Source organism: Vanessa atalanta, chromosome 16 (genome assembly GCF_905147765.1).
Source record: "Vanessa atalanta chromosome 16, ilVanAtal1.2, whole genome shotgun sequence".
NCBI lineage: Eukaryota > Metazoa > Arthropoda > Insecta > Lepidoptera > Nymphalidae > Vanessa > Vanessa atalanta.
Genome location: NC_061886.1, coordinates 7,935,882 through 8,007,970, shown reverse-complemented (window position 1 = coordinate 8,007,970; position 72,089 = coordinate 7,935,882). Strand labels below are relative to the sequence as shown.

At 32.7% G+C, this 72,089-nt stretch overlaps 1 protein-coding gene across 1 annotated transcript; it reads right to left on the bottom strand.

The window, feature by feature from the left end:
* Positions 1 to 46,859: 46,859 nt before the first annotated feature.
* Positions 46,860 to 54,999, bottom strand: LOC125069926 (segmentation protein Runt). Its single transcript, XM_047679552.1, has 3 exons — positions 54,249 to 54,999; positions 49,194 to 49,328; positions 46,860 to 47,506 (listed from the first exon to the last, which is right to left on the bottom strand). Exons 1-3 carry the CDS (start codon positions 54,694 to 54,696, stop codon positions 46,860 to 46,862), a joined length of 1,230 nt encoding a protein of 409 aa, XP_047535508.1. The 5' UTR covers positions 54,697 to 54,999.
* Between the last annotated feature and the right edge of the window lie 17,090 nt (positions 55,000 to 72,089).

Genomic DNA, 72,089 nt, shown 5'->3' with positions numbered 1-72,089 from the left:
AAACATACGAGGGAACGCCACAATAAATGGCGTGGATCATTATTTTATTATATCCTAAATATGTTTTATTTATGACACAATAAATAACACATTGATCAATTAAACATGATCTTTGGCTTCGTTTTTATTAGAAACATCATGTTTGGGTCTCTAGGCAATGCACGACTTGGGTTATTTTAAGATTTTCTAACTTCCTAATATACCTATACATTTTCTACTAATACGCAACGTCATTTATAATTACAATGTTATTTTTCGTACGTAGGTATATCATATTTATATTTCTCCTATTCAAATAGGAGCAATATTTACCTTTAACAATTTAATTAACAATTAATTGCAATTAATATTATTTCCTTAGGTATAGCCCATTTTTAGGCATTTCTAGTACTTCCTAGTCGATGTGAAGACCCTAGGCAGTTGCCTATTCTGACTAATGGATAATACAGCCCCGATTAGACAATATATTTTATAGTATAATTTATATCCTTTTACCTCTAAGTCTGTTTACATGAATATAGATACTCCATGAAGTGAAGAGATGTCGTATGTCATGAGGAAATTATTTAAAACTCTTAAATAATGTGTAAAAAGTGAATATTGTATTGAGAGGAAGACATATTTGATTTGTGTCAGACGGTAATGTTGTCGATGTGTGTCAACGATTTGTAATTTTAACAAAGATATAAAAATCATAAAAATTGATATAGACTTAATTTTTTTTCTCGTCGTTACCAACAGCTGCTTAGTTTCATTCACGGTATGAGATTAATGGTCGCAGAACATACCATTCTTTGTGACTTTTAGAAAACTTTATGGCGTGGAAATAACAATTTGCAGTTCGGTAACGCTCAACCTTCGTATTGTGTCATCCAGAGGGCGTGACCGCGTTCATCCCTAGAAAAATGCCCATAAAAATATTGTGAGACTCACTACCCAAATATTGACTTGTCCGAAAACTTTTATTTACTTAAAGTTGTTACGAACAATGATATACAATGTTGTAATTCTTGCGTTTTATAAAAAAAAAATGTCTCAAATATATTAATACAAAGAATTGGCTTCGAAAAAAGTTCTGTAACTTTTTTGATCCGATTAAGGTTTTGTAAAAGAGGATGCATACATTTTATTATTTGTACAACTAGCGTTTTTATTTTGCCATTTGATAGTAGCAAATAGAACGTAACTATGTTCTATTTTTAAATATGAATAAAACTGACTTGAAAACTCGAGTATAAGATATAACATTTAAGAAAACAAACTTTTCTTTTATTTAAATACGATCTATGCTACTGGTATACTCGTTTTAAGTTTTGTATTGCTCCTATAATATAATCATGACTACATAGAACATATGCATATATTTTACTGAAAATAAGAGTTTAATACAATTATACGTTGATATATGTGTGGAATATTAAAGTTAGTAAATATTTGCACCGAATTTAGTTTACTTTAAAAAGACTTAGGTGCTTTTTTCTTTATATTGGAGTCACAACTTTGAAAAATATAAAGTTTTAAAATTATGTATATAATTCAAATTTCTTGTCACGACATGATATTTTATTTTTATAATAATTTATTTTTATTTTAATCATTCATGAGGTTAACTATGAAAAAATTCAAAGGTGAACTCACAAAAATGTGCGAAAAGCAATTTTCGATCTAGTTTTGTTTCTTGTAATGAAATAGTAAGGACTTTGAACTGCTTAAATAACGCTCACGATCAGTAACATTTGGAATATATCATACGTGCCGATAAAAAGTTTGCTCTTTTTACCTTACCTCTGCGTTGGAATTCCACAAAGAGACAGATGTCCGAATTATCTTCTTTATCGTATAAAAAGTTTAAAACGTATTCATTGCAACAACACCTACATAACAAGCCGTATTGTGTCATTCTAGACAATAGAGGATAAATGTGACGTAAAATCTCTTAAAGGAATAATCCACTTAGAGGCATGTCGTAGCTTTTTGTCAAAATACAGGAGCACGGTTCATTGAATTTAAAAAAATAGCCCCGCGGGGTACCCTGTGTGTGCAAACAGAATTTAAAGGGACCCCGCTCGTTATAAACTTCATTGACGCTGGTACGCGTTAGTACGGACAGATGGCACTACCGACTGTTTTGTCTCAGTTCTTATAAGTTCCCTTCGAAGTTTGTTTTAGAGCACGGTGTTAATTATACCGGGTTTTATTACAAATTGTTGCGTATAAGGAGGGGTGGAAGAAAGTTTGTATACTTAACCTCTGGTTTAGATGTTAGTAATTAAAACTATATCTTGTAGACTAAGTAGATGCTGGGGTAAATCTAATATATGCTGTTGCTTTAATAATAAAAATATCATTTAATTTTATAGAGCTAGCACGTTTTAAACGTAAAAACTACAAATAATAGGCAGCGGTCATTCATGTAGAATTTAAATTAAAAAATCAAGAAACAATTACAACGCTTATTATTTTAGGATAGGCGTGGATTGACTTAGCGAAGTCAGGTAAACTTTTGTTACTGTTGCCATTTTTAGAATGATCATTATTTGGAGTCCAAAACAGCTTAAATTTCAAGTTGAAGTCTAGAATCGTCCCCGAGGTGCTGAAATAAAAAAATAATGGGCCATTAAAATGACAAACACATAAGTCACTATTCTTATTATAATATTCAATCATTATAATGTCTGAATTAATCTTCTGAATTAAAAGATATAAATACATATGTACTAAACATATTTTGAGTCCCGGCAATCCGTACCAAAGATACACGTTTGATGTACTTACGTAAAATAATTGTAGACTTAACGTTGAACAGAGCTTGCAACGGTCTACTTCAACGAAGTAACTTTTTACTTACGTTGGTCGTTTCTTAGTACAATTTTAGGATGGAATGCAATGCATAATTCAACTAGTTGCCCTTGCCAAATTCAAACTAAATAATGTTATTTGCAGGTATATTTCAATAGAGATAGAAATATTTGCCAAACGATTTATCGCCTGTACTATGCTAATGCGATTAGGGTACACGTTTCACGTATTTTTAATGAACTTCGACAATATAATTGGGGACGAAAAATTCTCATCTTAAGCTGAAATACACTTAATTGAGCTAGTTCGAACACATAGAAATAAACAACTCAAGCTAAATGTATTAGGAAAAATTTAATCTAATTGATTTTGTCGTAAATAAACTTGTCCGGGAAATAGTTTTGACTACAACATATACATCGTTTGCATAATCATAATACTATCATAATTCAAGTAGGCCACTAATCCCCAGAGCTTATGATTTGTTTGAATAGAAGGTCAGCGTGCGATAGTCTACATTAAAGGCCATTTGACCACATCTCGGGACCATTCACACCACCTACAATACCGTTTTTGTCATCGCTTACGAGCTTCAACGTTAATATCTTGTTCAACATTGATTTATGCGACAAATATATATAAATTTATACAATAACTAGACGATATTAAGTTTTATTTGTATGTCGCTAAAGGCGATTTTTGTATACATCTGTGACAGTTGCATTCTATTCTCCATAGAGCGGTCAAGTGAATGGATCGTATCAAAAACTGTGTGAACAAAAATATTTCTAAACGTTTCGACTAACAATTTCATGGGTTATTTCAATGAATTTAAGCGAACAGTTTGTGGCTATTTATCTTCTATTTCGATGAAAATGATGATTAATTGTGTTTGCCGATAGTGCGAACTTCATTCATGACAGTGAAGTATTAAAAAAAGACGTTTAGCAAAGTGTTTTTGTATACGTATATATTTATCTACAGAGTTATGTTTATGTATAGCGATTGAATTGTTTTTATTGATTGATTATAATCATTCAATCCAAAGATAAATTTTGTATTAATTTAAATAGTTATCGTTTTCTCAATAAACGTCTTTCGAATGAAGAAGTCAAAATGCACTATTCACAAACAAATCGGTACATAACAAATCCGGCACAAGCAATCCGCGGAACTTTATGCCGCGGGATATCAGTTTTCCGACTTTGCCCAATAAAGGGTAACCCGTGATCCGTTAAGTAAACAAAAAAAGGAATGCTTGCGCGGGCCGCGAGGCGACGTAACGAGTAAATCACGGTAAGCCCCAATACGCCGGCAGCACTCGCTTAAGCCCCATAACCCCTTTAAGTTCACCTTCGAAATCCTGGGATGTGCCGAATAAACGGATATTTGGTTCGTTTTTCCCTTGTTCCTTTTTATAATACAATAAACTAACGAAATTAAAATTTTATCTTGGATACCTATATTCTTGATGTGAAACTTGATTTGCAAAATATGTAACATTTTATGATGAAAGGAATCTCACGAAAGACGAGAACTTGTTCTTGATGGGTGACTTGTGATTTTACGGCTGCTAGTATGATCATATGACCATACGTACAACTCATTACGTAAGTAGGATACACCAATCGGAATATGAATAGTATATAATATGTAAAAATTCCGTTTTTAACATTTATTAGTTAAGAGAAATAAGAGGAAGAAATAATAATAAAACTTTTCAACTATTTAAGATATTAAATGGGAATTTTTAATTGACAAAATCAAATCATATATTATTTTCAAGTATATTTTATACGAATAATGGACAAGTTCTAAGCTCTTAGTACTTATTCCACTTCGCCGCTCCTGTGCGGCTTGAGCGATACACATGTGGCAGAATTTCAACCAATATATATCCACTAGTCATATCCTAACGATGGTTTCCTTCACCGCCGAACATTAAATGAATTATAAACGCAAATTATGCAAATGCATCCAGCTCAGATATTCGGCTTAAGGCCACTGGGCTGTATTAGCTCAGAGTGTAAACACGTGACGACAATGATTTCTTAATGTACTATTTATGCAAAGTTTATTTTTGGAAATAAAAACAGTATTTTTTTTTATGTTTAACGTTTTTATTATATGAATGAATATTTTGAGTTCACTTAATAGTTATTATTGAATGTAGAAGACGATAAACGAATACGAGTAATATTAATCGTACGTATTTCAAAAATTTCAAGTATTGATAAAGTTTGTATTTCAAATGTTATTGGAATCAGATTAAAAAAAAATGTATTCGAATAACTTAATTTTCTTCGAAAAATCGTGTGAACCTTTAGATTGGCTACCTTTAATCTCCGTCAATACAAACTTCGTACGTGTTCCCATTTCGTAGGTTAGTGTTATAGCGGAGATATAAGCGGATTGGTTGGGGACTTCGGACATTGGGGCTCGTTTGACCCGACGTCACCGAACTTCTTTCAAACACCCTTTACACAAATTGATTTTAAACGGCGATTTATTTCCGCCTCATATCGCCGATCCGATCTTCCTATGAGTTTTATGGGTGGCTTTATACGGGGTTAAGGAAGCCCAAGTTATAAAACAGTTTATTTCTTTCAGGACGGCAGTTAACCACCTCCAATTATATTCGTACAATAATACTCCACTAGGAAATTTTATTAAGCGAAACACGACATTATTTAAGCTGAAGGTTTTTTTTAATGAATTTTACAGATTCGCAATAGGCCATACTCTGTTACTAAATCGTATATTGTCTGAAACGTTACATCGTTAAACAATAGCTGTAAATTATTAGTTGCGTAAAAGGTTAAATAAAGAGTTATTAAACTAAAGGATAACGGTATGCAATTTCACTCGTAATTCTGTAGGTAACGGGTTTTTTAAATAAAAAGTTGTGTTCCGACAGAATTTTACCCTTTTGCGAATTTGTGCAAATTACTTTATGAGCGCGCTTTCAATGGGAAGTTGGCAGTTTTTTTTTAATGTCGTTTACAACAGCAGCGAGATGGAACTGTTGAAAAGGCAACCTTAACCGGCCACGTTCAGATGGGTCTGTGATTTTATGAGGCCTGAAGCGGAAAGTGTCGAACCAGAAACTGTCGGCTAATAGAAATAAATAGTAACCCTTCGGTGGCGGCACGTTGGCCGCCGAAAGGTTTACTTTTATTACCGACGGCTTTCTCCCAACTAACCCTTCATAATTGCGAGGGTTTTGCAAAAAAACTTTATTTTTGCGCAAAAATACTATTGTTTTTTTTAGCGAATAATAGTTTTGACAAATAGATACTATATAAGATAACAATTTATTTTTTACCTTAAGCATAAAAGATTATATTTCGCAATGTATATTGTTTTATCTTTAACGGCGTAGTAAATATTGTCTAACGATACGAGCAGCTTTCTCGTTAGACACCAATTTTCTAATTGACGTCTCAATTGGGTGACAATAAGTAGTGTAAATAAATTTATCGTCGCAGCGGGACTCGTACCTGCTCGGTGTGAATTTTTTTCGCTGTATTTCGAGATTGATACATTTGTGACCGCAAAGGATTTTCAGCGGGGGGGCGAAACCGACAGACGAAGTTTTTTCGTTTTCCAGTAACCTGTCGATTGAAACGTCAGGATGATCGTAAGTGTGCACAGTCGAAGCAATAAAGATAATGTAAGTGTCACTTCGATGAGAAACTTTGGGACGGTGTCATCGATGTTTCAATTCTGCGGTAGCAATACTAGAATGGACGAGTTGACGTAATGGTCGGTATTGTGTGAATATTATTTTATTTAGAATTTAAACTAAATGTGTTAACTATAAGGATTTTTTAAAGATTACGCAGGAAAGTTTCATATTCTAAAATACGCTTTATTTTAGTACGTAAGTAAATTTAAAGTTGTCACTGGTTCGAAATTTTGTATATAACAACATTCATTGTATATAATAACTGTTTTTTTAACAATCCTACGAAAATATATTTTTGTAAAGAATAAAATGTGTTTCGTTTCTTTTTTAATTGAGCTTCAATTTTTTTATATTTATAAATATATAAAAAGAAAAACATATTGCCATCGAGTTTAGAATGATATTGATTTGTCCTGTATATGTTTCTGTCTGTCCGTGCATCCGTGCATTCATGTGAGGATTTGTACAAAATCTTCCATTGTGTACAAAATCAAACCAAATTGTAATCCATGTTAGACGACTTCGTTAGTGCTACTCTATAATATTGGAAAGAATTACGAAAACATATTTTATCAAAATATAAAAATACAAACAAAATCAAATGTCAACATTTGATTGAATATAATCGAATTTCTATGCATGATAGTAATTATTATCTTGCATTAACCAACTATAACTGTATCAAACATATCAGTATTCAGTATGTATGTATGTCTGTGTTATAAGTGACTGTATTTGCCTTTGTAATCTTATTTAAATACATTCATGAATTAATTTGATTTCCAATTGATATTGTAATTTATTATTTTTGCATTTATTTGTCTTGGCTATTAGATATTTTGTATACAGTTACAGTCTGTATGTATCCCTCTGCTGCGCTAAGGCCTCCTCTCTTTTTGGGGAGATGATTTGGAACTTATTTCACTATGCTGAACATTTGCGGGTTCGTAGATGAAATAGTCGCAGATTACCTTCACCAAAGAGGCTAAGATGTATTATAAATCAACACATGAAAAATCATTGAATCATGTGAATCATTGGTTCACATGTTCTAACCACCGGCCCACTACGGAAGCATTAATTTTCATCACATATATTTACTGTTTTGGTTTACAGTAAAATATATTCTATTTTACTATAATTATTTCTAAAAAGTAGATACTTTTTAGAAATAATCCACCATTTTATAACTACATATAAGTCATTCTTCAGTCCGTCGTCATAAATGTTAAAAAAATATAATATTATTTATCATAGTAAATATTAAACAGCCCACACGCATACGCAATAACAATCAATATTAATAGCATATTTAATGACATTACTCAAAGGAGGTTATCTTCGATAAAGATCAAATAATGACCGGTACTGATCATTTAGTATCGTTTGTTTTTACGACCAACGGAAGACATAGATCTAGCCCCGCCTCCAGCCCACCTCCGAAATATCTATATAACGAATTATAGTGCATTTAGATTGTAACTATTTAGATGAATGGCGTAAACAAGGGTAATTAAGTGTATCTACATCGTTTTCGAAAATAATCGTCGCCTAATGCACTCTAAAATTAGTGTGACGAAATAACAACGTTATGCAGCGTTTATATGGAGCTGTGAAATATATTTGTTAAAGTATGTCACTATTATTATATCGTATTTAATATATATGTGTATATATAAATTATTTAAATAAACAAAGTTGCATTAATGATTTTATAGCTACTTATATTTAATAAGTGGTTCGTGCAGTGGTAATTGCAACTAGCTCCTACACTGTCGCTCATGGGCTCAATACTTATTACAAATTTTATATGTTTAGTGTTTTGAGTGCAATCCTTATATTATGTACATTTATTTTCACAGCATCACTTGAAAAGGAATCGTTTAGTTTAGATACCTATTGTTCAAATGAATATGCCCAACAACAAGAAAAATTGATTGAAATGACGTTTACTAGCCATTTACATCGTTTCTCATTTAACTACAATTACTTTTTCGAGATATTTCTAATAACTATCAACATGTAGCCCTAGCACCGCGTGACGGATAACACACACATGCACACGTGCAGCGGCAGAGCGCACAAGGTAGCGCAGTCGTAAACTTTTATCACCTCTAATACGCACCCGCGCTGATTTGTGTGACACCAGCATTGGTACCAAACATCATCTGAACAAGGACTTTACGAGATAAATAACTTTATCTAAACCAATTTTGAATTTTACGCTTGCGTGCATTTCCTATGTTGTTTTATAAAAGATCTCATAAGACATCGATTAGTTCTACACTACATTTTATTATTTCGATTATTTTTTTCGTTCGCAGTGATACGTCATGCAATACAGCGAGAACCACAAAAGCGACGTCATTCGATAAAATAACATCACTGCGAGAATATTCCCAGGAGTAAGGTGGAAGTCATCGTATTTCCGAGCGTTTTTGTCACGCGAATAAATTACACATAATATTTATAGTTAAAATATTATTTGTTGAAATTGAGCCAAATTTCCGGCGCTGGCTTTCAACGGAATTTACAAAAAGCGCCATAAATTGGCAAATAATCCCCCGCATAACGCAACCTTTGTTTGGCCACACGTGCTTTTAATATCTGGCTCGCACATCGCGATTACAAAAGCCGGATTTAGTCTTTGTGCGATCTACCTAAAGTAAACACTCGTAAAAACTTCCTTCGGATGCGTTCAAGATACGGAATGTGAAAAATATATGTGTTAATAAATTTTATTGAACGTATCGCGCACAAAGCGTTCTGTTATTCAGTTGTCATCGTTACAATCGCGCGCGTCGAATTTGTCATGAAAGTGTGAGCTTTGTTTGGTGCATCAATACCGTGTGAGAAGGAAGAGCTTCCGGCCCGGTCCGGAGTAACCGGGATCGATGCCCCCGGCGATATCTTGCATCGATATTCAATACTATTTTTTACACTATTCAGAAATTCATCCGCTATTCATTCAGCTCCATAGCTCTCGAATCACAAAGTAAATTCTGACGGTGTTGATTTCACGTCTTTTATCTATGTATAATGTAAATGTTTATATATACGTAAAAAAAATCAATAAAATTTAGTTATAAGTGATCATTTATAAAAGTGTTAACTTTTGACCGTCTTTCTGAATTCCATGGACCGATTGCCGCGTCTATAAGCCGTCGCTGTTTCAAGCTATCACTTCACAAGCACTTACTAACAAACAATCCGGGCAGGGATTTTGAAAACAAGAAAAAAATTTCAGCCATGTGTCGATGGACATCGACGAGGGCGGCTTGATACGCGTACAAAAAAACCAAAACCGCTCTGGAACAATCGAAGCTAACTTATAAAATATGTATTCCGCTGCTGGCTTTTCAAACTTGCACTCGTATCTACTATTTTGACCGCGATCGGGATTTTTCATGGCGAAAAAAAAAATTATATACGTACATTGTTAGCCATCTATTTGGCAACGGCTCTATCGGACGGGCTTCCTGCGATGTTTTGCTTCGAAACAATAGCTTTTTTTCACTTATATCAAGGTTTTTAGTAGTCACATATTTCTATATTATTTAAATAACTCTATATATTTTGTTTGCCGCTGTCATTTATACTATTGTAAAAATATTTCTATTGTTACACTGTGACGAGATGAATAAATTATAAACTCAGTGGCAAAGACTTTAATTTGAGATCTTCGTTTAAATTTGCATCTAATCGTCGACCTCCTCTCGTCTACTATTAAAACATGATTGAATGAACTCTTTAAAAATTGTCAAAATTATTTTTTAAAGGCTTGTTTTAAATACAATTCGATTATAGATAATCATTCATAAAAGTGTCATCAGTTTAAATGTATTTTTGCCTTATACTTATGTACATCACTATTCATTCATTCAATATTATCTTCATTTCACTTCGTGAAATTGCAAATTCGATCCTGAATTTAATAAATACCGAGGTTCATCTCTCATGTATACTAATTTAAGTAAGTTGAAATGGAAACAACAAGATTAGATAAAAATAATAGCCTTTTATTCCGATCTCTCCAAAGGTTACAATAAAATTAATGCTGGACTCTTAAACGAGGTAAACTATTTAAACTAATATCTGTTTCTTAGTCATTTCTAGAGCTGTTTGTCGGTCGGCAAAGGCCTCCTCCGACAAAATAAGATATACCTTACAAATAGTCCGATGGTCATTTCTATATAACACGACTATTTAAAATTGCAAAGTGAGTTGATAGAAAAAAATCATATTATGTATACATACTATGATTTTCATTATGATAATCATAGACGTGATATTTTTTTAAAAATCATTGTTATTGTTTATCTTTCTAGAAAATCCAACTCACATATTTTTGTAGCTTCGAATAATGCATACATTTTAAAATGCAAGTTATATCCACTTACACGGGAGCTGACAGCGGACATTCATAAGATGGCAAGATCTTGATGTCTGCATTTCCTAATCTGTTACTGTGAAGTTAAAAAAACTGTAAAAAACTCACCATTATGTCATGGTCATTAATTAGGCAGCAGCCTGACGTTTTACATTAAAGGATGTCAATATTGTTACCAAAAAATTGCAGGTAGCAATTTTTAATAGGCATTGCAATACTTTATAAAATTTTAATATTAAAATAGTTTTGCGCAATTTTGCAAGGAAATGAGACAATTTTGTTTATGATTAATTTCGTAAAGTTACGATAACTTTTTTTAACATTAAATATATAAGTTTTGTTTTATTATTATTGTGAACGTCCTTAGTTAGGTGCATAGATTAACAAAATGTGTGTCTTTAAAGGCGTCATTGAAAATTGTAAAAACGTATATAAAATAAAAAATCATCGAAGTGTCAGTGCATATTTTAAAGGTTGTATTAATAACGCGGCCGCCGCCGGCGCGTCGCCGGGTTTCGACTGCCGCATTTATTACCGAGCCGACCAATCCGAACGTCATTTTTAACCGTCATCGCTAATTTGCCATTGTTTTGCCCGCTGACGCCAACTTTTTTGCTGAAAACCATAAAATAGATAAGAGTTTTTGTAACGCGGACACCCTTAATTGATTATAAAGTTTAAGGTGATATGCCATCCGAGAATTTGGTTGAAAACAGACGTTGAAAAATTAATGCAGCAATTAATCATTTGTGTGTTAGTTAGAATCGATTTATAGCTTTAAAAACAAAACAGTCAGTTTGATTCGTGAGCCAGCCGGGAGGATGGTACGCTGCGCTGTGATTCTCCCCGAGGTCGTATCGGGTAACGCAGCCAATATGTTAGGCGCTACGGCGTCGTAGGCATCAAGGCAGAGAGCCTGGGTTGCTATAAAGCACGGTGCAATAAAGAGAATGGATGCCGCCCATCGGCAGGCACCGGCCGCCGGTAGGATTACCCGAATCGCCACTATTTATCGCTCGAGCCTTGCGCCCAGGTGCCATCAATCTATTTAATGATCGGGTCAGCACATAGTCTCGGTCTTTTTGCCACTAGCGCCCGCCGGCGCACAAAACGAAGAAGCAAAGGCGTAGACCGGGAGATGGACGTTTGATGAGGCGCTTTTGTGTCGATCGTTGGCGTTAAAAGGGTTTTCGGACGCACTATCACAGTTATGTACATATAGGTTTTGCATATTTTTTTACATGACGCGAGGCGGCTATAAAATTGACAGTCTGTTGAAATATTTAACGTGTAATTTTAGCCGGGAAAAGTATTCTCGTGTTTTTTACTTGTCATTTTTTAACTTAATGAATGCTTTCTAATGACCTCTCTTCGAGTATAAATTAATTATGAATTTAAACTATAACAATATAATAAATAAATCGATCAAAACTATTATAAGATAGCTGTTATCATTATGTACGTATATAGTATACCAAACAATCACGTGTAGTTATTTAATGAATTATATTATAATATAGACTATGTAAATATAAATGTAAGTATATAAGTAAAACTGCATAATTATAATAAACAGTAACACGCTGTTCTCATGCAAGATTTTATTTCTAAAATACATAATATTGAACTAAAATTTACTTCTCATAAGACTTTCTAGATATACATTAGTCTATATTTATATAATTGCTTTCGTGAGGGTTCAAAATTCAAATACCGTATATACATATTCAATCTTAAGCGATCGGTCAATGGCACTACAGATATGGTTAGCACACAAAAGCGTCTATGGACGGTGGTCATACATCTGCCAGGATCGTGCGCAGAGCAATGGGCACAAGGATTTGACAGCTCTTAACTCAATGTACGCCTCGGCTTTGTCTAAACGATCTTTGTGCTCTCGATTTAGAACGACACTTATTGCTGTAAAGCTGATTGTGATCCGTTACGGTTACACTCGACTTTGATGGCTTTATTGCGTTTGTGAAAATATAATTCTAATTGAACGGATGATGTATTAAATTTGTTTTTTTATTGACCTAATTAAATCTACGACGACAAACACGTGACTGATATATTTAATACCTTTCATAAGCTTTGCATTGTATAAATAATAATTAATACTGATACCATACAATTGGTATCAGTATTATAAAATGTAAAATGAAACCATTTTACATCCGGTTTGCGTTGATATTTTGTTGTCAATTAATACTTTTAATTCACATAATTTTGTTGTCATTATGGCAAGGAAAGTCAAATTATATGCCATAATTAGTAGCGAATCACGTTAAAATAGCTTATGCACTATTATTGAAGTGGCCAAATCTTCATGGCCTATATTTGTCCTTTTACTTTCCTAATACGAGTAATGAAATATATCTTTGACAATTTAATAATAATAAGATCAATATAACATTTATTTAAAGAAGGTTTACTTCTTTTTACTTCAATTTAAATCTACATGTATGTATTAAACAAATTAAGCTTATACAATGAACATAATAAAATATTTTATATATTCTACATGAAAATCAACGAAGAAAAAATTCTCTTATACCCTGTTCAAGTTAGCTTGATCGTTTTGACAGACGGGCTAGTGATGAGAAACAGAAAATATAATACATATAATAGTCAATGGAACGATGGAATGCGTAATTCAAATTAGAATTCAATTTTTTTTTAACTTATTTTTCTTAAAAGAGTTATACCAGCTAAAGAGACCCAACCCAGCCACTAGCCAAAGAGACCCCAACCAAAAGGACCCCGTTCGTAACAATAACTTAACAATGATCTTTAATAAGGATTTTTGTAATCGATATTTGTAGCAGTTATTCGCCTGTTATTCGCGTCCCTACCGTCCTACCCATGTAACATTGTACAAGCGTCTATTATTTTCAGTGTCTAAAGACACTGAAAATAATATTTAAATTTTAATATTTAAATTTTAATTTAAATTTTACTTCGAAGCAATAATATACAATAGTAAAAGTATTTTCGGATAACGCTTGAATCTTTAGGAACTTTTGTATTATATGTATTTTTAAAAATATTTTTACAATTTTTTAAATCATTAAATTAAGAAAATAATATGTTCGTCATTGCAAAGTTATGTCGATCAGAAAAAATTACATCTGTCAAAATGATCAAGTTATCTTGTACAGGGTATAAATCTTGTAAACTATAACTTATTTATTTATCATTTTGTCACTTAATTTGCATGTATTACTTTTTTTTATAGCTGAATTAATTGACCCAATGACTATGTATATGTTTTACAAATTATATTACAATTTAAATTAAAAAAATTGTGATCACGCTCTACCTCAATAAAGATGGCATTGAGTCGAATGTGAACGTTACCTTTAACACTGGACGAGGCATCTTTGCAGAAACGAAGCTTGTGACCATTGTAGGTTACGATACGGATTTCATATTTTTCACTATCATTTTAAACGAAGAATAGAATAGGTAATTTTAATTTAATAAAATCTCAACATTGCTATGATTATAATTATCGTAAAGTATCGTTTATTATAATTTACTAGCGATTGCTCAGTGGTCGGAATTCGTCCACAACGATTGAAATTTTGAGGAAAACATACTTCAAGAATTTGTATACATATTTTTAAAATTGTTTTTACGTTTCAATTTTATAAACACTTAAGCTAGTCAATAGCTTCCGAAGAAAAAACAATGACAATTAGGGGAGACTAAAAATTACTAAACTGTTTTGCTTTTCTATTCTTGCTCATTCATCACATAACGTTAGTAGTTTGGTGGCATCTGCGTTCGTTCTCAGAACCCATGGATGATGACGATTTAATGGATGCTTCCTCGGGTGTCAGTCTTTATGGATAAAGGCGATCACTTACTATCAAGAGACCTATTTTCTTATTCATTTGAGAACTTTAATAAATATTATAATTAACATTATTTGTATGCATTATGGGTTGTATAAGTAATGTAACGATTTATATAATGGAGATTCGCAATAAGGCGGGTAGGCGGGCGCAGTTCCGGTCAAGTCGCGGGCGGCGCTGGCTTCCGTTCCTCCAATTTGGCCACATTCACCGCGCAAGACGTCCTGCACCCTTCCCACACCTACACTCCTTTATTGCCCTACAAATGGACGAAATTCGAATAGAAACCTAACTATAACGTTTATTAACCTGACGTTAGTGTCTAATGTGTTATATGATTGGAAATAAAATTTCAATTCTATAGTCGACTTTGAAGAAAAATTGTTGAGTCTTTTCGTTTGGTGTCGGTTTTTTTCAGGTCTTTATTATCCCAAACCGATGTTAGATTTTGAAAAATCTATACGCAAATGTGACATTTGGTATTTATATAATAATATTTCTAGTTGTGTACAAAATAAGTTTCACACGAAACAAATTTTGAAACTTGTACCTCGAGTATATTATATACTAAACTTAATACATATTTGTTTATATTTTATGTTGTAATATTCTTATAATAGTATAAACTTCTGGATATCAATACGCTAGTGAGTTTCTATATCTGAAATAAATCTGAGTTAAATATATTTATAATACAGTTCTATGTTTTTGACAATTATATTCAGCTTAATTTTTTAATAGGGTGTTATTCTCTGCCAAAATATTTGATTTAAAAGGTTCGATATTAGACGGTCCTGAAAAATAATGCTATTAAATTAACCTGGATGTCAGATTATGACTAATTATAAGCAGGTCCCGGCTTAATCCGTTTGCCGCGAAGTTTTTGTTCCCTGCACTACGATAATTTAGAACAAAATGAGAATTACGCAACCATACGAGAAACGACTTTCATTGCTCGTGCAATTTATACGACATGAATAAAAACAGTAATGTATTGAATTAAACGTTGTTTATCTTACCGCCGTAGAGCTACTCGTAGAGCAATAAAAGGGGTTTTTGGGGTCCAATGAGGAATTAAAGGGATCTTGAGCTACATACATGGGTCAAGCTCATTAGAAGCAACGACTAAAACAGATTTGACCGTTGCCGTTGAGAAAGCGGGTTACAGACGTTAATTAAATTCAGTGTTCTAAGTAAGTCCACTGATTTACTGCAAGTTATAAAAATAATTAACGTAACTTAATATACATACATATATACAGATGTATATTTGATTGATTAGACTAAGTTTCATATCATAATTGATAGGATTATTAACTAATTCTATCTATCTTTTTGTACCTTATATATCTTTCTATATAGTATTCAAAATACCGGACATTGAATTGATGGGATAGATATATTAATAATCTATGTTATTTAACGTATAAATTAAACGAAATCAAGTATTGGTTGTGCATAATATGAAAATTTGGTTTGTTCATCTTTCCATTAGTTATATTCTATAGGTTATATTCTACAAAAACTGATATGTAATAATCAATAATAAATATCTTATTTATTTAATAATATTTTTTCATGTATAAGGATATTGTATAACATAGCGGATTCACAAAAGTCTATTTTAGTCGATAAAATGTTAAATTGAAAGCGATTTAAGCTGTCTGAATATATTTTCTATTTATTTAAAATTGGGATAAGGGCAGGAGAATGATGGTCAGTTGACTAATGGTGAGCAACAAATAATGAACATCCAAAGTCAAACCTCAAGTCAAACGTCAAGCTGACGTCTCAAATCAGATCAAGGAAGTTCACATAAAATTTAATCTCATATAGTACCTAATTGAGTGTGTATGTTTATGTACCTTGTATATTCGAAAAACGGTATCTTCCTAATTCCGAAAGATTATAAGCCGTATAAACAGCCTTATTGTGACAGTGTATTTTTTATTACTTTTCTATTTTTAAAATTATCGTTTTTTCAAAATAGCTTGCAATATATATAAATGTATATACATATAATAAAATTGAACTGTCTGTTTGTAATACTAAAATAACTACTTTTCATTAAATGCATATGTATGTATGTATCAAAATAACTTTTTCTTCAATTTTTGAATGTCTGTCTGTTTGTTCCGGATAATCTCTGGAACGACTGGACCGATTTTGACGGCACTTAGTAGAACTTAGGCTATAACAATAACTTATTTGTTAAATTCAAATGCGAACGAGTTCGCGGGCACAGCTAGTTTATAATAACGATATTACCATTTTCTAAGATATTCTGAGTCCCCCCTCCGTGGCTTCCTATATTTTTGTATGATGTAAATATACCTACACATTACTTGCCATACTGTATTGTTTTTTAAGATAATAATCGTTCACTGTAACATACTATGTAGGTATACCTTGCACTTTTCTTCTTTGAAGAAGTATTATGTATATCTATTCCACGAATTATTAAATGTACGGCGAATAAGGTGTTCATTATAAGTAATATTTTGTTTTTTGTATCATCCAAAAATTTGCATAAAACAATAAAACAAAGACGCCTCTTGTAATCCACACTATAGGTGGGCAACAACAGCTCATTAAGGAGTCGGAAGGGTAAAAAGTCCCTTCGCTTCGGCCTTTTTGTAAAAAAGGCTTAATTAGGGCTCATGCGGCTTCCCTACAACCCCTGTAACTTTTAATAAATGTTCGAAGAGTGTCGGTTACATGATATAAATATATATATGTATGTTTCGACATGGATTTTTCACGGTTCATAACAAAAACGAAGACCAAAAATCAGGTTATTCGCGTAATACATTGCACTGAATAAAAGAGAATCTAAAATATTACTTCTAGTAGTTCTTTTCTTTTGCAACATTATCTGGAAGTGATGATGTTCATTCTGTTTGGGTATGTGTGACAATATATCATAGATTACGTAACCAGTAGTTTTATATTAGCTTAATATTTTGTAGTGTTTATTGCAATTCATTCCTATTAATCCATCAAATAATATAGGAATATTTCAAAATTAACTTTAAGAAACAAATCTTCGTAAAGTAATAATACCTATTAATAGATATATGTGATATACTGGTCAGTGTTCTCATTAGAGATTTCCCACGTCTGGCGCGTGTGCCGACGTAGTAAGTACTCGTGGGAAGGTATTAAATATCTCGAATGAGTGAACACCACTACATTTATGAATGAACTTCTAGATTGCTACATCTGATAGTGTTACGAGTGATCAAACCATTATATTTTGATCTCACCTGCCCTTCTTTGCGTCCTTGAGCGGGACAACGCATATTAACTACAGGAGTTCAACATAGTCCGGTCATATTATTTTAATAAAGCGATGAGCGCACTTATCAGCGCCATCTGTGTGCCTGCGGCACAATGACGGATCATCCCGTAATGCGGACGGGAAAAAAACACACAGCATTGTCGATTTTTTCGGCGTACTATTCCGGGTTATTGTTGTTTGTAATTCATGGGGCTTTTTAAGCTAATGATACGGTTTTATCTTTTTGCATCGCTCGTACATCGATCGGACCGGTACCTGGGAGATAAGCATCTATTTTCGAGGGTAATGCGGAGATTTTTCGATGGCAGTAGATTGCTAATTGATACACTGTATGAAATTGTTTGGGATTGTATATTATGTAATTTGTGTAAATGGCATCCGTTTATGTTCGTCTGTGCCGAGGCGGACAATAATAAGATGGCTATAAAGTCGCTGCCACAGTGGCGGCGTATCGGGCCGATCTGAGCGGCTCAATGGAGGTTATTTACATAGCAATAAGGCGGAGATAGCGTCGCGTCTCGCGCCGGTGCCTTATCTCTGTTATTGCCTGTGTGCACGCGGCTTATGGTCGGAAAGAAAATGAACTGGGGTGTCACGAAAATAAAGACTCCTTAAACAACCTCGCCTGATTTATCCATGAATGGTAAAGAGATTCAGTTGGGGATAGAAGTCGTTATTGAAATCACAAACCAAAATATTTCCCTTGGCACTTTATGCGGACTAGAATTTCGTTCGAAAGTACCGATTTCCTTAACATATTAAATACATTGAAAATGTTAAATTAAAATTATGCAAGATGAAGGTAAATTAGATAAAACGATATGAAATATTTATGGTTTGCTTATTAATAAATTATGACGTCATATTATTAACGGGCCACTGTTGATATTACACGGCAGTCAAACTCGGGGGTATAAATATTAAAATCAAAATTTATGAAGTGTAACTCCCGACACCGGGTCGGAGTGCGACCGTGGCGAAACGATTTGTATGGAAATTTAGTAAACGTCGAGTAAACGTCTCACTCGGGTGTCAATGTTACCGGAGGTGTCATTTGATGGCATAATTCGGGACGCACGTAAAACCAGATTTATGTTTGTTTGCTCGGCGCTTTATTGAATGTGGAGAGGGACGTTTTATGACCTCTTTGTGTTTTGTGCGCTGATATATGCTACTGAATAAATACTACACATTACTTGGACGGTTAATTTAATTTTATATTATTTATTCAACTTTGAAAGTATATTATATTTTATGAGCCTGTTTTATGTGTTTCTTTAAATAATTAAAAATTAAAGATTTAATTAATCAAATCCTCAGAATTCATATAAAATATATAAATACATTTATTAAAAAATGCTTTTAACCAACGATCGCCATGTCAGTTTTCATTTACTTAATTTGAATTTATAATGTATTTCCTTTCAGCGGAAACTACATTTGTTTGAAATTCAGTGCATACCCATTCTAGGGAATATGCTTAATGCCTATGAAGAGGCCATTACCCATCAGCAGGACATAAGCCGTTACATTTTTATATTTTAACATTTTTTCCTATTTTCAAAATGTATATATTCATTAAGCCCTATATATAAAATAATAATAACTTTGGAAATCAAATCATTTTAAAATAAAAACCACCTAAAATATATTTTTACATACGTTCATCAAAAACAGTTCGGTGTCTATGTCAAATTTTACACGACGATCGGTCGAATACTTGAGCAGTTTGAGAAAATAGGCAAAAAAAAAATCATACAAATATTTCTCACAATGTTAACATTAGCATTTGTATTGCGATGGTCAATATAAATATAATAAATATTGTATCGTTGTCATGCACACTGTTTGGTTCAACAGGAACGCGGCCATATGTCGGCTGATCTGCGTTATCGCCGCCGTCCGAGCGATCGGACGAGTACCGTTTTTACGCAACCATAACTGCTACCTGTCAACTTCTGATAGATACGTTTTAAAGCTTTTTTGACGCATCGCTGTCATAAAAATATATGATGTGTGTTGCAATTATATTTTAAACCGGATAGGTTTTTTCACTTTATACATATATATGTATTTGTTGTATTATATTGAGAAAACGTTTGAAATTTCAAATGGTATTAAGTGATAAAACGTGCAATGTTGATGGCTACGGCACTACTAGTAGTTTTTTAAAATGCAAACGTTCGATTCGTGTATTTTTTTGTACGACCACAACTGATCCCCCTCTGGTAGCTAAAAAATAAATGACACTTATTGGCAAAAGCTTCACTGTGCTGTCTATGGTTAAAACCTGGCTTAGTAGATAAATTTATATATTAAAATATACTCTGTCGTTCAGACGTATATAATGATAAATATTTTTTTATCGAATCTTAGAATCTTACGAAATACATTTAAAGAATACCTTTCAGTTGGTAACTTAACCGAGTAGGAGGTTAGATACGGTTCCAGGATACGATGTTGAAAGGAATGATTCTTTATCAAAATGTATGCATGTTATTCGGTAATAATTTCCTTCAAATAACGCCGTTTAACACTAAGCTGACCCGAAGCAACATTTTTGATTTAACAAAAGTCCGAAAGTGGTCGAGTTTTAGTTTGAAAAGTTTGGAATGTTCAAAAACGGGGAAAAAAATTACATTTCGATGCGCATCGGTAGCTTCATTTAAATAGTTTTATTGCAAAAAGTTGGAAATAGTATGCTTTACTTAATAACGGCTAACAAGCTACCAGGTTGACAGCGACAGCGTCACTATCGGACTTCGTCAATTAATACTCTACTCTAGCCTTTTTATTTATTAACATTGATACAAATTGTCGACTATTATTAGCACTTTCATTGCATTGCGAAACGAATTTCTTTGAATACATTTTGGTATTGAATTTATCGCCTTATGTTTAAATGATCAATTCGGAATTTTGCCGAGAGTATGTATTTTTGATTGTTGAGTATTTAATTACTTCAAAAAGAAGATTCTAATTTTGTCAAAAATTGTGCAATCGCAAATAATGACTATGGATTGAAAATTTTGATATTATACTTTATTAATAGATACAGTTATGAATTCATTTTCATTTCGTCCAGATGATTTGATTATTTTTTAAGGCACCTTTGTTTTACTTAGTTATAACATAAACAATACATATCGGCGTCATTTAGTAGATTTAATATAATTTAAATACAATTAATAATTATAAATACAGGTTCATCAGTAGTCGAAATCAGAGGCGGTAGGTTCGCAGCTGCGCATGCAAATGTGGGGGCTGTGAACGCGCAGTTGGCTGCATTGTGTGCCCCCCGCATCCCGCGAGAGTTTGTTTTTCGGGGCAAATAGCTATAGGCTTGATAATGGCCTCGCGGGCCGTGCATCTGAACGGAGATTGCTCTATACTACGAAGTTAAACTGACTTAACATTTCGTCCGGTAAAAAAATAAAAGCATATTTTTTTTTAGGAATTACAAATGTATTCATTATACCAAAATTATCAAGGAATATAATATCTAATATAATAATATAATGAAATCGTCTGCTGCCTAATAATTTTAGAGATCCATCAGCATCCAGAAATTTCTCATTTATTGTACAAAGCTTCATTATGCTACATTTTGCTTTATAAAATGAGATTAGTTCTCTAATTTAAGTTGATACTACAAGATTGTATCATGTATTGGAATTGTTGATTACAAGGAAAAATGTCCGAATACCGACTATGAGTACTGACTTTTTTAAAATTATTATATGAATAAGGAAATACGTTTCCTTATTACGGATCCTATTGAATATGATCATAGTCTAATTTGTCACAATGAAAATAACTAAAAGTTCAGAACTACTTACTACAAAAATATAGTACTATAATCCATTCATCCACTAAGTAGAGTATACGTCCTGTCGTTGCATTTGTTCCACAGTGGCGGATGGGTTTTGATTTTTGTAGTTTCGTATTATTTGCGTATTTATCCGCCCGCCGCCCGGCAGATACATTTATTTGCACGTCCCCCTCCCCCCACCACATCTCCCTTTTCGATTGATCGCGATATCATTGCGATAATAGGGACAGCGCGATCGACGCGCGGTTCCGTCACGCGGGAAAAGCGAAATATGGCGGATTTGCCAGCCGACCGTGTACACTATCGTGTACTTAACTTACCTGATAAAATGTCTATCATGTATTGCTATAAACGGTAAAGCATAGGCCAATACAGTTTGAATAGCACGGGGACATTAATTTATAAAAAAAAAACGAACGGCTGTGGTTGTATCACCAATGCAGGCAGTCATCACTTTAGTGTATGTTCACTGTGAAAAACACGTTATGCGTGCACAGATAGACGGGACAATATCAGTCTGAGTATCGATCTTAATCTTTCCTGAGGTTAATGTATCAAATTCCTGGCCGTTAAGCCCTCTTAAGTCCTTACTCAAAATTTACTTATCAACGTTAAGAATTATAAGAAAATTATTTGAAGTTGTTTTAGTCAATTCTACATACATTTAAAGCTATTATCCATTTTGTAGTTCAAGTGTAGACGTTAATATCAATTAAATATAAACGGTATAACAGTGTAACATTAATATCAATTAAATATAAACGGTTACAACGAAGATTTAAATAATAAGTTCACTAAAGTCTAATTGTTGTTTTATTTTATAATAAGTAGGTATTACTTAAGAAACCTTTCGTAGACTTGAGATAAACCAGAAAAAGAAATTTATAAGACCATTGTATAGGCCACAAACAGCTACACTATTGAGAATAATAAAAAAAAAACATGATATATGTAGATGACGTTTCCAGTCAAAATAGTCACGATGAAGTCCCCGATATTAAAAAAAATATTACGTGTGAAATATCACACCAATCAGTCATCGTAAAAGTTCGTGTAAGTCGGTGGCAAAAATATTTACGTCGGAGAACACACGATCTTTGACAACGCCGCCGGTACAGTCATGCAAATTAGCTATACGAACTTAAACGTTACGGTTAAAATTAACCAAATAGCATTCGTGACAAAGATTCGTCATGTGAATCGTTCAAGTTATCAATTTAAAAGTCGATATTATCCACATAATGTTGGGGGGTGAAATAAAACATTTCAATTTAGAGATCCGGTTACGACCCCTGTTCGAATCTGCATTGTGGGTCTGCGGGACCACGTTTCTACGAATTTGGTATGCTTGTGCACATAATATTTATACAAATAATAAAACTAATGGTAACGTGTCTAATAAATATTCTCATCTCAATAATTTACGGATAATCTCTGCTCATTCTGCAATTGGAGTCATTTTGAAAATATAATTAAAAAATTAACACTAATTAAGCTGCTTTTATTATTAAAAAAAAAGTATGGCTTAAATAATCCTTCCATAAAATAAAATTATCATCGGAATGATCAAAACAAAAAAATGTTAAAGATAATAATTATAAATGCTTATAATGAACATAATAGATAAATAAATTACAGTAAAACGTAACCTTAAAAAAATGTATAAAGATAAAATAAAATAAGACTTATTAAATGTAGTTTAGTTTATGCGTGTCACACCACGACTCCATCCTATAAAATAATGTACATTTGCACCCGAGTGTCCCCACAATGGGTGCCCAAAGCGCAGTGTATGCTTGGTTAAGCCCGCGCCTCCCCGCCCGGTTTACAAGAAAGGGGTAGTTAGCCGCTATTGTCTCAGCCCCAATACGGTTGCATTGAGGTACTTTACATTAATAACCAAGTAAATAACAAAATTTTAATACATATATTTGCAGAATTTATCTTACCCAAAATTCGATGTCCTCTATCTTTGGTGTATTAACCAAACGAAAAGGAGAGTTCCTATTAAACGATTTACTAAATATACGTTATGTTAAGAGGTTGTAAATCGATATTATTTACCTAAAATATTTAAAAAAATTGTCAACTTTGTACTGATATAAAGACTCAATATTTTTGATTATTATTTGGTATCAAATATTAACTTATATTTTTACCTATTTTACACCAAGTATATAATAAATGAAAATGTAATCAAAAACAAAGGTAATCAGATATAAATATAAATTACAGCTGCTGATATTTCCGATACGCTGTTATCCTTCACAGCTATGTGTCCCGCTCAGCTCGCTCCCCACAAAGACGTGGAACACGGGAAACACTTAGCTCTGTTGACACTACACTTTACCACTGATTCTACTTCAGGCTCGCTTCTAACGGGACAATCTGCATTAATTGTTTTAAAAGTGTTCCTGAAAAGCATTACTCATTAGTTTTATTTATTAAGACAACCGTTTTGTTAATGCATTTTTTTTCGCCAAAAATATAATTTAATATATAAAAATACCATTCGATTTTTTTTTAATTCTATTTTAGACCAACGCTATTTTATTTTAGAATGAAGTATATTCAAAGATTGTCGTATGCTTATCCATATTCAAATTGGTTCAACTTAAAATTGCTCTTTCAAAAACTTCACAAAAGTATATTATAAGTTTTGCAAGTAAATCGACATAAAACAGCTCGTTATGTCTAAAAATGAAAAGCCTAGAACATGCGTCTTATAAAATTAGGTATTATTTATAAATAAAGTAAACAAATTCTTGATGTGTCTGACTGTATTATATATATATACTATTGGACATCACATACATTACTCTGATCCCAATGTAAGTAGCTAAAGCACTTGTGTTATGGAAATCAGAAGTAACGACGGTACCACAAACACCCAGACCCAAGACAACATAGAAAACTAATGAACTTTTTCTACATCGACTCGGCCGGGAATCGAACCCGGGACCTCGGAGTGGCGTACCCATGAAAACCGGTGTACACACTACTCGACCACGGAGGTCGTCAAAAATAGTGTATTGAAAATTGTTTTCAAAGGAACGGCAGTGCATAACATTCATCAAATTAATTTACTCTTCATTTTATTACAAATATTACTTTATTACAAAAAATACTTTATTATAATTAAGCGCTCACATCAGTTATATCTAAACCTATGTACGAAACAGTAGCGCGAACGTAATGAATGACCGCCACCGTATTATAACCGGTCTGCAAATCTAGTTTGGAAGGGGAGTGTGGCAAGTTCGGTGAGCCTCGATGGCCAGACGCTCACCACACTCCGGCCTGTACTGTACCCATCACACCCAGCCGCGTAACATTATAACAAGCGTAATCCATCCACGGCAATATATCCGCTAAATCAACCTGTATACAGTCCAAAATCGTATATTCTATGCCTGTGCGTCAGCACTACGTAATAATAAATCTGACAGATCGCTATAACGTGTTCTTTGTCGCTTCGGCCGCGTCCCTCTCTCACAATGGCATACTTATTAGGGATTTAGTCCACATATTAGTTGGGGAAAGGGCATTGTTTGTGCTTTAATAGAATCCAGCGGCGCCCCCAGGGTGCACGGTATATGCGTAGTTGTTCTACGGCGTAGCGAACACGTGTATAGGAGCATGCGGTATCAATTGTTTTTGGGCCGAGAACAAATATTTGAGCTTTTTCATCTTGGTTTTGTAAAATAACTGGAAGAAAATGTATAATACGAATTGTTATACCGTTATTTTTAATTTTTTATGATATTAGACTATAAAATATATATATACTAATTATTTTAAACTTACGTAAACATACAATACACTTTGATTAATAATAAGAGTTTTTAAATATCATATATATGTTCTCAAGTTAAAGGGAGCAAAAGTTTACACTAATAATTTTTCTATGATATTTTTTTATGAAAACCAATAGTTTAACGACATCTTCTCCAATAATTCGACTCATTATTTTCAGATTATACCCTTATTGTTACGCGTATACTTCGTATTTTAAAATATTGTATTTTGTTGAATTTCTAGTTAAATTCAAATGAGTTTTTTTTATCGTATATTTTGTATCGCCTTCCATGACAGTTATAATGAAAACACGAACTTTAAAATAAAAGCCATGCATGTATTTTTAGATTTGTATATACAGATTAGATATTATTATTAGCATTGGGAATAGTTTGCCTCGTTCATAGTTGACTGCACACGCACCGGGATGCTGCGATGTGCAGGAGATGTACGATCGATCGATGCCCCTCGATCGCGCCCCTTATTGAAAATTATAACAATGGCACACCGCTCTCCGCGCCCTTAACACTCACTGATTTCGGTGATGCAGTGTGGATACGGTCGGGGTAGAACGCTTATTTGTTTATTATTTTTGTTTTACTTCAATTTTGAGAAATTAATATCAGTATAATGTTTACATCTCCTCACCAAATTTCCTTTAAAAATTGTACAAGACTGCGCTTTGAGCGATATTTTTTCTTTACATATATATAGTTTCATAATCTGTAGTGATGTATCATTTGAGTGACGTCAAAATATTAGCGCCGATGGAAAAATAAAAACTCGATTTTCTCTTGATCCATTCTTCATTTTACAAAACAAAAAACAATTTTTTTCTTTTTTAATTTATATTTAAATTTACCTTTGAGTTGTTATATCTCAAATAATCTTAAAAAAAAAACTTGCCTCACAATTAGTTTGTTAAATAGAGAAGGTATAAGCTGTTTATTTCGATTGAATAAGCAGCATAAAATTCAGACCACCATAAGTCGTAAGAGTAAGAAAGGGTACAAGAATATGCGTAATTATATAGAGCTTCTTACATTTTATCTCTGCGTAAGTATTTTTACATTGAAAATGATTGCAGACTAATTGTTTTCTATGTTACCATCAATAAATTTTAGTTTTCAATTTGACTTTTTTTGTAAAATAAATATGAGAATGTAAATAAATTTGGAAATATTTACCTTCATATTTCTCAAAATAAAAAGTGCTTTACGAGACTCAGAGCTCGAAAAATAATTAATTTCTGAAAATTAAATATTTAACGTTTATAATATGGAAAGATTAAATGTACGAGTTGGGGATTATCCACAGAAAGCGCATAGCAGCGACGTGTTAATATATCGGTCGCATCGGAGGGCTGCTGGATTATAATGAGCACAGCCCCACTAAGTATTTTCGACATGCGTCGCCGTCACCCGACAAACATTCGGGCGAGGGTTAACGAGGAACTCACATTGTGATCGCAACCAAATTCACTGTCCATATGATAACTTGCACGTTTTGAATTGTCCTTTATTAATTATGATTTCGCTATTCGCTCACTAAATGAATATTTGTTTGAATCAGGTGTTTACTGTAACTAATGGTATTATACACAGTAAGATACACTTAAATTCCATTTATCAATAAAATATCAAAATTATGAATTACTAATAGCTTGTAAATGTCCCATTGTAAGAAATAATTTCTCTCTGATTAAGATTCAAAGTTAAATCTGAGTTAAATTTAGCTTAAAGTTATACGACGCGATAGAGTCGATAGACAACTCGTTCATATTTCAAAATGATTCCAGAAATATAACTTAAGAACAAATATGTTTTTCAAGATTAGAATAAGCAATATTGGGTTCTTATTTTATCCTTTCTATTCATAAAATCACACTTTCTGTTTTTGTCTAATATATAAGATGTGACTTCGTTCCTCTCAGACAAACTACAGACGCTACTAAAGCTTAGTTACGAAACCTTGTAAAACCCACTAAAAAGCAATTCGTATTTAATGGTATGCACATAAGAAGTAAAGGTCTGAGGCACGCGTCCGTTTTTTACTAACTATATCTCGTCCCAATTTCTCCATGCTTCGTGGAATACTGAACTGTTGACAAAACAGTGTAACTAATTTCATTTTGGTGTCGCGTGGGTGCAATAAACGGGCCACAATGCGGCCAGTGCTATATGTCATTAGCCCAAGGAATCTGTCATTGTGATTCAGATACTGGGAACGTTTAAAGAATTCCCTCCTTTGTCACATCTCAATAACGCATTGTAACATTGTTTTTAACATTTTCTGCTCTTTCAACGATTGTTAGGAAGTTAAATGTAGTTAATTCTATTGTTAACGTTTTTGTTGGCTTTGTGGAGGATTTCACGCGCCAAACTTGCTATGGGATGTTGTCGTTGCGTAGAATTAGTTCGTTTATTAGTGACGGCAGGAACCTGTCAGATGGGATTGAGGTATCCTGTGTCTACTGTTAATGGTCATATTAACATGGTTCCCATTGTGTTATATAAATTGAACATTCAAAATCTACACTATTACATTGGTTTGAGTTTATTTTTTTATTTTCTCATTTAAAACTTACGAACTCAAATTTGTATTTGGAATAAACCATTTGAACAAAAATAAATATTTTTGGTTTCATAGTGGTGTTCGTATGGCTCACGTTTTCACTACAGAAAAATAAGATAAACGCGATGACAGGCAAATGAAAAATTGCTGATCATACTGTCTATGTCACTTCAGTGGAACACGGAAACAGGTTTTTTATTCTGTTGGAGTAGAATTTATTTCGGTAATGAGAACGCATATGATGAAAGCGAATTAGACTAACCAGAACAAAAAAATGACACGAAAATACAGTTGTTATATGGTTTAATTACATAATATAGAAAAAGTTTTAAATAAAATAAAAATAATTATATAAATTATTTACAAGAAATGTTACAATTTTACATCAAAAGTTTGTTGCAAATAGAACAAAGGGAAACAAACAAAAGAGTAACACCAGTGGCTAAGACAATATTATTTATGACAACAGAAGCACAATTATGTTCGCAAAAAAAATAAGGGATTGTGTGACAAATTAACGTTAAAAGTCTTTGACGTTCTGAATAATTCCGGCAAGTCAAAGCACCCATTAGAAGAATTACTTTTAATGCTATTATATTAGTCATAATTATTTTCATACTACGTACATTTTTAATTAAAAAAAAATAAGTTTAAATGTAAAAATATATAACATAGGAAGAGGAGTATCGACTACTAACAAAAAATTTTCTTTTTAGAAAGTAAATTTGTACTCGTATTCACTTTGATTCCTCAATATAAATTTGGATTTTTGTTATTAATATTACCAAATAGGTTTTATATGTATATCAAATTATTGATAATTTAATTTTAAATATACTTTTCTGTATCTGTACCGTTATATTGTTGTTATTGTTTCAGCTTATATTTTAGATAATCAAAGTTTCTTCTTTCAAAGACACGAACAAAACTAACGGTACAATTACACAGAACATTCAATAGCCTTTCTTCTTTCTCTTATTGCTCAAAACTGTTTACAGTCCATAGTTAACTGTACAATATTAACGGCAACTACGTCACGATATGATATCCCGCGGCATCCCGTTACCGCCATAAAGCTATATAACGGTCCAACTGAACTATATACAAGTAACCCTTTGAACAGTTATGAATAATTACACAAGGAACCGTAATATCGGTAACAGTTATACAAAGAGTGCAGTTATTTGTAAGGATGAAAGTAACAAAGAACTTTCTCCGAAAGGGTGAGTGGTCCAGTTGCCCACTTCCTAGTTGACAATCGTGACGAATCTCGAATGCTTTTCATGGATTTTGTTTTATTCCTAAATAACGTCAGAACTGATTTTGCTTACGATTATGATATACGATTAACGTGATATAAAAATATTCGTTTTTATATCGTAGTAGGTTTTATTTATTTACTATATGACACCGCTTATATTGACGTTCGCCCACTTCTTGTTCAATTATTACTTCAAATTATTTGTTATAATTATTGATATTCCTTACCAAAAAAACAATGTATTTATTTTAAGTGATCAATTGTTTAGTAGTCACTGATTATTTTATAATATACTAATCCTATTATACTAGACATACTATATAATTATACATAGAGTATTTTTAGTTTTGTTGTAAAATAGTTTAATAAACATATAATTAGGCGTATTACGTACAGGCGAATAGATTATTATGAATACTATATATATAAAAAAATTCTTAGTATGAAATTACAAATGGCGATATGTTATGATAAACTGTTTCCTCAAACCGAACTGCTATACCTACACTTATAGATTAACACGAATAATGAAACAAAATACGCAACAAAATGACTTCATACTACATTTTAAACTTATATATTTACATATATGTGTAAATAATACATTTAGCAATAATATTTGAATAATAGGTAGTGACTATATATTTTGAGATACAAAGATTCGAGCACGAGGCTAGAGGAAGCTCGGCGCAATACTAATTTCATTGTTATCTTTCCTTAATTCTCTTTATTTCAAAGAATATCTTGAGCTAAGCCTTAATTGAACCCGACCAAAATCGAGACGTGGAAGTAAGTAAGTAGTATACATTTTATCTGTTTTTCTGTTCGATGGACTAGCTTGTGTGGCTGTAGATCGGGAGCCTAGTGTTAGAGAGTTATTATGCCTAGGCTACATGTGCATGTACTGTGAGTGGCCACGTATAGTTTAGACAGTAAATGGTGTATGTTTGTTCTCACATAATTATAATATTTATTGTGATTATAATATTTTCTACGAAATTGGTTAGTCTGTATTGAGAATAGCAGCCATGACAATTAGATGGACATTATTATATATTTTAACACTTGCTCAGCGCAGTTTTGATCTGTCTTAAACGATACTGCTACGCCTTCGTAGATCATCGCGTGATGTTATAAACTATAATCTTTCACAATAAACTAGCTATCGAAAATTGTGTTTTTTAATCAGACTGAGATCAGCACGATCAAATAAACTCTTCAACTAAGTATACTAAATCACTGATTTTAAAAAAAAAACTGACTCATACCGATGATGAAAAAGAGTAACCACTGAGTATATTGCCGGTACATATTCCGAACCTATTCAAAATTTCTTGTAAAAGCCTACTTAAATAAAGTATATTTTGATTGATTTATTGATATATATTATTAGTATATACATTGTTTTAAAAGAATATAGATCGTTCTTTTAGCAATTAGGTTTATTTTTTTATGATACGTTATATACATATACGTACCTACATATATTCCTTTTAGTTTTAAGAAAATTGTCTGAATATTGTGTTTGGTTTACACTAAAGCATATTTTTATGCGTGTATGTGATTAATATATTACCCTACACCATATATTATGCTATCCGGAGACATATTCGTATGTAAACGTCCGATTATCAGAGATTAGGACTGTTTGCAGCCCGTCAGCCTCGTGACATTATGGCGGGGCTCTAGCCGATCAAACATTGGTACAGGTAAACAAACTTAGCCACGTATTAGATGAAGTAAACACTGATAACTGTTGTACTGTAGATGTGAAGAACTGTCGACAACTCAAGTATATGTGCATTTTTTTTATAACTAACATAAATTTCCTAATTTTTTTTTGCATCACATTGTTTACAACAATCGTTATCATAGTTATAAGCCCTTCTTTATTTTGAGAAGCATATTAGGTTCTTTTTTCACTACGCTGCTCTAATAAGGTTTGGTGGATTTGTGAATAGATGTGACAGTATACAATATATCATACATTTCGTTGTCATGACGTCAACGTCATGACGTTTCCTAATTATTCTCCTTCAACAGCGAGCACGAGATGAAGTATAAACGTAAATTAATCACATGATAATTCAGTGATACTTTGTTGGGATTTAACCCACAATTTATTTAAGAATAACGAGTTTAAGTCATTAAGATATCTCGCTTATTGGCTTAGTATTACTACTGAGCCAAGAAGCGAGATAGTAGTAGATAGTTTACATTAAATAATTAGAAATATATACATTACGAACAATCTAAACTTTGTTTTAACTCTTCCTCCGTCTTGCAACTTCCGTCTAACTTAACGAGGTTATTAATCATCAAATCTCTGACATATATAAGAACTTAGGTACATAATATGCTATTTGTGTGTAGATTTTTTAATTGCTTAATTAATTATCTTATTATACTTGGTAAAATGCATTCGACGAAAGTGATATACAATAAAAGGTATAAAGTAGATCTTTAATTTACAACAAGAACAACTATTTGCATGTTAAATTAACAAGAGTATCAACAAGAGATAGACATTCCCCTAATACGAGTAAAATCTCAAGACAAATCGGCTCTAATCTTTAACGTCTACGTACTAAAGACGGGATTAGAGGTATTTGGGGGAGTGATCGGACTGTCCAAATACTTCTATCTATGATTATATACATGTCTTTCAACTTATGACAATTCATATAAAAAAAATGTTTTTTTGATAGCTATTGTCATATTATTTATAAATGAAGACATATTATACTAAGCAGTTTTATATACATTATTTATTCAAAAAGCCTAGAGGCTATTGTAGAGGTTCATAGAGAATAGATTTAACTTTTTTTATATTTATAAAAGGTTGGAATACTGACAAATAGGCCATATGATGGTATACCACCACCCGCGGATATTTATAATGCTTACAGCTCCAATACCTAAGGGTGTTAGTAACCAATTACCAGCAAGTGTCACAATCTTCTTGTAGTCATTTATGCGACTAGATTTTATAAAGGCCTGGTAACAAACTCAGCATTCGCTCATTTATAATAATGTTTGTCAGCCTTCTCTCAATTCAATTGTTATATTTTTAGCGAACGCAAATAAACTGAAACAAGCATTTTACCAATGCTTAAACTTATTTCAAACGTTAAAACTCGTACGCGATAAAATTAAATAGTCACAACATCACCTTGTATTTATTCTACCCATAAATACTGAAATAAAACGCCAATCAGCATTATTTATTTGAAAAAACTGTCGCGAAATCCTATCGATCGACGTTCGTCTCGCTCGCCGGACGGTACTCCGTGTTAATTCATATATGCCTCGTTAATTCTCCTTAACGCCCGCTGATGGCGCCGCTGCGCTAATGAATTTCAATTTGTTGCGGGCCGCGGACGTTTGAAAAACAGAAAAAAAAAGATGAAAATTCACGCCGCATTCGGTATGGCTAGTTAGGTTAGATTGGGTTAGATTTTAACTGTATTGGATCCAAATATTTGTTAGTGTTTGTTTTGATTTTTGTGTATTCGTATTTTTTAAAGTGATATTCCGTTTCAATTTCATAGATAATTGAATCAATGTAATGATTAGCTGTAAATAACATATTGAAAATATTTTGAAAATAGGGATGTAAAAGTAGAGCTATTTTGGGAAGAACAAATTCGAAATTCAAATAATAATTATAAAAGTTAAAGGACCCACACAAGGTCACACACATTACAATAGCGTGTCACGGTAATCGTAAGTCGGTTTTCAACATTCGTGAGATAGGAAGTGATTTTTACCAGAGCAGAACTGTTGATCTTGTTAAATGGTTTGTCAGCATACTTTATACTATTACCAAATAATTTATATAAACATAATTCTATTTTTAATTTATAATCTGTTACTCAGAATGTTCAACATTACAGTACATTTCTAAAGATACACTTTCAAAGGCACAACCAAGTGACAACAAACTTTAATTTAAAAGTACTAAAATAAATTTAATTTAAAATACTTACGTATATTCTGACACGACTATATATAACATGTGTGTATAATTTCAACTCAATTGGTTCCACTCTGAAACTTTAGTAAAAACTTTCAAAATTCGATCCATACCTACGTACTAACTGGTGATGCTAAATAAAAGCCCGTGAAACGTTTGGAACTCACAACTTCGTCTGCTAGGAGTTAGTTCAAGGTCACGCTTTTTTTTTTTTTTGTAATTCGTTATGTTCCCTAATGTGTAAACTTACGCCTGCTTATTGATTATCAGTTAAAGAGACTTAGTGAGATTAGTATTTTACCAAAATCCTTTTTTTTAGTCTGGCATGCCGTTTTATACCCGATTTATTAGTATATGTATTCAAATCAAATCAATTATATTCAAGTAAACTTCACAACGAAGCGTTTTTGAATCGTCGATATTAAAATCTTGAGAAGAAACGGCAAGAGTATTTTCTTTTATACACTGAAACTATTCATTATTTTATATTATATATAAAATAATACTAAAATAGACCTGAAGACGTAGAGAACTATCAAAATATAAAGAAGTACATAGGTATATATAATAGCTATATATAATAACGTTTGCATAAAAATCTGTATGTCCTTTCCTTACTTTTCACAATCACCACCGTACCTTATAGAGGTACACCTTTCTCTGATACTCTTCTAAATTTACTCCACTCGAGAAAATAAGCTTTTGATGGCTCTGAGGCGTATTCAATTATATATATAGAGATTCGTTCACGATTGAATAAAAATTTCGGAATTATTTTAAGCTGAATCCACACCTATGTTTAAAAGTTAATCTTAACAACTTTTATTGGATCCTCCGTGTGTTCGTTCACAACACTATCCAATTTTTGTTTCATATGTATAGTACATTACTTATGTGTGTATATGTGTATACACATATTATTTCAAAGATCGTATTCATTGTTATTAATGTCTTATTAATTGGTGTTAATAGTAAGCCCACACCTAAGCCGATTTCGTCGATCCCTTAATAAAGTTTGCTTGGCAGAGATAACTCTAAGTATGAAGATCTTATATTTTAATGATTTATGACAAAAATAAAAACTGAAATTTAACTTCAATATTTTGGTTTAAAACCGTCAAAAGATTGAAACTACAAATAAAAATGTGCTATAAAATATGCATATAATAGCTAGATATATTGTGAGAAAACCACTCAATTCTAAAATTCCCGCAGTAATGTTACCTCGTGAGGCTCATTCATATTCGCGGGCTCACCTGTTAGCAAATTGAATAATGTCAGAGGCGAGAAAAGTTATGACATGAATAGAGCCAGCGTACTATCGCGATGTATATTTTTAGGTAACTTTTTTCGTTCTCAAATATGAGATGGAGTTTAAACTTGTTTTCGTAATTGATTAGTCTGAATTTAATCGTGTACACTATTTATGTATTTTTTAATTAATTTTATTATATAACATGACATGACATCACGTAAAAACAAGAAAAAAATATGATGCGGTAAGCCTTAAATATGTAAGCGATCTTTCACTTGTGGTTAAATTTTTTTTTATTTTCTGAAGAGCTAAATGCTTTCAAGTCAAGAGAAAAATAAACTATTTTATAATCAAACATATCTATACATCCCAATAATATATACATAAAAATAAATAATATTATATATAGAGTATTAAATTTTATATAAGTAACGATAAATATTTGGTGACTACACGAAACGACGTTATAAATTATTATTAACATTGATTTTATTTATATGTTGTTATGGATTTATATATAATATTATACCGTTCGTTATCCAATAACATTTACGGGCAATATTTAAATAATGTTTATATAATTACTCAAGTTTAAATTTGTGTTATTTTATTCAATTTTTTTTTTTATTATGATTATAAATTTATTTTCTTTCAGTTCAATAAACAGATTATTGCATATTATTTTTTTGCGATTTCGAAAGCATAATTTTTAACGTTTAGTAATTACCAATGTAGTCCAAAACTTAATGGGCAATGCCGTTATATTGCTCTTAAACAACTATTACCATTATACAATATTTACATATAACGGTTCGAGGCGAAAACTGTCTTTTATTGCTCGTAAAAAATAGTTTACTTCGGGGTTCTACTTTTTACCAATAGTAGTCCAGTTCTTTGTAATACCGCTCTACTTTTACCCGAACAAATGGAGTAATAGAAATTTTTATATGGCATTCATAATTTTTGCACTAAAACTTTACAGTTATGCGTTAATGTGAAAACGTGTAATTTAAATTGTCCCGTTTTTGTAATAAGTTAGTTTGTTTTCGTGCCTAACACGGGTTACCGCAGTTAGCTGTAATAATTTAGCTAAAGCTATGTGTAACAAACCTGTTCAAATAAATAAATTAAGAAAAAACAAACATTTTATTTGTGGTGTATAATTGTATTATATAAATTAGTTATTATACGGTTTGCGTATATAATGTGATTCGTTATAATTTTAATAAAAAATATCTATAAACAATATATCACATCGGCCAAGATGATTCTGCTTCTATTAAATTGTTATAATTTATCAAATATAACATTTCAATAAAAATCAGCCTTGTTTGTAATTTATTTCCAAGTTTATTTCCATACCCTCAATAACTCAGGCAATATTCGTACGATCGGAACCTTAGTTTATTAAAGTCAACACTAAAATCGATTATAATCGATAAAGGCGATCGTGTAGACCCTTACCAAGAAGTTTGGTGCCCCTCGTAAATCATAACAAATATCTTGCTAACCCTTCGGTCGCTGTAGCCGCCCAAGTGCAGTTAATTGGCGACCGGCTAGGGAAATTGGTCCGCTGTAGTAGCATCCGTGAGTTAATGACTACGACCAGTGGATGGACGGCAAAACCCATTAAGTACAATTTGTACGTGTGTGGGGGTTAAGAGATTTGACTGAGCGGTCGAAGGGTTATGGATTTACTTTACGTTTAAGTGAATGTAGGTTTTTTTTTAATTTTGAGTGTATTAATTTATAGTAGCCAAACTTATTCGAGACAACTCTTAACTCTTATACATATTGTTTTTAAATTATATTGTACCACATATGTCTAGTCGCTACTGAGGATTCTAACAGAAACTCAAACTCTATTCTATATTATATGAAATATATTTGTGTGTTATATGTTGTGTGTAAATATATCTGTGTGTAAACTTTTATTCATAAGCTAATCGGTAAATTCTTTTAAGTTAATGTTTGTAACATTCTTTTGGAATAAACATTTTTCGAACCCATATGTTACTTGTCTGATATTCACGGTTACATATACGAGTATTTATGTAATTTGATTTGATCTTGTTTCATTTTGTTAAATTACTTGATGATAAAACTTTATTCTCTGAATAGTATTTTTAAGAAAGTAAGGCAGAACATTAAAAACAAAGCTGATATAACCCAGGTACCAGTTTCCTCTAACTAAACTTACAGTAGCATTTTTTTTCAATATATTTTATTGAAGATACTATACAAGACAATGTTTAGGGTCAGTTTATACTTTTTATTGCGTCTTTTACGATACCGCTTTGCAGACGTTTCTTTGTTAACTTTCTTTTAGATGTTCTTGTTTCCAGTTTTAATTAGTGTCTTTTTTGGTTAAATGTGAAGTCGAAGCACTGTTTTCGTTTGGACAGATTTTTAAATACGAAATCGCCCCTTAATTGAATTAAACCGAATCGACGTTGTTGAAATTGCCTTTTACAAGGTTAAGGATTGCCATTTTACAAGACTATGATGTCAATTAATTCAGGATTCTGAATGAAGATTTTATTGGGACGAATAGGGACGAATATCCTGTAACTCAGTATTAAATGCCCGATATAAATATTAGGCTTAGAAATTATTTATAATTCGTTTTAAAAAACCATAATCTCATTACGACAGAGTAATTAACATAATTTATAGCTAGAATAATAATAAGTAATAAAATAGTTGTTCAGCTAAACATTTGGCATTTTTTAAGGAAATCAAAGTACAAAGAAGCTATTCTAACAATGACTAATCAAGAATAAATTTATTTCATTCGTTTAAATTTAAATAACGAGTTGTAATACAATGCTTTTTGTCATCTTTAAGAGTATTGCCATGGCGTGGTCTATTTGAAAGAATAGTTATGTGCAGGAGATATTACACGTCTGAGTGCGCAGGCATAGTTGCATTTCCTATTTTCTTAATCTATATAAGCCCGACGGCTAGGTAATCTGGCATGAGTGAAAATATATAAGAATCCGAACCAAGAAGCGTTACTTAGTTTGCGAGGTTCTAGACTTCCTATCACCATATAGTACGTTTTCATCATTGTAAGGATTGGAAGGATTGGATATATATTGGTAATATATATCCAATCCTTACAATCGCTTTTACAAGATAACGCGTAATTAAAAAACATTGTAGTCGTAAAAATTTTACTTTAATGTAATTGTTATAACTATTTATTAATGTAGTTATAGTAACTTTACTTTGTGGTAGACCTTTATATAAGCCTATTTTGGTAGGTACCACCCACTTATCATATATTCTATCGCCAAGCACTAATATTTAGTATTTTTGTGTTTCGATTTGAAGGTTAAGTGAGTCTATAGTCTTAGTTCCAAACGATGTAAGGAATAGCTAAAAATTACGGCATTACCTTCACCGTAAATGTCCCATAGAATGGCTGTACATAACATATATGGCAGTTTATCCAATACGATCTTCAGGCAGGCTTTAAATGTATTATAAACACAAATAAAGCGGATAAAAACAGTAGTGCTAGCACGGGCTTGAATCCGAAAGAATGTGATTAGTTTTTTCTAACCACCGTCTATCTATACCATCCATCCATCCAGCCATCTTGGCACTTATAGTAACTTATTAATCATAAAAATAAAGTAAAATCGATTAAAAAGTAACTCAGCGTTAAATATTCAATATAAAATTAAGTTTTTTTTTATTTGAACATAAAATAATTTTAAAAATATTAATGATATATTTGTTAATTTATTCATGTAATCGTTCTTATTGAAACCCAGTTTAGCAAATACTCAAGATCGCGCGTTACAGAGTATTTTTAACCCAGGGCTAAATTGTAATTTTCGGTTGTGAAAGTAATATGATAACCAAACATTTTCGAGAGTCGTCAACTTACGTAACATTTTTACGAAACATTCTTAATTCGATGTTCAGTCAATCACGCCTCGTCCTTTTATTTATTCGCTTCATTAAGGGCTGCAGTATTTCCTACCGTTTTTATTTTTTCCTTGATTCGGTTCGGACGTAAGAAACGGAATAAATATTAATAATAAAGAGGGTTTGCCTTTAAAATAACGCGGAGGCAGCGTGTTGACGACTCCTAATTTGACGTAATTTACATAGATTATGCCAGTTCGCTGAGTGCCAATCTTTTTAAGTGGCTTCTTCCACTCATTTTGCGTTCCTTCCGCGGCCCTATAAGGAATTTATTATTTTTAAGGACCTGTGCAAACATTTCATACATATATTTTGAGCTTGGTTACCTTCTGATTGATATATTTGGTGAATAACCGTAAAATTAAAATGTATTGCCGTCGGATGTTGCTTCGGTTTCTTATATTAAGATGGTAAGTTGATTACATAATTGTATGCATACAAAATGTTAGTAAATTAAACAAGGCGTCATTTTAGTTCTAAAAAAATGTTGTGTTCCACATTAAAGTTTTACCCATGAAAAAGTTGAAATCAACTAAAAAAACAAGCTAAGTAACCTGTTTTCTATAAACTTCTTTTTGTAAAAAAATAAAAAAGTTTTATTTTTATTTGATTAACTCTTAATTTTCAATGTAATATAAGATTATTTATGTATTATGTATATTCAGATACTGCAATAATTTATATTTAAATTATTTGTATCTTATTTTTAAATCTTTTTAATTCACCAGTATTAAAAATTTATAAGATTTAATTTCATAATGAATATTAAGCAACTTAAAAGTTAATGTAACCGGCGGAAGAGGATTTGGGCTGTGTTTTCGTAAATATTGTTCAACCCACAGGCATCAGGGGTATAAAAACTTAGATTTTGTGGCTAGCAGCGCATTGAAGCTATAGGTAGTACCTATATGAAGCTTTTAATGTATTATATCAAGTGATTAGTACTAACAGTGAGAAAAGGTAGGTAAAAATAATCGAAACTCAAACTTTTGTTGGCCTATTTTAATTTGCACGATTGGCTGACTTTTTTCTATGTAATAGTTAGGCGAGGACGAACAAATCGGCCACTTGATGGTAACTGGTCACCACCGCCCATAGCCATTGGCGTTGTCACAAATATTAACCATTCCTTACACAACACCATTGAACCGACAACCTTGGGAGCTAAGATGCTATATCGCTCTTGTCGGTAGTTACACTGGCTGAGTCACCATTTAAACCGGAACAATACAGTATTGCTGTTTGGCTGTAGCATATTAAATGAGGGGGTGGTACCTACTCAGACGGGTTTTCACAGCCCTACCACCAAGTAAATAAATAAAATGTCTGTCTGAAATAAATATAACAAAAAATGTTATATACGATTGGGATGATTTGCTTTCGTCTAAAAAGTTCGAATACCGGGCCATTGATGTACACGGAACTCAGTATTGCGTTTGGTAGCGTAAAATGAATCACGTTGGACTGCACTCGTTTAGAGATTCAACTTCGAAGCTGAAACTATGGTAACCGATTTTGATACATTAAATTGCGATGTTAAAATTATTTTTACCCGACTACCGTTGAAGAAGAGTAATGTTTTTCGAGTGTCTATTACTTTATGAGATTTTATAACTGTTTATTTTTTTATTTTTTTATTCTGGCTTTTATTTGTGCCAAGCTGTCTAAATAAGTGGCGTCATTGATTTTAACATCGTTAGTTTTGGGTCAATAATGTGTACAGAGTATATGAAATGTAATTAAGAATTTAGGTTTTGTTAAATATATTTTCTATGAAAAGGTTATGAAAGTCATCTAACTTAACTACCTATTTATATATAAACTGTACCATTATATGCGGCTCTAGATTAAAATTTATGTTTTGAGATCTGTATTTAAATCAAATTAATGTGACAAAGTAACCATTGTTTATTAAATGAGGTTTTTTATAATGAATTTTATATAAACAGTCGAAATGCACATACGCAAAGAAGAATCTTATATTTCAATAATATTTATTATTTAATTATCAGAAAGTTACAAAGAAATATAAAATCAGCATGATACATTGCAAAAAAAAAAACTGTATATATTAATCATAAGCAATATAAAAAATTTAATCATAAGCCTATTTTAATTTAATTATAAAATTAATTATATATATGATAACTTTCTATTAATATTTCTTGTAGTTCTATTAATTCAAGTACCTTTAACAATAATTTATATATTTTTTTGTTGTTGATATATTTGAATTTGATATTGTATAATCAACATAAAATATGCTTTTTAAGACAACAAGATTCAATCAGTAGATTATAAATGTGGGATAACGCATCGGGACAGCCAACGCGACAACCAAGGCCACACATCCCGGACGCAAATATCGTCTAATCCGACCCGAGCCACCCCACTCTGTAAGCCAACATTATCTCATGTTATTTTTCGATATTACCCCGTTTTACGTAGGCCAGGGGCGCGTAAATCAAATTTATTGCCTTTTTATACAGGCATTAAAATTTTATCGGCGTGATTTCTTTCTATACCATTGTCCAGTCGATTTTCTGTCATCCCCTGTACATTTACGAGTGGGCGATGTAGTATAATTGCGTTATTAGAAGCTTTCATTTTTAATTGTTTTAGGTTGAAAGCAGATGAGGTGATGTGCGATGTAGGAAATTTCTATATCATGGACAATGCTTACAGTAAAGGCGGTAGCGATGATCGCAGTATAACACGTATGAGAAGCCCGTATACAGGCCGTATAATTAGGTTAGGTAGTAAATAGAACACGTGTGTACATAACACACGTGTTCTATTATATATGTCTGTTATCTAATAATCATAGGTGCGTTTGATTTTTGATTATTGGTTGAATATATGCTTTCTAAATATTTATATTATAATCTTAAAGGATTAGTGAGCCGTATTTATTAAAATATTTTTTTCAATAAGCTGAATAAATACAATTCAAGGTATTTGTGTAATTAAAAAATATATTAAAAATATTATATTTACTATTTGGCATTTTTTATCTTCTTAGGACGAATAATTTTATGCTCCCTAGATTCCTTATTTAAAAATAATATAATATTTGGAGATTTTCTTTGTTTGATTTATTCTTATTTTTAATCTACTGACATCTATACAATAATGTTCCACAAATACAAATACAAAATAAAAATCTAAACTTAGAAAGGTTATAAAGTATGTTCAGAGAGTATATCCACAAATAGAAAACATGAATGTTAAAAATATATATATATATCAGTAAAATATATATATCGTTATATGGGACAAGTGTGTAAACGTTCACATGTGTGAGACCTCCTGTTCAAATGTGTGACTCGTACTTGCATCAAAAATGTTCCATTTAAATTTTTTCCAACGTAAAGGCGCCCGGAGCGCTGCGGACCATCTCCTGTAACTGAAACAATAAAACCACGTAAAACGATCTTATCGATATATCTGCAGTGCTATTCCATAATACCTACTCGTACTTATAACTCGATGTCGAATGATAGTTCAAATAATACTTCATGTAAGTCGGCTGTATATACTTAGACGGTTGTCTTCCTATTCCGATCTATATATGGAACTGTTTTTTTTTATGCATTCGTAAAAAAAATTATAATGGTGGTAGGGTTTTGTGTTTGAGTATCACCCATCATATATTCTACCGCTATACAGCAATAAATAGTTTTGGTGTTTTACGATTTGAAGGACATATCATCTTAGTTTCTAAAGTCACGCGTTACTCACGAGTCTAGGTACTACTTACGATCAGGTGACCCATTTGCTCGACGAGCTACCTATTACATAAAAATGACAGCCAATCGTGCAGATGGATCTTTCACAATGTAATTACCAATTTTTAACTCTTAATCTACGTGTATGATATTTATATATTTTAGTAAATCAGATGGAGTAATGACCCACTTTAGGATAAGTGGATAACACCACCGATAAACATCAACAATGTAACCGTTTTTAATATTTTGATCAAAAATCATATTTTGTGACTGTAATTACTGTGCCCCAATTCCATTAAGAAATCAACAGTTTACGCAATCAAATCGAAACACAATCGTTGCTCAAAATTTGCCTATTCGTTAAATTTAGATTCGGTTCGGTTAAAGTTGGATCGGACTCGTATCGTAATCGTTTAAATAAGTAGAACTATCCTGTTATGGTTAAATTGAATGAATTTTTGTAAGGAATAGTCGAAGTGGGACCGGAAAAGAATAAGGAACGTATAATTACCGTTATATATTAGTGCAATTTGTCTCCTGGAAACCTCGGAAACATAGCAAAACAAAATCGATATGTTTTCATTTATTACATAAGCATTAGAATGTGTTGGTATAACTAAAAAGTGGTTAGTACCGAACGAGTATACAGTCAATATTGATGATATATGATTGATATGATGATATATGATGATGAGATATGATACCTAAATTTTTGAATAGAATAATGTGCCTTATTTATTAGTAAATTTGTTAAATATTCTTATGGAGGAAATTTAATAAAGTTTGTTAAATTGAACTGGGTTTCACGTTCATATAATAATAATTAAATAAATAATTTAAATATCAATTACAGTCACAGCCTGTATAAGTCCTATTGGTAGCGAAAAGCCTTCTATTTTAAGAAGAAGGTTTCATTACTTTACGGTGTTCCATTGCCGGATGGTTATATATGCAATGGTGGGTACGAATAGTAGATTCTCATCCGCAACATGTATTTTTTCGGCACGATGTTTATCAGCACGGCAATCGTCATAAGAGTCAATAACAACAATAACAATGCTAATGATGAATAAAAAAAAAGAAACATAAAAACTATTTTTTTGACATAAAGATTTTTTATCTGTAATTTATTAAGATTATATAATTGAAAATAAAGTTGAGAAACTGCATTCAAACATTATAAAGTTAATTATTATTATTAAAACGTTCTTTAATTTTCTTTGCTTTTGATGATAAATTGTAACGGTTTGTATTTCGTACATTTACTAAAACTTAGACTTGCGTCGCATATATGTCTATTATACGCCTTTTAGACTATCTCTACAATACTGTAAAAATAAAGGATTTTATCAAACAATAATAAAAATCGCACACTTCCACGTCGGATAGCAGGCTCGCTTGTATTTAGAAAAGGTTCCATTTCGATTTTTGTTGGGTCTTCCCCGGTCGGTACAATAAAAGCACGTGGCAATCTTATCGATATGCGATGTCGAGTCCGGCCCGCGGGCGAGCGCTTAAGCCGCAGTTCCATAACGGATAAAGTAATGTAGAATGAGTAAAACCTTTTTAGGAGTACAATTTTTAGTGAAAATCTAATTGAATTTTTTAAATAAAGTACATTCTATTTATTTAAAAAAATAGAATAAAAGAATTAGGTTATATCTGTATAACCTAATTCTTTGATTGTTAAGTTTTAAATAAGGATAATATGCAATAGTGAATTTGAAATAAATAATAAAATGGTCATTGAAAAGAAATGGGGAAAGTATTGTTCTTAATAATTTTATCATAATGTTTCATGGACATCGTGTCATTGATGATAGAAGTAATATATATAATGATAAACAACGATGTGTGAACATAGTATAACACAGCACAACTAAGATATTTATAATATCAATGTATAAATTTAGCATCGTATAAAGAGACTCGTGTAGTTTTGAATCTTTAAAATATGCACTGAATAATCACGACGCATTGAAGCCGCTCAAACAAAATTTTAAACTCAAAATACATCCACTGACGCAGGCCGGCCGTCTGGCCACAGCTTTTTAATACATCCAAATAGGATGGCCGTGATGTATGGACTCGTTTTCGCCAAAAAGCGAATCATAAAGTCGACGCCTGAGATACGAATCAAAGGCAGCATAATGAGGAACCTCTATTCATTGCGCGTCCCACGTGAATCAGTGCTGGATAAGACAAGATCAAGCTTTAATTTTAAAAACCTATATAAAATAATGATCATCGTTAAAGTATAAATATTATGTTGATTGGAATGAAGAGTATATTCGAGCTAATTTATTGTTGATTACATTAAAAAGTTCTCAGTTGTTAAACGTATGCTACTGTCAAGGTTAACACGTTCCTCCTCTAAATAAATAATTTTCGAGTTACAATCTAATCTGTAAACCAAATAAATTTAGGAGATGTTTATAACGAGTAGTAAAGTAGTAGTAGATGTTCATAAATAGGCTAATTGATATAAGGCGCAGATATTAGGCATATTAATAAAAATTTAGAAATGGATGCGCCCTTGATTCTAATTCTCACACATACTATTTAAACATTAACCTATAGTACATCTCATCCAGTATTTAGTAAATCTCTGTGAGCTGGGCGTTGTTTGAGGAGCGGGCGGCTGACCGCGGGGCGCAGGGCTGCAATCAGCTAACCGGATCAGCTCGGGCGCAAACACAATTGATAGCGCCACGCCATCGCTTCTCTGCACCACACCACGCACCTCGACAAATTTTACCTTCCCTGATGAACATTCGAGTTGAAATGAAGCTTTGTATTTTGTGTTATTTATTAGTATATTTTTATAATACATATTGCCTATTTCTAAATATCTTTATTCTGTTATACTTTTGGGTATTATGAAATGGAATCACTTGACTTGTATCCTAAAGTGTTAAAATATATATGTCAATAGTTTGTGAGAAAGAATGTAGATGATGATAATGAGCTTGTGTTAGATAATGTATTTATATAAATAGGCAAAGACATAATAATTCAGTATCCGTCCTCCTTTATTTGTCAGCTGATTTCCTTTTTTGTGTTAATTGACTTGCTTAAATATTGACATTAAAGAAAAAATTGGAAATAGGAATAGAAATCAAAATATTCGAAGCATGCCATCATATTTGTTTTCCTCAAATCAAATTCCAAGAATGATCAAGACTGAATTTCCAATACTGAGCGAAAACTAGTAATTGGAGTATGTCATGTGTAGTTTTATGTAAGTATTTTTTTTTCTTACGTAATTTCCTTAATGCGAGCGGTCCCGTTGAAATAAATTAACATCAATGAAATACTCGCATAAAGTCGCACACACACTAATGGAATAGCGTTCGTAGTAACCATACACGTGCATTGCACGTTGTGTCCAAATAACATAAACAGTCTCGGATGGTTGTCTTTATAGTACCATTTGTAACATTAGAAATATTAGCAGAGTTATCGTGATCAATTCGAATATTAATTAGTTGAATTGTACATTTGATACAAGCAATTATATCGTATGATAATACTCAGTCCGTTCCAATGTTTTCGCAGAATGATCAATTTTAATAAATGTAATATATTGTTGGTTTTTTGTATTCATTTAACGTATTCCCTGAAAATTCTTATTTAATTTTTAATTATTAAAAATATTGGAGAGATATTTATAGAGATAATTCACCTTTTACGCTATATATATATATATATTATTTTATTTTTTATCTGTGCTATGATGATGACTAAGGACTAAGATTTATATATCATTTTAATTCAATAAAAAAAATTAAAGTAATGAGGTTGAGGCTAAAACAACAGTGTTAGTATTTCAATAACTTAATCGCAACGAAATTTAGTAATTAATAAATTGATTCTAAAATTAAGGAGTATATTAATTGATGTCATTTTTTTGAGGATATTTTTGTTTTATTATATATAATTTTTAGTAGAGGGCTGAAGTTGTTTCTATAAATAAAATACAGTACATTTTTTCTGAAATCATTTTTTATCACGGATCTCTACATACTCGTATGTACACTTGCTTATCGAATTTTACTCGAATGTACATTATTAATAGACACATTTACAGTTTATACAAATAAATCGGGCTCCTATCTTTGCTGCTAAATTGAATAATCAGTCAATGTGAAAGATTAATATAATATTACACATTAAAAGTATATCTACGTAAGTAATTAAAGTATCTACATTATTAACATTCAAATAACTTTAATGTAATCTATTTATATTTAAAAGCTTTAACAACGCCCGTAACAGTCATTACATATTTTTACATTACTACGACTCCTGTCACCGAAGTCGGTATCAACTAAATATCTATCTCTATTAATAAATATCTGAATTTAATTTAATAATACAATATTTACAAGCTCGTTTTATCACATTTCAATAACACCGTTTCACACGGATATAAAGTCACTTACACTAAAAATGTCAATATGGTCGCCATACAGATTTGTGCGTTGATATCGAACCGTTTGTAATTTTGGTTGACGTCGGACTAGTGGAAAGGACACGTGTTGTGCGTTGGGATGTCGCTTTTAGTTCATTTCGCATTCGTGGTCGGTCAGATACCGTAGAATCGGCGGCCTGAACTTGTTTCATCTCTTGAAGCTCAACATTCGCCGGCCTCGTTGGGTGGAAAGCGGATTTCACTACTTCGATTTGTTCTTCGTCTGACTCGTCGGATATTGTCGCCTCGTGTGTGGAATTCACTTCCGATTTAGAATCGGCCTTCGATCTTGGGCTCGCGTTCACAATACTTCTTGGACTTCCACTTTGTCTACTGCTCGTAGGAGACAAACGTGCACTAGAAGTGTCCATCGAAGAAACATTGCTCTGTAAGTGCCTCAGAGCATCGTAAGGATTGATGCCATTCTTTAATGTTAGTTCTGGCGGTAGCGTCTTCAATGCGAGCTCCGCAGGGTGAGGTGGGAATGGTAATAAGCCATTTGGTGGAAGGAATGCACCGGGCGGTGGAATTAGTCCCCCCGATGGCAAACTTGCCATCGCCGGTGGGAACGGAAATAGTTCTCCTCCTGGCAATGCTACTGGCGGCGTTGTTATTGGTGTAGCACCACCTGTGGACAAAAGAAAATTGTATTAGTAATATAATAAAATAAATACTTTGTTCTACAGCTTCTGCTGTCTGATTTGACAACATGACGTTATATGAGAGACGAGCCCCTGGGGACTGCCAGAGGCACGCGGGCACTCTGATGATTCCCTGAACAACGAGGGTGCATAATCGTACTAAGGATAATGTACAATCTGTAGGCGTTTAAAGGCGGCTTCATCGAAAGGGATGTTTTTTTAGTACGATATTAGGAGGGTGAGGGTGCAATATTTATTTATCCGAACACAACGCCGCTCTTTACGATCCAGACACGACATTCTACCTTAATTTTACTCGATATGTCTCCTCTGTGTTCTCAGTCTGGAAACCGCATTAGCAATGCGCGGCACGTGTGAGGTGTTGCAACGGACACATGTTCGGTACAAAGCCGGTTCTATCGCGATAAGGAAGTTCGTTATCTCCGTGCACGGCTGACAAAGAGGACTCGAAACGTGAAATTTTCATTAGCAACAGTGTTCAAAAGTTCTTGTAGCTGTGAGCTTTGATTCTCGATAAGTGTAAGAGAAGCGGGCGCATAAAAAGGACACGATGGAGGCGCAGATTGGGCCACAAAGAGCTCGGAGGTGGTGCAGCGCTCGTATCTCTTTTACACTTTTTATATTTGCAGCAGTGGCAGTGGTGCGCAGACCACTTTAAAAGGCAAAGGGGGTGGGTGGGGTCGTAACTAGGGGGTAATTTGGTGAGGTGGGGGCCAATATCGGCGTCGCGCCTGATTGAGGTGATCCCGACGTTCAGATTTGAAACTGCTATGCGATAACTATGATGTTTAATTAATTTTAACATAGATAGCGATTTAATGATGAATTTTATTTCCTTATTTTGAACTTTAATGCGTTATTGTATAGTAATGATTACAGACTGTTTAAATGTTATCACGAATTTTCAGCAATATTTTAAATTGGTGATTTTATTAAAACGTTGCGAAGACATAGGGACTGTAAAGCAAGCTGCAGAGGTATTTGAATACAAATTGCAAAGTTAAGCGTATCGCTTTGTGAAAATGAACCAAGCTTAGGTTTAATAAAAGTCGGTAGGTGTTTGAGTACAACGCTCCTCGCGTTTCAGCGTCGGAAACAAAAAGTGGCTGGTGGCGCGGTCGCCTACATTGGAATAAAATTGACTCCACACTCTCTCGAACGTGAAGGTGGCGCTTTTTATACTTTTTCCGTTCTGCACCCCCACTTCCCCCGACGAACGGACTTCAGCGGGTGGTTTTGCTTCGGTCGGACCGGTGTTGTTTTGCAGCGCTCAAGAGCCGCTTCTTTTATTTGAGCCTTTGCGTTGTACGGCCTTGAGGGGTGGTTCCGTTGCGAGCAACATGTTTTCGAGTGTTGTTTGCTAAATCGGGAATTTTTAAATTAACGAATGCCAAATAATCCTTCGATCGGAAGTTTAGTAGGAATCACGGAATGGCAAATATCTGTTTTGAGCTCTATAAATTGCAGGTTTATATTTGCATGGACGTCCAGCAATAGTTCCGAAAACATCATAATTTAATTAAATCAAAAATGCGAAGTCGCGCCCCTTTTTCGAAAGGGAATACCGTTATTGCCCTATATTTTTCTTTTTATTTCACAATTTTCTTTTTACTACACATGCCACGTTTTTATGATTGAAAATTGATATCTTACCTTTTACTAGTGTCTGATCTCTTAATTGAGGTGGCCTAAAGTAATCTGCCCACGCATAGTTCAGATATGCTGCATCTAGCCATCCGGGATTCAATAGAAATGGATTGAATGCACCAGGATGACCATAACCATAATCTGAAACAAAGACAATAAATATTTAGAATTGATCACATAGGAACTTTTTTTATATTTTAATATATCGACTTTTTATACGTGGAACGTATTAGATAAATTAGACATAAGAATTAAGGACGCACTTATGTCGAGGTCAAACTTCGGGAATTTCCGTAAGGAGTCGCAATCACAACTCACAAAGGCAAGGTAGTAAAGGCGGCGACACACGGCCAGCACACTGTTTACCGCGCCCGCCGACTATAACAAGGGGCTTGTATACAAAACGACCGGTTTACTACTGCAGTTAGCCGGCATCTCTGTGCTATACGTTTTTACGACCCTCCACCATCACGTTGCCTTTCGCCTTTCAGCTAGCGAAACGCTTTTTTATTTGTTTAATCGATAGGCTACTGAAGACGCCACTGGCGACGTCTATTTTCGTTTTATGATCGTTTTTAATCCGGTCGCGAGTCATCTCAATCGATGCGATCAGGTGTATCGACATTTTTATTACGAGATTAACTATTTACGAGCACTTCGTCAACTTGTTTTGAATTACTGAACATTGTTTAGTGACTCTTCGTCTGATGTTTAATGTTGCACAAGTTTTTAAGTAGTTAGCCTAAATTCATTCGTTATCCAGATTGCTCTTGATCATACGCTTTTGTTTTTTTATGACGTACTAAGCAAGTTTACGAAAGCTATCACTTTATTTTTGTGTATACAATCCGTACCGATTCGTGATTAGCGAGTGTTCGGGCGAACGTTTCCCAAATCGCGGGTATTTTAAATTAAGAACGTGATGGATGGCCCGTCGCGCTGTCACGTGGCAATCCGGCTGAAGAGCTCCGCCATCATGGTACATAATAAGTTAAATGTGGAACTCGGAAATGGCCCGCTCCATTTGTTAATGCCAGTATTCAATTAAATTCGGTTCCCCAACCCTTTGCATGCGGGGCTCTGAATATTAACATGGTAACGAGAGCCGTTCTAACTGTTAGAAGACATTTCGGATTAATTATGATACACTGCTTTAGCTTTCACATTCTGTTTTTGAATTATGACGAACGCGTATTATGTTAAAAATAGTGCTGTGTACTGTAATGGTTCAATTAGCGTATCATTTTGGTACTATGATAATAACAAAGGCAAAGGCGATCCGACATAAGTGTCAAAATAGGCGTTAAATAACTCAAATGAGATGCGAGCGTTTGTTACTCGTAAATTAATGTGGAAGACGTGTTGGGCGCGTGTTGAATAAATGGAATCAGAGTTATGGCTCATAACTCGGGGCGGGTGGCGACGATGTCTTATGACAAACACCGCATTTATATTGTGTTTTAGTTTTGATTGTCTTGCGTTATTCTGAGACGTTATTATTGAGTCCTATAACTCGCGGCACACACTAATAATAAATCGCAATGGAATTTTTAAATTTGTTGACTTATTTATTATAACGTAAACACTAATTAAATATTGTTGAAGGGTATTGAATGATATTTGAAAAGAATATTTTAAATTAATCAGCAATAATAGATTTGGCTGAACTGAATAAAGCACATTTTCAAAGAAGCCAGTATACGACTGTCCTTTCAATATTGAAGTTATGAGGAAACAAATCGGTGGTAACTTCATCACATACGTCGGTTATGAGGGTCGCTGGGTGTGGATGTGGTATTAGCAGCGGAGGGACATAAAATCCATATTTTAGAGGCAGCGGGCGGTGGCGGGGAGATCAAACGGACTTTACGACGGGCCCCGAGATTGTTTACATCTGTTACGCGACCGTGGCCGCACCATGAAACTTGGTAACCGCTTGTACAGCAAGTGTCGCATATTAAACTCGAAACTGATCACTTACTCGTGATTTTTTCGAATTACTTTCAAGAGATCGATTTACAAGCAAGGATAAATAATTAATTTTAATAAAGTTTGCTTTACGAGGGTAAAGTATTGCTGTCGTACAAAGATTAGTTAATCTAACTTCAAATTGAACGGACCTGCAGAGATCCATAAAGGCGAAATGAACATCTACGCGACAAAAAAACGGCAACTCTAATTTGGTATATTATTAAAAATGGTACACATTTGAACAAGAGAAATTTTCAATTAAATTATACAAACCAACGTATAGTTCATATAATTTAGTTTATTCATGAATTATTCACTTATTATATGAATGAATAAATAGTAAAGCAAGATTATAATTTATGGAAATTATATTTTTATTGGTTTGTTTTTATAAATTTTAATATAAGCCAGGTTTGAAAACAAAAGATTGCGGATTGTAAGAGATCAAATTATTAAAGCTTTACTTTAATATTCAAAAGTTGGTATACAAACGATTGAATAGTAAGACGATTTCATTTATTAATGATACAGACACGGTAATAAAGCCACGACGCCACTGATCGAGTTATTATCCTCAGCTTTTGATGTTTATCGTCAAGGATGTTAGTTTTTCCGCGTGTCTTTTTATTATTGACCAAAGTTTGGGCGCATCGGTTTGTTTATACAGACGGTCTCGAACGTTGTAACGAAAATAGTTTTGTGGTGTCAAAACGTTATGATTCAAGCGTGATTTGTGGACTCGCTTTAATTGAGATGGGTTTTAAGACGTCTTTTTAAATTGTTCTTGATTTATTAATGGACGGATCGTTGAGTTAAAGTTATTTTTTATTCACGCTTTCGTAATAGGTATCAATTGATAAAACATATGTATATTTGAGAATTGATTGTAATTTTACAACTATTAAGTATATCCAAGAATTAGTAGTATAGCTACTAAATATAAATAAGGTCGCATATTTTATGAGGTTTTTAATGATTGACAATCAAATATATATTTATAGAAATAAATACAATATGCAAAAATGAGCCCTTAGGTTAAGTATTAAGTCTATTTTAGTTTTAATGTACAATATAATATAAACACATACATTATTTAACACATAAGTACACGTAACATATCATATTGTTTTGTATGTTGTTGTATCGTTACATAAATTAAAAACAACATTTTTTTTATAAAATAATAATAATAATGAGAGAACATTCGACTGTTGGTATAAATTTTTATTTGAAAGCAACAGAATTATTCTGTAACGAAACGACCTACTCGTCTTCAATCAAGTATTATTTTTAAAAGCTCTCACCAATAACAATTTATAAGGCGACGTCAAAACACTACTTAAGTCTCTTAAAGACAATCGAGCTATTTCTGTAACAGGCCTTCTATCCGGTTGTGAGGGATTAAGAGAACTAAGTAATTAATGTCTGCGTGATTGACTGATTCTCACGTTTCTACAATTGTACAGATGTTGAATTTTATTTTTATCTGATCTACATTCTAGAGATTATTCATTATATACAAAGGGGTGCGCTAGTTATGCGGCCGAGTTCCTTTTTTAAAATTATGATTTTTATAACACGATAAATATATAAAAGCAGAATCGTTGCATGTGTTTCATCTATTTGAAATATTTTTATATAAATGCATAGAATCAACGAATCTTATGTCCAGATCGCCTCAGTTGCTAATTTTAAAAATATTCAGTATAAAGATACGCCGCACACATGACTTAGGAATGAAACGATCGGCTAAAGATTAATTTAAAAAATGTAAACAAGAATAAATTTTGAAAAAACCGTTGTTTATGTCGCTGGTTCTTTTTGATCGTTGTTTTTTTTCCAAATGGCTCCTGTTTCTTTTATTGAACATTTAATAAGTAATCATTTGTATATTATTTAAAAATAAATGATCACTAAATTTCAAAAGTATAATGAAATATGAATTTGTTATTTTGTTGTTAATTTCACGTCAAATTAATAAGTCTAGATAGATAACATCGAATGTTATAGGCATAAAATTTTATTAATTTTTCTATTGAAACGCTGTATATTTATTTTAAAGTAAAACAAGATAAGTTAAATTATTTTTTGTGTTTTTATATATATTTAGGTAATAAATTCTATATTTTTATCGGAAAATATTTGTAATAGCAATTTGCTTCTGCGCTAATAGTTCGATTTCCGTAAATTGCAAGATTTTTATACGCTATGGCAAATTTTAATTAATAATTAAATATAAAATCGAAAAAATTCAATTTTTCAGTTGTATTACGACTTTGACAAAGATAACTTATAATTTTTCTGCATTTAAAATTTGTCGTGTCAAAATTGCAATTCGTCAAGGCAAGTTATATTTAAAAATATGTATATATTTTTTTACATAAAAATAAGGTTAAAAATAAATCTCAAGGTGTTAAAATGATATAAAATTTTATAATGACCAACTGCGATGGACAATCGTTCAGAGTCGAAATGGCTTGTATTAATCGCCCGTCAAATGGATATAAAACTATTTTAAATGTGGTCAAATGGTTGGAGCCGCAAAATCGTCTGTGGACTGGCGGGCGGCCAGCGCGCGCGCATTTATCTTTCAGATTATGCATATTATGTTTAATTATTTTTTTTATAACGTATGCTTTTTATTTTTCGAGATTATAGGTTTCTGGCGTTTATTTTTCAAGCAGTAATCGCGAAATGATGTTGATTTATATTTACAGCATGAATGTGCGGCGGTATAATTCTTTCAGAAATATGTTGCTAGCTAACATCGTAAAAATATGGGGCATTTCATTTTATTTAAAAAATATCTAGTAGTTACATCGTTTGTATTTTATAGCTTTCTAAATTCCAAATAAATTCTTTTAGAACTAATTATTCTTTTACAAATTAAGAACTATTCTTAATCAAATATAAGTATGATTAGACGATAGTATTAACAAAAAAAATAATATTTTGTTAAAAAAAAAATAATAGCTCTTGGTGTAGGTATTATATTGGTGTATAAGTAAAAGTTAATAACAAAATGTAATGTTAGTTAAGTTCTTATTTAAAAATGTAATAAGTATAAAGAATAAATATTGCAAAACTTACTTTGTTTAGTTCTAGGTTCTCGCGGGCCGTCAACTGTCACTTTGATAGCTTTGGTATAAGTCGCAACCTGGCTCGGGAAGCTGCTGATGGTGATGGTAAGTGAGAATGACTTCCCACGACCACTCCGACCCACGAACCTCAGGTCATTGAATTTTGCAACTTGGTTCTTCATTACTGCCGTGCAGTTCCTCATTTCTGCCATTACATTTTCATCATTTCCCGCTTTAATAGTAACTAATGTGCCGTCTTGAACGTCATCCAAGGCGACAACCTTAAACGCCACGGGTAAGGACTTGTTCGACCGCCAGTGACCAGGCAGTGCGGAGCAAAGTACAGCCGGTGAACCCGTCTGCACCAGGTCGCCGTGACTCTGCCGATAGTACTCATGGATGTGGGTGTAAACGTCCGCCATCGTAGGGGTCGGGGGACTCGCGTGTGGAAGGTGCATCGACTCCAGTTCACCCTAGAACACCTCTCGACACGCCACTAAAGTTCTCTGTCACGTCACTAGTCTTTACAACACTCCGTTAAAAGTTTTAAACACGCGATCGAAATTCAAACTCGCGGCAAAGCGGGCACGGAGCACTCCGGAAAGTTGTGCAAAGTATGGGCGCGAGACGTCGTGTGAGCCGTGGCCGACCGTCTGCACCACTTGTTGGGTGCGGGCAAGACGCCGGGCGGGGGACTCGGAAAAATAAATGGGCGACTCGCCGAGACCGCAAGCCGAAGACTCACGACGCGTGCCGAAGTCGCGGCGAAGGGACGCGTACTCGCGAGGACTGAGTTTCGACTGATGACTGCGATACGACGCGACTTTTTCCGATGGTCAATATTTTGCGTTCGCGCGGTCGCCGCCCCCACCCGGGTGGCGGCCCCTACGTCTCGTAAAAAGCGGGAAGGAGACGAAGGGTGCGGGCAGCGCGGAGCCGCAGTGGGAACGAACGGGACGGTCGCGGTCGATCTCTGCGTTTTTATAAAAATGCTCGCGGGAACGAGACGCTGTAGCACATCACTAGTCGGTGGGAGAGGGATAGGTGGATTTTTTTGAATTACCGCGGTGACGTATCACGAGGCGGCGGTAATTAGGCCACGGGGCGGCGGGAAACCGCGGCCGGTGCGAAAACCTATCAACGAGCTCATGAAAAATTATGATTTCCATGTTTGAGTCTAAAGCTTGGTTCGTGGGGTGGCACTTCATTTGGCCAAAGCATGCGTGGAATTCAGAACGCGATGTTCATCGAATGACATTTTTATTCGGAGACTTTAAATGAACTACGACTTTTTAACACATGTTGAATGAAATTATTCGTAACACAGTCAGTATCTGTGATGAATTATAATTATTCACGAATCTAACAAATAGGTGCATTGCATTAATTACGAGTGATGTTTGTAAAAGTATACACTTGCAATATAATTTCAGTCTTGAAAAATATGGAAAGTTATTAAAAGTTGTAAAGTTTGTCAGAGTAACCGCTTCGCGGTTAGGTTGTGGTGTGAGCAGGACGGCGCGAGGGGGCGTAGCGGCGGGCGGGGCGAACAAACTTGGGCATAACTTCTGACGGACTTTCCCGCGCTCTACTACTAACGTGTAAAACAATACGGACGAGCTATTTCGCGAACTTACTAATATTTATTTGAACTATTAAAATAAATGTAATTTATTGATACATAAGATTTAAATTAAAAAGAAATGGCAAAAAACTTACTTACTAAACCTTAAACTTTTATTTATGAATTTAAGTAGAAGTTTCCAATTAAATCCATAGTTTTAACAAATCGGTTAAGAAAAATTTACAAAGATTTAATCAATACGATCAGCGAAGTAGGTACACTAACATTTACTTTACGACATAAAAAGTTAGATTTAAAAAATATTGTATTAATAACATCAATACAATTGTTAAAGATTTTCTTGCATAATTATTAATCGCCTACCCAAATAGGTACATATAACTTAAAGTAATCTAGCAGTGGGATTCTGTAAAAACACGCGATTTTGATAGGTGCAAGTATCCTATAAATTTTACAAACATTATAGTCGCTATCGCCTTTCATATTTTAACATTTTGAAGCTTGTGTTCAGCGGTCTTTTTCGACCTTCAGTAGTATCAGTTGTATTATTATCAGTAGTAGGTATTAGTCATGTAGCTCTAAATTTAAAAATTGGTTATAATTATTATCGAGAGCAGGAGCAAATTATCACTACGCAATTTTCTTTATTATATTGAAACATTTTTTTTTAAATATCTACTTAAATTTCGGACATATGATTATTAAATAAGAAAAATATAAGGCTTCAATAATGCTATTAACTCTACCTTATTTCCCAATACCTAGCGTGGGAGCCCCAAGTGGATATGGGACCCTAGGCAGCCCTACATTGCCTAATGGATAATCCGAGCCTGATCGAGAGTTTGGTTTCCAAATAGACAAAGTTATTTTATCGAACTCTTCCCATTAAAAATTAGGTAGTTATATACGTAGATAAGTTATTATAATAAACAACAACTTAAACAAGAAAATGAATAATTACATTATACCTAATAGGTATAATTAATTTTCAGTTATTCTTCAGTTAGTCTTTGCAGCATTTTTCATACATATACCTATGTATATATATAAACACAAAATACATTTGAACAAAATTTTTCTTATAATTATAATATATTTAAATATTTACTATATATACGTTTACGTATATCATATATATATATATCTATATGTATAATATACATGGCCGTCGTCCAAGTTCACGTGTAAATCTATAAATATTCTCTTATGAAAGACGAATAAGAGAAATACCTATGAACTTATTGTAGCTATAATGTATTTTTATCAGGTATATTATTAAGCTCCGTAACCGTGACCGAAAGCCAAAGAATATTTTAAAAAGGCTACTTGTTGTTTCTGTGATTTTAACTAATATCACATAAATAGCCTTTAGTTCTCTTTTACAATTATTAAATAATCTAATATTCGTTGATGAAACTCTCCGAAACAATCTGATAATCCGTAATAATTTCGTATTCATAGCCATATTCAGATCCAAAATGACGTCATAACATCCATAACAATCCTAGTGCATTATCCAAAAACCCTATATATATTTTACCAACATCTCTGTCAAGAAAGACACGGTAACATCACTTTATTTTATTTTTATTTTAAAGAATAATATTATCATTAAATCAATCTTTCCGTAAGAAGATGTTATCACTAGTTACCATAGTCTTACCATAATGACAATTTATAGTATTATAATATATAAAAACCTAAAACTAAATTAAACGACAGATTTTATTTTTAATAGAAAGGGCCATTTGTGTAAAACTAAAACATTCCCTAGTAAAAAAACATAATCCCTGTAATAGTTAAATAAACGTCAAATACTTTTATTTTAAACGATTTCTTACATATAACCGCAAATAACCTTTTATTCTCGATCTGTTTAAAACTTTATAGATCACTATAAAACCTATTGAAATCCAAATGTGTCTGCAAATTATCGAACAGGTCAATGTTCTCGATAGGCGGTTATTTTCAAAAGAAAACAATATAGTAGCCAGTACCTACACAAGACCATAACTTTTATGGTTCATTGTTTTAGATCGGTGTCTTTGAACATGCTTCATTGCTCGCCATCTTGCTCTATTACCTTGAGGTACTTTTTTATGACGGCCACAGATAACATAGATATGGCCAAAGAGGTTGGTTTTGAAATTGTTAAAATTTTGCAAATGGAATTGTAAATTTTATTATCTCGGAGAATTCGCTATGCAGTTTTTATTGTGATGTAGATAGTTTAAGGGGTCATTAAATGGTACAGAAGATATTTTTATTATGTTTGCAGCCCAAGGGGCATTATTTTGGACATATAAAGGGGCAGATGTGTACATAGTTTTCGTATAATATATCAAAAACTTTCGATAAAAATAGGTTTAGTGAGATTCATACAACATTAACACAAAAAAAATGAATACATTGTAGCTAATATGTGTACTACATATTTTTTTTATAATATATGTATGCATATAAAAGGTCTATATTATAAAAAAATATGTCAAAGATTTTGTATTACCAAAGTAAATAACTAAGCTTAATCAGATCGAATAAACTGTTAGTTACAGATATTTCAAATTTGTTAATGTTTATTGGAGTAAATAACCTATCGGAATAAAGCCACAAAAACAATAATCGTAAAATTAGAAAGTCTTAACGCGAGGGTTGATGAGTCGGTTGTTCACAGACAACTGTCAAAGAATTTCACTCAATTACGGCAATAAAAATAATATTGTTGGCAAACATGGACGCTTTGAACGAGACGCCGACAGCTACCGATCGGTTTTGTGCAACCCTCGAAACTGCACCGTGGAACAATGCGCCCGCGCACAACAATGACTGTTCCTTCAAAGATATTCCTTTATTTTGGCCCAAACATTGGCATTGGAGCATTGTGGACCCTTTGTTAGCTATTTACCGACTTTTGGGTTGTTACACTGAAGGGCTGCCGTCAATGCTGCATCGTAGAAAAAAATGTGGGTACTGATCCGACTTTTCTGTGAAAAGATTCAACGACGCGGCTGAGTTGACGACTTAATTTCGTTCGTTATTTAACAAGTCGGAATCGAATTATTTGTATTGAATAGTAATACAATTACGATACAACGTTCACCGGTGTGGTCTCCACTACAAGCTCTCTTGATTAATATATTATATATATAGATACAATATTTATTACACACAAATTAATTAAGATAAAAATTTTTGGTAGTGCTGAAACATACATATTACTGAAATTTGTTAAATGCATACTACAAGTGTCACGATCTAATATCATGGTTATATTGAATGCGACCTAATAGTAATCACCGTTGACAATTATTATTTCAAATATAGAATCTTAGGACATTGACAAAATTTATTAATCATTGTTATAAATAACATATTTTTCATAATATTAAACAATAATCCTAATTATAATAAAGGTGATCTACAAATCGTAATTTAGCTTCAAATTAATTGTTACATTTTTTTTAAATCAAATTAACAAAACAATTATTATTGAAAGTATAGATCAGGTTCGTTATTTATGTTTAACAGATAATTAATTATGAATAAAAAAAAAATGAGAATTATTTTTTCTTAGTCACATATGGTACATTTCGTATTGATGAGGCGGAAGTGAACTCCGATTCTGGAACATGTTACCCATTCGAAAGAAATAATACACCCAAGCATAATTTGTTTGTTTTAATTGTTACTAACGGCCAAATGTCAGCTTACTTTATTGAAGGTAGATTTTTTTATTGAAGTATTGTTCTTGTTCTTAAATCAAGTTTAGTCGTAATGAAAATTATTTTTGATTTCTGAAAATCGTCATTTTTTTTTAAACCCTTCGTGCCCCATATGTTATGCCCCATACCAACATTATGATCGTGTTACTAAGATTAAGTATATTTAGATACCATTATAGTAGTTCAAAATTGGATATTTTCAAGTTTTTTTGGACTCATAATGTATCATTCAATGCCATTATTTTAAAACATATTCCTTAATTTTCAATGTTTACGTCATATTGGTACACACGTATTAATGAAAGTGTACAAGATATTCAATCAAGTCGGTTACCCTTAAACAGCTATAGTTAAACTGTAAGATGAATTATATCGGAAGTACCTAACTAATAATGAGAAAAGTTTATTTCATCCTATGTAAAAAAATGCGAAGAGTTCTACAAAATGTTCTTTTCCAAATCTATTCTTACAATTATTCTTGCTATTATTAGCCTCTTTATCCAAAAAAAATAATCCATTAAATACTTCCGATGTAGATCAGTGCATGCATTATATCTATGCTATTAACACGTTAACATTCAATAGAATCAAAATGCCCCGCTGTTCTGATTGTACTTATTTCGCTATGTTTTTAAACTTTGGACCGGTACAAAAGGTAAAGTGTTCTCAAAAAGTTGGCAAGAGGTAAAGACCAAAACGTAACTCCATAATTGGCCACTTGAATTTTAAGGGAATCCTTTCCGGTTCACCCATAGAGCTGTGAACATGGATAGACCTGACCTCCATAAATAATAATTTTTATTACATTTTTTTTTAGTAAGTTTAAAAAATATTTAAGTGGAAATTACTGGATCCTGTGAAGTTGCATCTAGTCATTTCATTTTAGTTATAACCTGGCCCAAACTGGTTGTAATTTTTAGGAATTAAATTAACATTAAAAGTTAAAGAAGCATTATATATTCTAATTCGCGATATAATTCACTGATTTTGTAATCTTAATTAAACGTATATATTTTTTGATTTTGAAATAAATTTAAGCACGTTAAATAACAAAAAATAAAATAAAAATTTTAGTTTAAAGCTTAATAAGAATTAAGTGGCTCATTAAGAGTCAGATATTTTTTAAAGTTACTTTATATAAAATGTTTAACTCCATTCGTTTAAACGTGTGGGTCGAACATTGCTATTTTAATGAATATTTCGAGTCACCAACCAAACGGAAATTTTGCATTTACTTTTGGTATCGGGGATAATGCAGTTTAGTATATTACTTTAGGTACACCTCATAACATAACTTTGTTTTACTTTTTTTTTTCATTTTTTATCATTATTATGTCCTCTCTCGAGTATTATTCGCTCTATAATATTTTCTCCCTCGGGCAAAAGTATTGTATAAACAGAGCAAATCCGGTAAGCGCCCGCGGACCAGTTTAAGGTTTTATGTTAAAGTAATGTTGATTTTGGAACTATTATTGGGCTCAGGAAGTGCATTTGTGTAACAATTACTGCAATTATTGCGTAAACGGTTCTATATAATAGAGTATTACGCATAAAGAAGATTTAACTCATTTTAAAGTAGATCTTACTTAAGTAATACTTTTTTTGAAAATTCAATCTCGATCTGAATTTATTTGATATAATTAATGATTACCTAAAATTTCAAACTGAATAGTATGATAATAATGAATGAATAATTAATTACTTAGTATTTGAATTCTATTGACATCGAAAAACATCGAATCATATTTTGGCATTTGTATGAAATATAGTGGATATTATAATTTGTTATGGAAATAAATTAGAGCGATAAAAAATATAAAATATAAAAGAGACGCATTAAACGAATATATCGTTTTGGAATTGCGTAGCTATCGAAAAAATGTGACGCTGTAAATCAAAATAATCAGTGTTCGGTGTATGTGTGAAATTCCATACTAACATTGGGGAGAGTGGGGCGAATACTCATTACCGGCACGTGACACGAGTCTCACCGCGCCCACTCGACCCCCTCGACTGTTACATTCGGCAATGAGTTATTGAGTGCGCTGAAAGCTCATGTATTCAACCGTCACTACTCGTGTTTCGTGACGAGAAGAATTCGGTACGTAATTACTGATCGTCTGTTTGAATTAATAAACTGTCTTTTCACGTATAACGTTACTCCTAGTTATATGTTTTTGTCGTGAGATTTAAAGGTGACTTTGTCTAACACTGATTATTGTAACGTTACGCCGAGAACTCACTGTGTATGAATACTATGTTCGGTTTAAAAAAATAAATTTACCGACTAGCGAGTTGTTAATTGCATTTGATTGATGACGCAATACGAACCGTCAAATTACCCTCCAAATGTGTCCCGCTTCAATGGAAAGGCGACAAAATATCAACGGTTTTTCGCTAGCCCGCCGTATTTTTCTAATTGAATCATGTGTGATTTATTATTGGTGTGATGATGCATCATTCTTTCAACAGCAGCCGCGGCACCCCACGGGCTTGCGGCCCGAATTATTGCTACAAATGTTCACATCCGCGCTTTTTAACTGCCGGCCCACTCCGCCCCGACTTCCCCTCAATTCTTTTTTATTAAACTGAGTAATCGATTTTTGGAGACTTTATTGAAGTATCGAAAGTATCAAATTCCGTTAAGTGAAAGAGATTTGTCAGGACTATTTTTTATTTAGGTATCACGTTACAAACAAATTAGTAGATATTTTAACATACTCAGACACGGTTGAAATAATTTTATGAGTATTTGTCAATTATCTGTCCTTTTTACTTAATCAATGTGTTAAGCATTACTATCAATATACTTATATTGATAGTAGTAAACGCAAAAATATAGAAAAAAACAAATACTCATCCTCAGTCACAATTTTTTTTATATTTATACTGTTCGATTTGTATCTCAGTTCGATTTGGTCAGATAACTTTCCAAAGACATTAAAGACAAACGATGGTCATGTTGAATTGCCGTCACATCGAACTATGAGGGTGGGGGAATAAAGTGTGTAACCTCACACACTCGTATATTATATTATATCGTACGCAGTTAGCTAGTCCTTGGAAATGGTAGGAAATATCGATCAGGATCCGATAATCATACTGTTCCCCATAATGTTTTAATATATTCGTTACGAGGAACATTTATTTACGAACATACATAGGTATCTAAATAAACACCCATGCAAATCGATTTTTAAAATTACGGTATCGAACTGCTCGAAATTTTGATGATCTAGACATTGAATCTTCAAAAACATGTTAAGTTTACAGTAAACAAGTTACAAATTTGAATAACGAAAAGCAATTGAAAAAATACAATGCGAATAGTCTAGTCTATTTTTAATAATTTCGTATTAAAAAGCAAAAGGTTCTGTATTAGTTTGTGTATGTAGAAGGAAATAATCAATCTATATCGACGTTTAAAAATTAAGGCTGTATTGTTTTAATGAACTGAACACAAGAAGTAGGTACCTTCCTACTTGTTTTATATAATTATATACATTTTATTGAAGAACCTTAATCTGTTTTTTTTTCATAATACAACCCTTACAAGCGTAACTAAGATCATTAAACCTATCTGGTAATACCTATTTGTAATTTTTTTAATGAGCTGCTCTTATTTTTCTTGTTATTATTTTTATCTCCACAGAATTTTTCTCCATGGCATTTTACAAGTTTTCATATATAGTAATAATATGTTATAATAATTAGCGTCATTGAATTGACTGCTTGTGGATCCCTCGCCGCGGAGTTTCATTATTAAGCACTTACTTAGATATGTAATCATTATTACTGTAATTAAAAAAGGCATACCTGTTGGTAGGCAAGCCCACGTTTGTAGGTACCATCCTCTTTTACCGTGTTCTACCGCTTAGCAACACTATACTTATTATTGTTGTATTCCGGTTCAAAGGGTATGATTCGGTGTAATTATAAGTAACAGGGACATAATTTACGACAATAAAAATAAGTTCTTAATTAATAAAGTGTTAGCGTATGTACGATTCAAGGGATGGTTAATGTTTCTGATGGTAATGGACGGTGTTGACCATAGCGTCTTGGCATCGGGTGTACCATTTGCCAGTATGCATTCGCCTACCTATTATAAATAATATTAAATAAATATCTAACTAGTATAATGATTAACTAGAAAAACCACATCTTCAGCTTGTGATAAAAAATCTGTTTTTTTTACAACTAACCTCTAGTTGTATGTTGTATTGATTTGAATTACAGATTTGAATTATTATACTTATTCAATAGCAATGGTAGTCTTTGATTAAAAACAAAGTACGTAGCAGTGGTAACCTATAATTTAAAAAAATATGTTTCGTTAGTTATAATGGCTCTTTGTGAGATGTTTAGTAAATATGACTTATTAAAAAAAAGGTTCTATAAATTGTGTTGGTTTTTGGACAGACAGTAACATACTTGTATTAAAATTATAGTTTCAATGTTAAAAATCTTGAAATTTATACTTGATTCTAAAAATAATATCGAGAAAAAAGTGAAAACGTGTCATTTCGATAGTTGCTCGCACTTTCATCATCTACATAAAGGAAGTTTACAGCACGTGCTCCCTTTGTCGATGATTTCATTGTTCTTACCCAGATCCGGACGAGCATGTGTTTCCATGCATCACAATTAATGAGGATTTTAAGGTAGTGTTTTTCATCTTCACACCTACAGTCGTAGATCAGAGCAACTCAGAAATGGCATGAACTGCTCATGTATGATCTATAACAGATATTGGTTCAGTATATTTTTATTATATCGGCAACAAATCCATTTTAATGCTCTTTATTAGAACTATGCCCACAAACCATTGATATACTTTTGAAATAACTCTTTCAGGGTAATCGGTTCATTATTATTTTTAACAATGTCAATTTATTTTTTTCTTTCTGTCATGCTAAGACAGTTAATAAAAAAAATATTTGAGTGGATTCAAATTTAGTGCTAAAATAAAAATAGAAATATTATGCATTAATATTTCATTATTTAAGTAGTATTTTAAATCATAAAAATAATATAAACATAAAAGTTAATCTACAGTGGACTACTAATATTTTTGAATTATAATTAAGCTTCTAAAATTCGCACTAGCTATGTCAGAGAAAATTATTCTCATGGCGGGCGTGGCGAGGGTTGTCACAATGGCCGCGTTTCCGCGCCGCTGCCCGCCGACAAAAACCGCGCTCGGGCACAGTCGCACACCCCTAATGTCACCGGTTTTGTGATCTATGGTTGGAGATCAGCTTAAGTGTTAATATTACGTTATATTATTATTTCATTTAAAATTATTTAAGCACACAGAACCTCTTAAATATGAATACTAAAATATATTTTTTTACACGGAAAAGAGTTTGGAATAATATCCTTATCTATATTTCGAATATGGTCAAAATCGAGCAGATAACAGCTAAACTCAAATTAACTTGTACGTTAATTTGAGTTTAGCTGTTAGCTTAGCTGCCCGTGACCACGAACACTGCAAAGTGCTCGAAACGTCGGGATGTCAAAATAATTAATATACGCGATTAAATCCGTTAAAAACTAGTTTTATTTCAATGTGTAATAATCGCGAAAATCTAAGACAACATAACGTACAAGTTCCTTATTTGAAATTTTACGTCATATTACATAAGTCACACCGTGCAGGTATTTATACTTATTCAAATGATAAATAGGTACCTACTTCATTATTTAACTATGTCACCTAGCATCTTAAGTACCTATATCTATTAGTTTTCATATATTTGACAATAATAAGAAGCTCGTCCTCACAATTGTGTTTATTTGAAATTTGCATATGAAGTTAACACAAATTGAAAAAAAAATTAAGTAACGTCGAAGACTTGGTGGTAGAACTTTGAGCAAGCTCGTCTGCTTACTAACCACTCAACGGATATTCTGCCGCCAAGCAGCAATACCTGGTATTTTTGTGTTCCGGTTTGAAGGGTGAGTGAGTCAGTGTAACAGGCACAAGGGACCTTACATCTCAGTTCCCAAGGTTGGTTGAATTACCGATTTAAGGTATGGTTAATACGTCTAACAGTGCCTATGTGTATGGACTTAACATCAGGCGGCCTATTAGCCGTTCCACCTACCTATTTCATAAGAAAGACAGATATTTTTGTTAATATTTGTCGATTATATAATGATTGTAAGGAAATGTAAAAGCATCCCCTAAATTCGCTCTTACGGTATTTCATATTAATTCTCTTTTCCAGTCTTGTATCAACCCTCGTGTACTGTGGGTAAGCGCGCCGTGACGCCCCGCGGAGTTATTGTGCGCGCGGAACAAGTATGATGACGAAACTCAAAGCGACTTTTGTTTTGCGCCACCTTAATTATCTAGATTTAAGTTTTTGAAGTATTCTTAATTCTTATAATATAAGACTTTATTTGTTATTAAATTATTATTGGTATTATTTAAATGTATATATGTATCGATATATTTCATATTTGGTACATATCGCTCTTAATTTTGTTTTAGTTACAGTTTGAAAAGTAACCAGATGTATTTTATAAAATTGACAACGATCGAACAAAAATGTCCTTTTTAAATTTTTGAACTACTCAACGACCTATAATTCAGAATCCGTTAAAACCATAACTGTTTTTAATATGTATTTTATTAGTATAGGAAATATTATCGGCAATTGTGTAGCAATTATATTTAACCCGCACAGAATGGCCGCTTCGGCAGTACGGGGTAATGTTTCGTGACCATACCGCCACGCTCAGCTGGTTACAGGCCAATTAATAGCCCACATAAGAAATTGTAGGTATATAAGGAGGGTAATTATATGCGATATTGGTAAATAGTATCGAGGGGGTGTATATCTTGTGTATGTGTCTCAATTTTATTCGTACCAAACATTGGGAAGTCTTGCAGCTTGTTTTATTCTTGTTGATTGTTTATAAAGAGTTACATCATTTGGGGTTTTTTTTCTTATTTTATTAGCTCCACAGCATTTTGAGACGTTTTAGGAAAAAAAAAACTGTGATTCGCTTGATTTCTATCGAATAAGACTTCTTATAAAATATGTGAATAAACATTCATTAATTTCATTTCAGTTCATTTTCTTATTTCGTGTATTTGTAAAGACATTAAACTAAGCACTTAAATACATATTATATTTATCGGAGAAATCGGAGATTGGAGTATTATTTTGTCAAGTATTTATTTTGTATTTACAATTCAACTGATTCTGCAAGAATATGTCCCTAAAAAGAGTATTAAATTTTTATAAAGACCTAAAACAAAAAAAGAAGGTATTATTAAAAGTAGGTATACGACTTAAGACGTCGGATGCCAAACATAAAGTTCATTTAATAATGCATAATAAAAACCAATAAAGACATAAAGCGTCTCCTGCGGCTTACCTAATGATATCATTTACTTTGATACGCTAAACAAATAAAACTCGGCGTGAAATATAACTGTAACAGGTGGATTATCGGTTTTTTGTCGACAGCTGGCTTATTATATCGTTTGAGCAATTAACAACGTTTGCTATTCAACCTGCTGTTTCCGACTTCATTAATAGTGTAAAAAATCAAACGTCAAACTTATGTTGCAAGAAATAAAGTAATGTGTTAGTCGTATTGTTTTAAATCCTCGCGACGGCCACATATGGTTGGTAAATTTTAATGTCTTTTTTCCCCTTTTGAACTAGTTCGAGTAGGTATACAAGATCGAATTTTACTATTCTAATTTCAAACAACACTTATCTATTGAGCCTACAAATTGAATACTTAGGTAGTTTTAAATATGTTTTAAGTATTTAAGTATAATATTATAGATACTATTAGAATAGATTAAAAGTGACGTAATATAACACTATACAAGGCGCAAATTCAGCCTCATGTGGAGTACTGCTTTCACCTCGGGCAGGTGGTCCCCACTGCCAGCTGATCCTCCATTTGACCTTATTCAACGCAAAGTAGTTCGAATTATCGATGATCAAGCTCTATCCGATCTGCTCGATCCTTTGGCTTTGCGTAGAGACGTTAGATCACTGCATCTTCTAACGCATTTTTCAAGGAGGAATGTTCCGAGGAATTGTTTGGGTTAATCCCAGCAGCTGAATTTCACCTTCGGACATCTCGTCAAAATACCACGTTCGACCCGAACCACCTGAATGTCCGAAAATTCACCACAGCTTTCGCTGGCAGTATTTCCGAATCGATACGACTTGGGAAGAAGAGCGTACACCTTTCTTCAAGGCCGACCAAGAACCTTAAAGCCCCCAGTGTTGCAGATGTCCTTGGGCGGTGGTAGTCACTTTCCATCAGATGAGACTCCTGCACGTTTGCCACCTACTCTATATGTACATATATTGAGTTGTATAAAATCTCTTATCCTTATATGTTTTGTATACGTATAATTTTAATTTTGAGATGTTATACAAATACTATTCAAATTATTATTTATTAATGAATTAATAACATTATTATAATAGCAACTTTAATCTAGACCCGATAAATGTTTTATAATAACGTAACTAAAAAATAAAATAATATAAAATACTTTGCGTGTTATTCTTTATGTATTCGTTTCTAAACAATAGAATCGCTCATGCAGTTGATATGTTATGAGAAATTAATTATTCCTGTAATCGAAACATTTAATATTTAACAGATAATAATTATCTCCTGAGTATCATTCACTTCAACGGAAGCGGTGTCGCGGCACGCCGACATTCACCGCGCTGACTCACCGCATACTCGAAGAGCTAATCAAACAAAGTATATAAAAAGTGCTCTTTTAGTATCAATTACTATAAATAAACTGACTTACTGAAAGTTTTATAAGAACTTAATACCTACATCACTTATATACCTAATTGCTTAATTTATCATAAGTAGGAAATCAACCCGTAACTTATAAAGTTACAGTTTTCGATGAATTAATGAAATAGGTATGTAAATAAAAGTTTTAATAAGCCGGCTTGAAAAGGATATTGTTAGTATGGCCTGGTCTCGAAAAATTATAAGAATTGAAAAAATAAAGCGCTTTCTACTCAATACGATTAAAACAAGTAAAACTTTTGGGCATCAGAAACTTTCTATTTAAAAATTTATAGGTATGTCAATTTTTTACATTTAAAGTTTCATTTTTACTGAAAAAAGGTGCTCATGATTTACATGTCTATTCGATATTATGTTGTAAAACATATACCGATGGTCTGATCGTGTTTTTAAAGAAGCTCCTGTACTACTTTCTCTGCAAACTCAGCGTGCGATTCTATCAACGGCGTCAATTGCCCGTGCCAAATGCCACTTCCCCCTCCCCACACCCTGAACAACGTCTTATCTGCAACAAGCCCGCGTGATTGAACGTTTCCGCCTTCCTGTCGATTGCAAGGAACTGATAATCTTTGGTGCAATCAGCTGGATCCAAGGACGATAAAACTTTTACGTACATTCTTCAATACCAAAATATTTCTTACATAAATAAAATAAATATTATTATTTTTTTTAAATAAAAGCCTCGTTAAGTGTTCAGGCCGATATTTTTAATAATCAGTAAAGATTTGATCTTTTCGTGTTGTTGTAAGAAATTTCTTCTGATTTCGTCGGATTACTCTGATTTCCTGGCGAAATTATCCTACCACCAGCAACCATAAAATAAATTATGTATTTATATAAATTTGAAACACACGAAAAACTTAAAGACGCTAATTTGAACTCGTAACAAGATCAACGTCTCTTATCAACCTTAGCCTTATTAAAAACATTTATATAGAGAAAAAAATAACAGGTATTTCGGTTAGATATAAGTAAGGTGTGGAGTAATTTAACAGAATGAAATTATATACGTATTTCTAAAGAAGATTGAATTCATATTATTTTTGTTGAAGACATTTGTTGGAATTTATTTAAAATGAAAATGAGGATTTTATCTAGAAATTTGATGGGATTGTACGAGAGTTGAATTTTCTATTTTTGTATCTCGATGTATCCCATGAGAGGTCTGTAATGTGTTGCGGGCGGAGCGCGGTCGCGTCGCGGGTGACTCGCTGCTAACCGCGTTTATCCTCCACTCATCTTTATATATAAATGCACATTAAAAGAACCAAATATTTAAAGATAAGGTATAAATATTTCATTGGCTTAAAAATCTTGGACCTTGGTATTATTTTGAACCTGGGAGATCATAGTTTCTTCTCGATTCATATAAATTTCTGCACATTGATGATAGAGATGTCCATCCGACCGATTTCAGAACACGGCGGCCATACTCGTCGAAGACTGACTTTCAGAAAGCTGCACCGGAGACATGCTTCATAAATCCATTCTCCGTTCCCTATCTGTCATAACCTGACGCAATGGCAATCTAGCAAGAATAAAGGGTTTAAATACAGGACCATAGTTTTGTTAGCTTCCCGAGAAATGTAAGCACTGATATGTCTCCAAAACGCGACCGCTATTTTTAGGAAAATTTCTTGTCACCAACGTTTCATCGGTCCAGCCTGGAAATCTAATTATCTTTAAGTAGGAATGTAATTTTAATTATAATTGTTATGTTGTAATAAATTTTAATATAACTTAGTTTGGAGATATATCAAACATTGGGAAAGAACGGATGCTACTTAAAAATTTAAATACTCAAAATAATTTCGATAGGCATAAATATAAAGAAAGTCTTTCGGAAGTAAAAATAAGAGACTTGCTTTGAATCAACAAATTGAAGAGGTTAACGCAGTTAATAATATTAAAAATAAATAGTATAAAAAATGTCTACAAAATAGTAATTTCTCATCGTTACCGTCTACCTAAAATATGATTATAATTATTTTATTTTATTTTTAATATAACACGGTGTATTTCATAGTATATTAAATCAATACAATAACTTCTTGTATATTAATTTTAAATAACGGCGTCTATTGAAGATAAAATGTATTCATACTGGCTTTAAATGAATCTTATCATAAAAGCCATTTGAGGTATCTTAAACTATTGGTCATAATTAAATAAAATTATAATAATACAAGTCGATTGGGTAACAAACCAAAACGCTCAGTATAAATGGGATGAACCTTATCGTCGCTGATAAAACAACTTTGTCACAGAGACGCCGCCTCCAATACGCGACGGCTTTGTCTCGCGCCATTTGCCCCGACATTATGTTAACGTGTGCGATTCGATTATACATTTTTCGGTACGATGCCATTTTTAGTTAGAACTAAGTATATTATTAAAAGAATTCCCGCATTTATGAAAAGTTTTTATATTGAGATAAGAGCAGGGATGACACTTATTCATATCTGTATTTATACGACGACTTGCGACTGTACTAGTTTTCACTTAAGTGAGTATATTTCTAATACCTACTTAATACATCGTTCAGTGTGCAGTGATGAGTAGTAAGATGTACTTAATTAATTTGAGTGAAGAGTAACTACTGAATTTTCGATTCTTCTCGGTGGAATATCCATTCTGAACTGGTTGTAGCTTTACATTCAATTAAATCCTGAAACACGACTGTTCAAAAGTGCTTACAAAATAATATTTTGTTTTTAATTTTCGATTCAGAGATTCGATTTAACAGATGTAATAAAATATATCTTTAACATATTTAATTGATTCAATTAAAACGAGTCCGAAAATAGGCTGTTTCTCAAATAGCATTACCTATTCTAATGGTAACTAAGAAACAAAACACTAGTCTTAGAAGGAATACTAATTTATGTTTTGTGCAAGCCTGTCTGTGTAGGTACCATTAACTCATCACATATTATATCGCCAAGCAACAATACTGTTGTGTTACGTTTTGATGTGTGAGTGGTACACACACAAGAATATAACATCTCGGTGGCGCATTGCTCAAGTAATGGTTAAAATTGATACTACCTATGAATAAATCTTTATGTATCTAGTTCAGAATCTATGGTTTGGCGCCACACCATCGGGACATGTGCCGGTGACCCAAATCACGGAACTAAAAAAAATATTTTTTTTTAAAATATGACGTAAGTATTATTTTTAGGGTACAATGTGGTTCGACGCTTTCAATTTAACTTTGCCAAAAGTTTGAGAGCACTTGTATGAAAGAATTGTAGATCTCTAGAATGCGTCCCAAAATCTTTAATACACACGTCACATATATAAATAAAATAAGCAAAAATAAAATTAATTCACTGTAAATGTCAGAAAACGTGAATTCTATTTTTTTTATTAAGACTATTTATGGACCAATTTGGATAAGTACTTCTGGAAATATTGCATGATGTTTAATTTAAACAAACGTATAAGAAAAAAATGCGTGGGCGTTCGGACAAATGAATTGCACAGTACGGAATGTATAGATCGGCAATACACTGACTGTACTCGTGTTGTTGTTTGTAAGATGTATACTTAATCGGTTTAAAACTAAATTTTAGCGCTAAGTAGTCGAGACTTGGGACAGATATCGTGTCATGTGTAATATTTTGTAGTCTGTCAGTACATTTACGTAAATTTAAATCCTAAACGAATTCATTGGATCTATAAAAACATTTTACAATGACACGTAACGCTTGAGACC

What these genes read in the sequence shown, in the direction of transcription:
- LOC125069926 (XM_047679552.1), bottom strand. Translation starts at nt 54,696, where the DNA reads ATGCACCTTCCACACGCGAGTCCCCCGACCCCTACGATGGCGGACGTT. An exon ending in AGAACCTAGAACTAAACAAA is followed by an intron (nt 49,329 to 54,248) that starts GTAAGTTTTGCA and finishes TCTTTGTTTCAG; the next exon opens with ATTATGGTTATGGTCATCCT. An exon ending in AGATCAGACACTAGTAAAAG is followed by an intron (nt 47,507 to 49,193) that starts GTAAGATATCAA and finishes TTTTGTCCACAG; the next exon opens with GTGGTGCTACACCAATAACA.